This window comes from Thermobia domestica, chromosome 1 (genome assembly GCF_964235325.1).
Source record: "Thermobia domestica chromosome 1, izTheDome1.hap1.1, whole genome shotgun sequence".
Lineage (NCBI taxonomy): Eukaryota > Metazoa > Arthropoda > Insecta > Zygentoma > Lepismatidae > Thermobia > Thermobia domestica.
The window spans coordinates 224,057,499-224,129,587 of record NC_137454.1 but is presented as its reverse complement, the minus strand read 5'-3'; the positions used below and the strand labels follow the sequence as shown (position 1 = coordinate 224,129,587).

General features: G+C 34.6%; 1 protein-coding gene across 1 annotated transcript; it reads right to left on the bottom strand.

Moving 5' to 3' along the window:
• Positions 1–21,527: 21,527 nt before the first annotated feature.
• Positions 21,528–45,344, bottom strand: LOC145694300 (uncharacterized). Its single transcript, XM_081770390.1, has 3 exons — positions 45,082–45,344; positions 29,420–29,571; positions 21,528–24,749 (listed from the first exon to the last, which is right to left on the bottom strand). The coding sequence occupies exons 1-3, from the start codon at positions 45,179–45,181 to the stop codon at positions 24,441–24,443; spliced, it is 561 nt and encodes a 186-aa protein (XP_081626516.1). The 5' UTR covers positions 45,182–45,344; the 3' UTR covers positions 21,528–24,440.
• Between the last annotated feature and the right edge of the window lie 26,745 nt (positions 45,345–72,089).

Below are 72,089 nucleotides of genomic sequence, written 5' to 3'. Positions count from 1 at the left end.
TCACTTTCAACAAACTTCTCTCTTGGAACGCCCACCTTTCCAATTTACAAGCTGATATTCGCCGTCAGATCAACTTGTTACGCAGTTTGAAAGGTGCTAATTGGGGTCTTAACAGCAAACTCATTCTTTATACATGTAAAGCTTTTGTTTATCCTTCTCTTAGGCATGGACATGTCTCCTGGTTATCAACTACACAAAAGTATTATGACAAGCTACAAGTCCTGGAACATCATGTCTTACGCCTTACTTATTCATTGCCACCACACACTCCGACTCCCGAGATCTAAAGTCGCACAAGAATACTAACACTGTTATGTTATTTTGTACAGCCTCCGCTCTCGCTACATTCAACGACGTATATCAGACGCTCACCCGATTCTTCGTGAACTCTTAGACCAGACACAAACTTTACCACGTTATGCTTATTCACCAGTAGATCATTTTGTTGCTATCCACGAAAGTGATCAGACTGCCTTCTCTATAATCCCCGTCGTCGCATTTATTGTCGCCATCCCTTTAGTCTTTGCATGTAACTTCATCAATGCATCCCTCTGTCGTTAACTAACAGGGCTCCAAGTGTCTAAACTCGCTCTGAGTAGCCCTGTTATTTAACGAACTAACGTCCCAGGTCCTTGTATTCTGTTGCCTGCACTTCACTTTATCATTTACATTACATGACATGCTAAAACCTTCTTATGTATGCATAAATAAGAATGCAATAAATAAAGAAAATCCTGATACCTATCTCCAAATAGACCTACAAGTAAATTGATATTCATGGCCCTAGACAAGGCGTTACATTCTGCGGTTCGCCCATCTTCAGATGGGAATGAAACTGCACTTAAAAGTATATACAAGTTCAAGCCGCTCACTTGATCCTTCATGAGCTATTAGATCAAACTCCAGTTGAACCATATTAAGCATATTCACCAGTCGATCACCTTCTTGTACTCCATGAATTTGATCAAGCCACTCTTCTCTACAACCCACATCGTCGCATTTATAATCACAGTCCGTACATTTATTGCGCATAACTTTATTATCGCACTTCTTTATTCTCACTAACAGGGCTCCCATTGTCTCAACCTACCCTGAATAGCCCCAGAGCAGAAGATTAATACCCTCGTCTCAGCTAACATCATGATCTTATACCTAGGTATTATGTGAACACACTTCATTGCTACTATCACCTCATCTTTAACCGCATTCTTATGTATAAATGACAATAAATCAACCAATAAATAAAAACTCCTAATACCTTCTTACTGCACTTAAATTAATGTCACTGGCCCAAGAGAAGGCAGACCCGACCATCTATTGATGGTAATGAAACTGCATTCTAAAAAGTTATAAAAAGATATGACATAGTTTTTTAATTGCTGTGCCCACTGTGAAACTCATCTGTTTGTAAGAATTGTTAACTGAAGATTGAAAATCCCTTAGAATTGATGTCACTATTTTTGAAAAACATTCTTAAAGTAATATGTATTAAAAGCGTATAAGAAAGTTTTCGTTCATTTGTGACGTCACAGCATTAAGCATTAGTTTGTGTTGTAATTCTGTTCCTTTGCTCCTCCTTCTCTTTCTTGTTTCAGTTGAAAAGACCGTAGTCTTAAGTCATGTTAAAGGGAGAAATTATTTCTTCCACAATGCCACCACCATTGCTGCTGCAGAGAATGTCAGCTTCAAGCAAAAGGATGTGACATCACTTCCGTCACTCGGTGGAAATCATTGCCTCTCATTAAAACGAGGTCTAATCCGATTTGAGATGGAGAAATTCTTTCGGAGAAAGATGAGATTGAAGACGTTGCCATAGCAACAAGTCTTATTCTCAAAATGTAAGATCTTTCTATACAGATAGAGAACCCACGCACACACATTCTTTAACAACCAATATCAAAACATGCTTCTTTGAAAAAATGTTTATTTTTTGATAAGCATAACGTTATGCAGGTGAATTATACTTACATTATTCTGCTTTATACAATATAAAAAATCTCTCCCCATTTAGAAGCTTCGAACATGACCTATATACAAATAGCACGCTTAGACTACATTAGATATGACTTCTTATTACCAACGTAGGTACAATATTCTTCCTAAATCGTAAAATTTCGTTTAAATTCGCAACTGAAGTTTGAGTTTATCTTACTTTAGGAAAATTACTTTAACATTTCTTTGGACAAACAATTCAGATTCTTTGTTAACATCCTGTGTAGCGATATAGTCAGCACGTCTTTCTGTGGCGCGAATGGACTAAGGTTCAATTCTCGATGAAGGCATACTACTTTCAATATTAAAGTCATGAGGCACTTTGAATGTTATATGTACTGAAACTTAACGATTTGTAATCTAGAAACCTTAAGAATAATGGTGTCAGGATGCATTATACAAGCTGCGTTAAAATTCTAAGGTCTTCTATTTTTTATTTCACGAGCTACTTTTCTCAGGAAGTTGAAACTTGTGTCACTTCTCAATGTAATCTTCCTTTAGACGCTTACGTTTTGGTAACACTATGATTTCAGGCCGCGAAGAAAATTCCTTCAGGTATGTGTCTTAAGCAATCTAAAATTATTAATGCTATAGAGATCTGACTAGAAAATAAACGTCTACAGAGATTGATCTTTATTATTGGAAACAGCCAAAAATCGCTAGGAACGAGATCTGGTGAGGAGGGAGCACGAGACATTATTTCAAAGTTGTTTTTACGAAGAAAATCCTGAGTTTGGAGTGCCCGATGAACAGAAACAATGTCTTGATTGAAAAATATATGAACAACCTTCTCGAGTCGTTTTGCTTACAATAACGTTAGTCTTCAAAACATGCTCGTAAGATGCAACTGTCATTGTAATACCCTTTGAAATTTCCGTGAGTGAGGATTACATCTTCTCTCCCTCAAATTTTCGCCACCATCACTTCCTAAACACTGGGGGTAACCTGAAATTTCACCTTAAAGAAATATTTTTTCAGGTCTTCATGCAGAATGTCATTAACAGATCCCAAGAAATAGTAAAACTAGAGGCGATATCATGCACCTCTACTTGGCGATCTTCATAAAATTTTCTCCACTCGCGCAATTTTAATGTTTCATGGTCGAGGCTGCTTGGCTGTTCTTCCTTGACCTTCGTCCTTCTTCAAACTTCTGCACCCACGAACGGATATTTTTCATGTCCATTACATCTTCACCAGATGTCTCACTGAGTTGTTGATAAATATTGATAGCTGCCACAATATACAAGTGGAGAAAACTTGTAATCACATACATGGTGTTCTTGCGCATTGAACGTCACTATTTGTAGTATCAAAAACCCCGATTACTCTAGCGGCTGCTGTGAGAACTACGAGCGCTACACGGTGTAGCTTTCTTTATAGTAAATTCATAAACAGTGTCCACGTATCTTAAAATTAAGTGCACTCTTGCATGTGCCCACAGTTCTGTAATGCTGGTTTTGTTTTTGGCATTATGTACTGTACATTTATTTATAGTTGGAAAATTTATTGTAACATATATGCTGGTGGAAGGCAATATTGCTTTTATCTCTTCTTATAACTTATGTTCTGAAGGATTTCCTATTTTTAAATTACATAAGAAAATGATACTTATATTCTTTTGCATAAGGTCCTACCCTTGGGCCATTGCTACCTAGGGGAGATGTTGACAGTTTTGGAACGTTTAGCTCACAAAGCGTCACGAGTTCTGTGACAAGAGTTCTTCGAGTTTGATCTGCTACCACCTTGAGCAGGGAATCCCCCTTTATGTGCTTCGCCAAACCGTCGTGAGGTTGTCAATTCTATCCCCACTGTTAGCAAACCTTTTCATGAACTGGTAGACAAACATTAAGTATTCAGCATCTGTAGCAACTTGATAATCTGCGAAAGTAGTCTTCCTACTTTACTTAGCACAATTACCATTGTCAACAATGCAACTGTCGTAATCACCCAAATCCAGACAAACTGCTATAACTTTTTATCTTCGGTTGTGCACATCTAAATGACTCATTACACATCATTTACTAAGATAATGTTATTCCTGCAAGCCATCAGAAATTTGTGTCCATATTCTGTAGGTAGAGTCTAAATAATGTTTACGAAATTTCAACCCTTCACCTTTTTATTATAAAAAGAATGTCTTATAAATTATTTTTTACGAAGTACTTGTAAATATTTTTCTCTAAGTCTTTAAATGCTTTCAAGTTCGAAGTTCCTAGGCACACAATGAGACTTCGGAATAAATTATAATTGTCTTAGCCCACAGCGGTTTCAGACGGGGATTGGTCATACTCCGTAGCTCATAGTAACCCCGGAAGTAGGCATTAAGAAATATCTCCTTCGCTCATAGCAGCCCTGGGAGTAGGTATTAGATGAAGTCTCCGTCGCCCATGGCTGACCCGAGAGAAGGTTTTGATAGGTGAGCGATAAGCACTAAACTGATAATTTCCTCGTCCCGTCATCTTCTTTTCTTGGAAGGGGAATCCATGAAGGGGCAGTCGGCTTTCTTCGTGGTCGGCAGTCTTCTTTCTTTCCGAATCCTCTTCGTTTCTTCATGGAAGTGTAATCTTCCTTCGTCTGCCACTTTTTGTTTATAATTGTAAAAACACGTATTTGTAATGAAAACACGTGGCTTGCAGTACGTGTGGGTATATAGATCCTTACAATATTCATGGCGAAATCGTGTACAAATACATGCCATTTATGATGCATATCTCAATAGTTCATAGCGAGGTTAATACGGATCACTAGCTGCACTGCTTCTTACCTGATTCTCCAATAGATGTTGCTAACGTGTAGATTGGTCGAAGGCTTTGAAGAAATAACTACTATAGCTAAAAGAAAATTATTTTCAGCCCTGTTTTCGTACAGTCTAGTATGTATGTATTGGGCTTAGAATGATCGTTCAACATTTGATGACCAATTCCTATGTTTAGAAGAAGCGGTTCCTTTACCATGTTTCGATAGTCGCAGTAGAATGAATTTAGGATTAGGATTATGAATAGGTTTTTGGGCTTTCGGTAGCCATGATCAGGTCAGCCCGTCGCGTATGAAGGATGACTTCTCTCGGCCATCATACTACTGGGAAATTGGGGAGGAAGAAAAGAATGGGGAAGGAAGAAAGGAAGCGGCCTGAGACCAGTATGTTAGGTACCATCCCGGATTTTGCCTGGTATAAATAAGGAAAACCTCGTTCAGGAAGGCTGGCCTGAAAAGGATTTTACACTCTTTTGAGCAAGTGTACCCGGGACCTCCAATAAAATTAAGCATAAAGAATGATACATAGTTACATGTAACACAGTGCAAATTACAGCCGTGATCTCGTAACTGTATTTGTGAACAAAATTGAGAGGATGGAATACGAAGTGGTGCGGACGGTCTCGGGGTCGACTCGGTCGAAAAAGTGTAAAAGCTTTTTCAGGTTAGTTATCCCGAGGGAAGTTTCCCTGGGTTTTCCTCATACACACCAAGTGAATGCCAGGATGGTACCTAACATGCAGATTCCAGGCCGATTCCTTCCTTCCCCAATCCTACCTTCCTTCCTTTTTCTCGAATATTGTGAACGTCGAGGGACGTCATCCCTCGTATGTGACGGGCTAACATCATCTACATGCCGAAAGCCCAGAAATCTAATTCCTAGTCCTGATTTTGGAATACGAAGTGGTTATCAAGTTCCTGTATCTGAAAAGCAACATATTATAACATTTTTTGGAAGATAATAATGTTTTTTGAGTGAGATGTTCCATCATGTGCAATAATGAAACATTGACATAGATAATTAAAAGGTGGGCGACAGTCGAAGGAAATGTTTCTTATTCTCAGAATTTGATGGATACATCATTAAGAGGCCACCATAATACGGGAAGATGTTAAATAACAATTTGACTACTAGGGTGAAGATTAGTGTAGTTCTGTAAAATAAAAAATCAAGCAAGCAAATTATATTTGAGTTCTACATTCTGGTCTCCGGAGCTAAACAATACGATAGGAAAATTATATGAATAAGATTGTCAGTCAAGTAAACGGCTAAAGTCTGAATAGCCTCTCAGTTCATAAATGTGTCAGTTAGAAAAAAATAATTAAATTTATTTTAGAGATGGTCATGAGAGATGAAATCGAGAGAAGTCTAGTCTCGTCTTGCATCTTTGTGAGACGAGAAGGTGAGACAAGAAGTCATATATTTTTGCGAGACGAAAAGTCATAATTTTGTGAGACAAGAAGCGAGATGAGACTTAAGTCTAGTCTCGCGAGACTTACCACATTTTCGCGGAATTGAATAAACACCCCCCCCACACACACACCCTATTGCATTCGATAAGTCGCAATAGGGATTCGATTGATCCCTTTATCTCATAGACCACACTGGTAATCTCATTATCCCAGAAGGGGTATCTAAAAAGGAAAATGCATTTGTCTAGGGTAGGCATGTGCAATTTGGAACAGGAGGTTGGCCAATAACAGAGGAATTACTGGCATCGAGAGCCGCACTAGGCAATGTTCAACATTTTCACAAAAGTTGCAGAGCCATATTCAATTTAGAAAATCGTTTGTCGTACATTAATATCACAGGATCACTAAAACTGTTATAAAGGTAATCAAAATATTTACTTACTAAAGAAAAGCAGAAAAAATCAATTTATTTACTATCTTAGTGGAACACTTGACCAGTCTGTCAATGTTCGATGGCACACTCTACGCTGGATGTTCCAACGTGGATGATATCTTCAAGGCGGACATCAGTTATCCAAGAAATACTTTCAGCTCAGACGGGCAGGATGGCCAGATTAAAGGGCTTAGTGTGCCGGGGACCGGCTGTTACACATGGCTAGTGTTGGGTTACCCACAATCAATCACTTAGCCATGATTCGCGTCTTTTGCAATAAATCAAAACTTCCATCATTCCTCTTTATACTCATTTATTTCTGATTATCTGAAAAATCTTATCCTCAACCTATTATCTCCAACATTAAGTCAGAAATCTCGTTCTCCAATTCTCTAACCACAATTGCTATAATGAAATCTCTCGCCTTATGTATATGTCTCTAATGTGACGGATTGCTCTAATTCTCTAGTACACTTTAATTGCAAAGAATTCTATGGTTCCAGAGAAAAGAAGCGTTCATATACAGGCTCTTAATTTTTTCAAGGTACCTTTGGTATTTGTCAGGATACCTGGTCTACTGGCCTACTCGTGTGCTGCCTTTATTAAAAACAAGCTACACTATGAAATGATTTCTAGTATTGCGTGAATTTAAATAATAAGGTTGATAGGGATAGGAATAAAACCTTCAATATGAGTTTGACGATCTTCACTTAAATTTGGACTGAATGTTTAAAATTTAAAAAAGGTATTTCCTCTCCCATGAGAGAGTTAGACCAAAACGGAGTACTTTAAAAGAACACTTAAAAAGCCACTTGTCAGAGGAGACTAAATATTCCTGATAAGATCATTAAAATAATAATTTCACTGAAATAATAATAATAATAATAATAATAATAATAATAATAATAATAATAATAATAATAATAATAATAATAATAATAATAATCTTTATTTTAGTGCCGCGAACAGCTTTTGGCAAAAATACAGCACTTGGTATCAGAGTATGCAATGAAATGATGATACTACTAAAAATAAATAATAAGAAATAAAACAATAAAAAGAAGGGTACTAATATAAAACACAATGTAGATAAAAGTCAGCTAAGCAGAATAATTCCTTGTCAACGCAGTAAAAGTTATCAAGTTTTCCATCCATCTAAAACAACAAGAAGCTAAGAACAGCAGTCATAAAATTACATTTGGCTTAATGTTTCTAAACGTCATTGATTAAAAACTATTAGTCAGATCACATAAAACTTTCACATTGCTTAATACAATAAGTCTAAAATGAGCTTAAAGAATGTGTCAATCTTTTTAAAATTTCACATTTCCAATTCAGAGGAACTAAAATCATGGTATTTCTTATGCTATGATTTGGCACCTTAAAACCTATGTTTTGTAAACAATATTCACTGATATAAATGTTATCTAGTATTTTTTGCATGCATGCTCTGTCGAAATTTTTTCGTCTATTCATAAGCCTTTCTATACCCCAATAATCAATCCAATATTCATAACTATGTGAGTAATAGCTCATTTTCATTTTAAAACATAGCAGTCGAATAAAACATTTTTGCACAGATTCAATCTTGTTTGTCAAAGTTTTAGAAATGCTGTTCCAAATTACCGAACCAAATTCTAATTTTGGTCTTACAAGTAATTTATATAGAAATACATACGTTTTATCTCTTTCAAATACAGGCCACTGTTTAAAAATAAAACCTATTATCCTTCTGGCACCTTGTACAATACAATTTATATGATTAGAAAACTTTAACTGACTGTCAAATGTAATACCTAGGTCTTTAATAATGCTTATTTTCTCAATTTGTACACCGTTGACCTCATATTTACTGACATAATGTTGAGTTTTATTGGTGTATGTCATAAATTTTGTTTTCTTATCATTAATTTTTAGAAAATTATGTCTACACCACGTGTTTACTGCATTTAAGTCTTGTTGCAGTAAATAATTATCGAACTCATTGTTGACTAGTCTGAACAACTTCATATCGTCAGCATATAGGAGAATTTTAGAGTATTTTATTTATATAATAATAATAATAATAATAATAATAATAATAATAATAATAATAATAATAATAATAATAATAATAATAATAATAATAATAATAATAATAATAATATCCACTATCCTTAAAGGAATAGAATGAGGAACAAACTCCAAATATCAAAAATAAAATCCTATCCCTAACTATAGGAAACCTAACACAAAACTAATCGACTGATCCAGGACCCACCGTTCTCGGTGTAATCAGCCCTTCTAAGGGATTTTGTTTCTTTATATATGAAAAAAAAAATGCCCTGACATCATAGTAAAACGTACCAGCTCCAGTACAGCCTTCAAACACATGAACATGTAGGCGCTGGCAAAAAATAAAATTTCTTCAGGAACTTCTTCCCCCTTCTCTCCTCTTGTGGAGGTTCGGTCAGAAAGAGCAGTTACTACCAAACTAGAAATTTGTATAAAAAGAATATTATTTGATGTTATAGTATTGGCTGAATAATATACAAATATAACATTACAATAATAATAAACATAACTTACAATTACCTAAACCTAACATCAGATCTGGTTATACTAAACTAATATAATCTAAAGTTCTTAACAGTGAACTATTTTTGTTATGTCGTTTACGAGATCATTGCAGATCCCAGTGCTATATCGCATATCTTGTAAATTGGAAAATAATACACTTTTCATTTTACCTATTTAGTAGAAAAATAGAACTGATTTTAGTGCTTTCCCTTTTCTTTTAATTTTTTTGTTTAGTATCACAACGAAACTCCAAAACTTTTTTTTTTAAAAAAACGGTAGTTTCGTATTTAAAGGTTTTATTAAAGGAATAGGAAATAAGAATAAAAATCTGACCTTGAATTTGCGAGAAGTCTTGAGTGAGACGAAAGACGGGAACTAAAATAACTTTGTCAGAGACGGGACGAGAACTGAAGTCTGCGATATGCGGGACAAGAACTGAAGTTTGCGAAATGTGAGACTAGAACTGATCTGCGAAAACCGGGTCGAGAACTGAAGTCTTACGAGACGAGAACTACTTTTGATACCGCGAAACGAGACGAGAATTTGTTCATTTCTCGTGTCGTATGGTCTCACGTCCATTACTAATTTGTTTAATTTATCTATTATAGTTTTATATCTTACTTATGTGGTTTTTAGGTTACTGAAAGAGAGGACTCGCATCAGAAATTGAACCCTGAAATCAAGTGTTAATATTCAACAATAAAAGAGTTTTTATGTAAACCTCTGAATCTATTTATTTTTCTTTCTGTGTTAACTCTACGACTTCAGTTACTCTTTGTGGTAGAAGTGGTGATATTGAACATAAGTTACGTTTATTTGTAGAATATTTTATGCATCACAAGCGCTACAAGAAGTTAACAAATGTCGATGGGTAGATTATTCTTTGAATCTCTATTCTGAATGTGCAATTGTAGTACAAAGGCGTGTTTTTTTTTTTTTATTTTGGTTTTATGTAGCCATTTAGTGGGTTTTCATCTAAACCTATTTGAATCATTCCATGCAGAAAAACGCTTTAGTTGTAAAATGTTTTCCAACTGTTGAAGTGTATACTGACCTTTTGAACCTTTTTCGATCTCATGCAATGTATGAATGCAATTGTTTTCTTTGTTCTTACACAAAGAAAGCTTTTGTTTATCATTGACATTACCTATCTATTTTTAGATAACCTTAACCATGGAAGGAGTGCCATGTGATTTAGTAGTAGCTGGTTTTTGTGTAATCAATGGATCACAGGCGTTAGGCTGACGGCCATGAGGTGAAACCCATTACAGATTTGAATCTCTCTTTTTTAAAACTATCCTCGAAGTTTCTGGACTCGTGTCCAAAGGCGCCCATGTTGTGGTTTCCAAGGGGGCAAGTATAAGCAACATTTGAAATATAGTTTCAAATTTTGCTGTAACTGTTCTAAAAATTCAATTGAGTTTTCGATATTCCGAAGTGCAATTACTTCAAGGGGGGGCTCGTGTCCGTTTTGAGTCCGGTAGAAAATCGAAAGTGCAAGAAAGAATTGAATGAACTTTCATTTCTTTTTCTTTTCCTTTTTCTTTTCTTTTCTTTTTTTAAATAAAGGATAGTAGAGCTCAGGGGCGTGGACTCCGGGATGCTCTGGTGTTGGAACAGCTCGCAGCATTTTTCTCAGGCTGCTCAGCACAGGCACAAGAAAACGAAAAAAAAAAGAAAGACAGAAAGAAAAAATATGAGAGAAAAGAAAAACAAAAAATAAACAAAATTGGGCAAAATTCTAATCTTCAGTTGTATGTCTTAAATAGTAGTAGTGCCTGATTTTTACATAAAGCGTAGAGGGGTTTATAGTTTAAATTGTGAACTAAAGACAAGAATTTTATTCCATTTTTTTTTGTATCGTTTACATTAGTAATATAGAAAAATGTGTGCTTATATTTTGTACTATTTTACTAACTGAATTTTGTTTGTTTCCTTTAAAATATGATAAATCCAAAGCGTAGCGTTCAGAGTGGAGTAGCGAATTCTTAGATAGAGGGTTAGAACCTTAGATGCTCCATGGTTGTGCCGTCATATTCTCATTCAATAATATTCAATAATGGCATTAAAAAAACTCCATTTTCATGGAAACTTATCTAAAACTGCATTTTCGGGAGACTCAATTTTCAACAATTTCTGAGAGGAGGGTAGTACTGGTAACTGAATAAAATGAAATGAAATATTTCAGTTCAACTTCCCACGATGAAGCTTTTGAAGCTAAAGGAGAAAATGACCAAGTCAAGTGAATGATGATGGAAGAATTGGTGGAATGAGAATCTTGGGAAGAAACGGAAGTAACCCAAGAAAACTAACGGACATGATATTGTCCATCACAGACTTACTTGGCTTAGGATCGAACCAGGGACCCCAAGCACCAGAGATAAGTGCTATATCACTGAACCACCGTACCCCCGTGCTAACTTTAAAAAAAAATGTGGTGTCTTGGCCCGGGGTCAATGGCTTAGGGGTGCATAGGACAACGTTCCTCATGACTTTGGCAGGAGTACTTCGGCCCACACTCTAAATTTTGGGAAGGGTACATAGGACCACCACCCCTAGATTTTGGATATATCTAAAACTAAAAATTTGGTTTGGTAGTATAAGACCGGGTTATGTGCTTCGGTAAGTTTGAGTAGTCAGTCTTTTTCCCTTTCATGGGTTAAAAAGATTCATCAAATTCAAATTTAGGAGGTTTTTGACCTATTTAACCTCATTGATGAGGTTATATTACCTCATATGCTTATCTAGTTGAGAATAGTGCTCCATTTCTTTTCATCGGACATAGATAGATTGACGCATTCATTTCACAGTTTGGGTGGCTACATTTGGCGCCTGGCTTAAATTTGGGAATTGTCAAAAAAATAAAATTTGTAAATGTTTTTTTAGGACTCCAATATACAACTGTGTAAATTTGGGTGGTTATGCTTATCACCAGGGGGTAAAAGTGCAGGGGAACATGAGGGGACGCCGTCCCCACACTTCTCTAAAATATGCCATCTTTGCCAAGAGGCCGGAGACGCAGGGAAACGGCACCCCCTTCACTCCGATTTTATTTTCTTGAAGGGGAGAAAAGCGCACTGTGCACGCGACGTTCAGGAAATTTTGTCTCTGTTGTATTATCTACATCCATCCCAGAAAATAGACTTGTCTGTTCCAAGGCCACCTCCTATTTTACGGGAGTCCAAGTGCCAAAACCAGGCAATGACAAACAATAGGCTAGTTCTGCCAAAGTACGTGTAATTTGTGGTTAGTCTGACGTAGTTTTAACAAGTCAGTTTATAAAATCTTTAATATATGTCACACCTGAAATATAAGTAGAAATAAAACTTTTTCGTTAATGCTATATATACGAAACGTTAAAAAATGCGTGTTTCAGGGAACTTCAAACTTTTCGTTTCAGAGCCAGAAATCGAGCATATATTATCGCAAATTTTTGCGAAATTCGGCACTACTTGCGATAAATGCGAATAAAAACGAAAAAATGGAATTCTTCTTAATTATTGCTGATAATAACTAGAAAGCACATTTGCAATATTATTTAGCTTAAAATACTTTGCATTTACGAAAAAAATCGGAGAGTTATTTGATCTAGAAACTGTTTCACTTCATACAGATGCAGACATCAACGAAACTGAACTGTTGTGTAAATACTTGACTGTGTTTTGTAGTGAAAATGTTCATGATCTGTTGGTTGCTCACCGTGAATTTAAAAGTAAGGTTATTGAAGTTTGCAACAGTTAGGTAAGGAAGTTGACATTGTATCATTGTTAAACAGTTTAAAAGTTAACCACAGGTCTTTTGCTGTCACCTCGTTACGTTTAATATGGATGCCAGTCTCCAGTGTTGATGCCGACTCATTTTTGTATTAGGTAGGCTATACACCTTACTACCAAAAATAAACTGTTTACGAGTTCCATAATTTTTTTAAAAAATGTGCTACATTAAAAAATAAATGCGAAAATTGTGATAATTAATGCTACGAAATATCAAAATTGTTTCTAAAAAATTTCGTCTCTAAATATAAGGTAAGTTTCCTTCTTCGTTAGCAATGTGTTGAACACTTTTTGTTTAGGGCAAAGAGGCCAGTTCGAAGAATCAGGGATTAGCATTACAAATTAGATTTCTGGGCTTTCGGCATCGATGGCCATTTAGCTCGTCACGCTTGAGGAATGACGTACCTCGACGATCACACTATCCGAGGATAGGGAAGGAAGAAAGGATTGGGGAGGGAAGGAAGCGGCCTGGGACCTATAAGTTAGGTACCATCCCGGCTTTTGCCTGGTGTGAATGAGGAGAATCTCATTCAGGGTGGCTGACCTGAAAAAACGTTTCACACTTTCTCGACCAAGTGCCCCCACCGAAGGCGAGAGCGTTAGCAACTACGCTATGCGGGACCACGAAGAATCAGCGAGTCAGCATGATGGACAATATGATGATAAACACAGCAGTGAAGATTCCAAAACATCGTCAGAATCTGAAGAAAATGACAGCAGAGGGGAGTTCTAGGAATGTTGGACAGAAGACCAGTATATGGAGAAAAAGAAGGATTATCTACGGCTAACATCCAGAAATAAAAATTGCTAACATCCAGAATGGTAGATTATTGACCTTATTTATCTTCTTAAATGAGTCTATATTACAATTTGTGAGTATAAAGTTGAGTACAGGGATCTATTTACTTTCGCAACACACTTTTACAAGTACATTGATACGTACCTCTTAAATTTTGAGAGGGATGTTTGGTGCACGCTTAATTATTTAGGAATTGTCAAAAAATAAAACTTGATAAATGTTCTCTAGGACTCCAATATATACTTCTGTAAATTTGAGCGGTTCACCTTGTATCTTTCTGTAACTAAAAAGTGCAAAAAATTATAGATAAGTAACACTTCATATTTTGGCGACACCGAATCCAACAAACCTCGTTTTCTATTATCATTTTTTCTATATGATGATCAATGTTGAAACCGGAAGTTGTCAACATTGGATGAGTTTTATCGATCACACACAAACACACACACACACTCATATATATATATATATATATATATATATATATATATATATATATATATATATATATTGTATTATAAATAACATTATTATTTAGCATTCTGCCTTTTCACAGGTCCTGGGACAGTTTTTTTTCAATTTTATATTTGGGTCTGGAAATGTTTCTTCAACGTTTCTCGATCTTCAGCTTCCTCTTTTAACTCCCAATATTTTTTTCTATTTTTCAAATTATCGATCAGTTGTGTTCTTCTTCCTATTCTTCGCTTTCCTTCCATCTTTCCTTCTGCGGTATGAAGAAGACAATTTATTTCCAAGATGTGTCCAATCTAAATGGCCTTCCTACGAAGGACGCCAGCTGGAAGCGTTCTCTTCTCTCCTATCCGTTTTAAAACATCTTAATTTGTTACTGTGGCCGCGGTGGCTCAGTGGTAGAGCGTTCACCTCTGGTGTATGGGATTCCGGGTTCAAACCTTGCTCCCGCCAAGTGAACTTTGTGGTGGACAAACACTGTGTGCGTGTGTTTTCTCGGGGTTCTCCCGTTTCCTCCCACTTTCTTCATTCCACCATTTCATTCATTTCTCATAATCACCGTCTCCTTTAGCCTCACCGGCACAACCGTGGGACGTAAAACTCAAAAATTTCATTTCATTTTTAATTTGTTACTCTCTCTGTCCATTTTATCTTCTCCGTTATCCTCCAACATCACATTTTGAAGCTCTCAAAATATTTCTTCTCTAACTTCCTTAATGTAAAAGACTCTGAACCATATAGTCCAATGCTCCAGATATATACGAACTTCATCTATCACATTTGGTCTAGCCTTATTTATGCACTGGCCACATGGGCCCTGGCCCTGGGCAGCTTATTAAAAAAAATCGAGATTGAAATATGGTAAGCGAAAGAAAGAGGCTGACCATGAGAGGAAAATTTAAGAAGGTCTATGCTGAAAACAATATTGCGACCGAGTTTTCGCATTAGGACGCTGCTGGCGTTAGAAAGAACTGACGAGGGAAGCGCGCGATGTCACTCAGATACAATTGCACCAAATTTGGTGTAGGAGTAGGTAATGGGCACAGAAAAGAACGTGTAGAAGCATTCGTTTCACAGGCCTTCGGAATCAGAAATAATGAGCCGTAAAGTTCAGGAGAAGTATGGTTTGTCAATCAGATATTGATGGTACTAAATCATCAACTGCCATTGCGATTATATACCTTATCTCTGTAAAGAGGAATTGATTTTTTCTTTTTATTTTTTTTTAAAAAGCAGTCTCATTTCTTTCAGACTGAAGGTGTGTTGGTTTTTCTAGCATATTTATTTTCTGGATACAGTTCATGGTACTATATGTGCCTGTTATATTTTTTAATGCTTCTGTTAATAATTGTTTCATTATGTCAAAAAGCAGTATATAACTCACTGTATGATATATTAAGGTTAACTAGGGTATTTTCTAATCTTGTTGAGACCAATTTAGAAGCTAACTTTACAAACAAGCATGCGTGTAGACAGTAAAGACGTTCTGTCCCATGTGTACTAGGCAACAGAAGTAAAACGCTCATGTTCATTTTATGTTCACACTATTAAACTGCAGTGGTTGTGAAACGTGAGCGAGTAATATTTGGAGTCTTGAACACAGTAGTTACGAGGCTGTTTCTTTACAATACATTTTGCTGCTTTCTAGTTTTGAGTAGACCAAATTCAAATACTTCCTTTATAATTTGATTTAAAATAGTTATGTTAATGAACAGTCTTGTATGTATTCAAACGGTTATCTTTGTTTGGCCGTTGACAGTCGTCCTCTTCGAATCATAACTAATCCCGAAATATATATTTAAATTTGCCTCACAAATACACAATATTTTAATTTTGGTGGGAGTCACGTTGTAAATCTCAAACACTCGTACAAATGAAATCAGTTAATATTGGTAGGTTCAAACATTTCATACTTGCGTAGTAACAGCATCTTATAGTGTGAAGAAACACAGTAACTTCATTTCGGCCCTTCCCTGAAAAACTTCTGGCGACGTCCATGATTAATTTCTGTATGTATTTTCTTTATTTTTTAAAATATAATTGGTAACGGATTGCATACCGAATTGGTAACGTCAAGGGCAGGGCAATTGATAGATTTAGTATCCCAGCATTCGCCTGGAGGGACTGATGTTGGACATTGGCGCATTTTCTATTCAGTTCATCTTTTCTGTTTTCATTCTACTTTATTTAATTTCTTCTGCATTTGGTAGCAACAGCGAACAAAGGCTCATCCCATCAATATCTGATTCAGAGTCCATACTTCTTCAAAATTGAATAAGAGTGTTTGTGTCTGATGAAGAGGACGTTAGGTCCTTGAAACTGTAACATTGTAAGTATAGTTTTTAATATATTTCATTCTGCTCTGGTCAGAACTGTGTTTTATTTGTTACTCTACTTATCCAGAGCCATGGAGTTTGTTCTTCAAAATTATAGGGCTCATTATTTCTGACTCCGAACGCCTGTGAAACGAATGCTTCCACACATTCTTTTCTATTCCCATTACCTACTCCTACACCAAATTTGGTGCAATTATCTCTGAGTGACATCGCACGCTTCCCTCGTAAGTTATTGCTACTGGTTGTCTACGTAAAACTATATTTCATCTTTTGTGATTTTTTTTGCACGTAACTGAATACGATCAAATATGAGATAAGGAGCGCAGAAGTGGAAACGTTAAATATGGATGTGCGTACGATGTATACTACTATTGTGATAGATTTTATTGGATCAAATGAAGGACGGCAATTAATTAAAATATTTGAATAACTTTATTGATAGTACCAATAACCAATTTTTAAATAAAATAGTCTAAAGGTCATCGTAATAAAACTCACATAATTAATGGAATTATTAGTTTTTATTTTAAAACCATTTTCCAATAAATGTATTTATTATGCATTAACAAAAGTTTTGAAACTAATGTATAAACGTTGATTTTAGTGAGGAAATATTGATTAAGAGAAGAAAGAAATGTTAAGAACTAAATCCAGGATAGATATCAAATAACGCTACTCATATTTTTACCTATAATAAAAAAAGACATATATACTCGACATATATAGTCTTTTCAAGACTTTGTATTTACGTTGTAAATTTGCAAAGTAAGTTTGAAAGATAGTAAACTTTTATACAAGCCTCTCGTATTTATGGATAGGATGAATGCTCGTTCTTTGAGAAACGACTATACGAGCATCAACATTACTAAAAACTAAAATTTCTGTTTAAAAAGCAGTAAATAAGAAAGAGTACTTTTTTTTTTTTATCAAAAACAAGTCATAATTTCTATCAACTGACAGTGATTAAGTATGAATACATTTGTAACATACTTTGCAAAACCAAAATTTGGCGAATAATATCTGCTTCAATAAATAAGGACACATTTGTGAGTAATTTCAGTAAGTTTTTCTTCAAGCTCTTTAAAGATCATCAAATAGTTTTTCTTAAAAACTTTAATTCATAACTTAAAGACACTAAAGAACATAAAAAAATGCAAAACGCAAGGCAAGTAGTATCTTTAAAACGTTATCATATCAACTAATAACTGTTTCCAAACTGGGTGCGCAGTTTATCACGTCATAATTGTTGGGCACCTAAGTTTATATCTTATATAAAATATCTTGCAAACATTATTAGTTCCTGTAATAGTATATGGCAGATACTATTTGACTCACTTTCTAAATTAATGATGTTCTTCAACGTTTTTAAGCTATTCACTGAAATCAATAATAATAATAATAATAATAATAATAATAATAATAATAATAATAATAATAATAATAATAATAATAATAATAATAATAATAATAATAATAAAGGATTAACTTAGCAAAGAGCTTTTAAGGTATCATTTTGTTAGCTGTACCTATTTACATTCCCAAACTCTTTAAGTAAGCATATCAATTCATCGAAGTTTCTGTAGGTGGAACCATAAAACTCTGCAATATGAAATCAAGGAGGATACATTAAAAAGAATCTTGTAGTAAGGCTAAATAATCATAATTCCTAGATTACCGAATGCTGTTGAACAGCTTAAATTTCTTTCCTTCTATGAATGGCATTTTAAGGTATGTTAACCCAACAACTGTCTCTGTAGCAGTAGTTTTTACTTTAAAATGTGTTACTATTCTTAAAATATACATTTAATACAGATACTTAGTTCGACTTATAACACTTTCTATGGCATCACATACACTGCCATAGTAACTAATAGTAACTGACAGATTGAAAGCAACATAGTAATTTTATTTCATGCATACTGTTAAATATAATACTGATGCATTTAACATTTCTGTTGATGTTGTACTTTGTTTTACAAAGTTCTATGTCATTATTCAGTATGCTAGTTACCGAAATAGATTAAATTAATATAATAAAAATTATATATTCCATATTAACATTTTAAATTAATAGTCACAACTTTGAAATGAGAAGAGCAGTGGCGATTAGATAAGAATTTAGTAATTTTATACAGAGTATAACACTTGAAACTTACATATAAGAAGAGATGTCGATAACATATCTAATATTAATAAATTTATACTTTAGTAATATTGATATTATTATACGAAGTGAAGCACAATGGAAGAGAACATATTATTTGTAATGGTGGAATTATTTAGAAAGTACAAATATATACAGGATATAATCACTCACATGATCTGTTGATCCTCATTGAAAACAAAAGGTAGTATAAATTTTAACTTATCTTGCATTCAAAATAAATTTCTCAATATTACAGCAATATTTTTCGTTAAAATTATAATAAACAACTGGGAGTACATCGATGAAAAACATACCAATGTAATATTAAGAATACACTTTGTATTACAATGATAATGATAGACGTTAGGATAATAATCAATATTATTAGTAATTACCAATTATTGTTTACTCAAACACCACGCATACTTTTCGTTTTACACATCGCAATATTTTAATATCGATGGAATGACATGCTTCCTAGTCGTTTGATGTAGTTTTCAAAAAAAAAAGTTTACAATGAAGGAAAATAAATAATGTTGTATTAATTCTAATTTCCCTGTACAATTATTAACATTTTAGTAATTTTGCTAGTTGCCACGATCTGGATAACCGTTAATTTTAAACCTTGATGGAATCTTTTGCACATCAATGAGACCACACATCACATTATTATTTTCATGTAACACAGAGATTAATGACTTGCTGGTTTTGCATCCTTTGTTATAATTATATCGCTTCTCCTTCCAAAAAAACGTAATAACGAAAGCAACTAATAGATTATAGGAGTAAAGAAACTCAACGTGGTAGTAATTTCTTTCCGATAAGGAATATTCTATCAATTATTCGCCTAACGAATGAATTTCTACCGTAATATCTTACTACTAAATTTTACGTATTAGAAGAAATTGTGAATGTAGTGGAAACAAATAAAAAATCTAAGCGTTATATGGTATTATAAATCCCACATCCTAAATAACATTTATTATTTAAAAGTATAGTTTATTTATAATGTTACTAAATGCAATATTATCATTATTTCATAATAAATGAAATATAAGTAAGTAAATATAAGTAAATATAAGTAAGTTATAAGTTACGAGGTGGCTTTAAAAAGTTCAAAATAATTACATACTATTTGAAATATACATATATTTTTTAAATAATTCTTATAGTTAAATTTGTTTCCAAAATGAAGATAATTTTATTTTCTTCTTTTCTTCTAATCATAGCAACATGTCAGCGACATGATCGGAGTTAAAATTTGTTCATCTCTTGGAAACACGCTGTAAATGAGGTTTGTAAAACCGATATATTAAATAATAGTGAGAGCAAGAAATCAAATATAACGAGTTTAGCAGCATGTTTAATTTCATCTACACACACTCTCGTTTGAACATAACTAATGGAAAATAAACGTATAAATTTAAGCACAGTTTTCTGCAACTTTAAGAAAAATCTATTCCCTATGTGATTGCACTAAAACTATATAAATTCTATCAAATACTCTGAAATTATCGATAACAATTGATTAAAGGGGCAACTCTGTGAATCTGTTATTGCTAAAGCGAAAAAGTAGCTAGATGAGGTTTCCAGAAAAGATTAATTGAATATTTTCAACAAATTACTGATCGTTTGCAAGTTTTGTAGTTCCAACTTTGAATGAAATATAGATTAACTCTTGTACTGTATTTGTGAAAATATACTTGTATCACGAGCTCTCTAAAGCTACCTCGTATATATATATATATATATATATATATATATATATATATATATATATATATATATATATATATATATATGCAAGAAACACATTAAGTATTCGCAAAATCATGAAGATTTTAAGCGATACGTCACTCAATTTTTTATTTTTTACGACAATTATTACAAAAAGCATATATATTTGAATTTAGCTACCAAGATTAAAAAATGCTATTGGTGTTACTTAATTTTAATTATCAACAACATTTTATATTGTAAGTTGTTATTTATTATGTTTTATTTACATAGTTGTGGAAGACACACTTTACTTTTTCAAGGTTAGATAAAATGCCTAATATAACTAGAAATTTCATGAATACCTTACATAAAACTGTATCTCAAAAATGTCACGTTTTAATATAAATTAATAGTCATTTATACTACTTCACGATCATCATAACATACTATTTTTATTGAAGTCAAAGATTCCTGACGTCCAAAAATACTATTAATATTTTTAGATTGAAATTGAATATTTATGATAGCAGCAAAATTGTCATATATTTTTTTTTTACATAACTCATTGTATGTTAAATTGAAATTGAAAAGCACGATAATAATGATAATAATAAGTACATTTTAAAATTGAAATAGTATGCTAAATTTAAAAGCAATGAATTGACAATCAAAGATATGACAGTATTCCGAGTCTAGAATTCATAATCAGCTAAAATGTATTATAGAGTGATAAATATGTAACATTAAGCTGGTACTGAAGTTCCAAAATGTATCTCATGCTACACGTAGATGCATCCGTATGAAAAGGCAAGGGATAACGGGATAACGTAAACTTAGCGTTGAAAACGATTATCAAATACTTTCAATACCGTTATTTGAATATAGAAATCTGTTACAAGTAGAATCATACAAAATGGAATGAAACTGATTACATTGAAATGTTATCGAAGTTTATTTGTGTAAAGAAGGAAAGAATAAAGTTTGAAGTTTTGATAGTAAATCTCGTGAATCTCTACTTTTCACAAGTTTTATTTTATTAATATTGCGTAGAAAAAATGAAATCTTTGAGTTTTACGTCCCACGGTTATGCCGGTTAGGCTAAAGGAGACGGTGATGATGAGTAATGAATGAATAATATTGCGTAGAGAATGAAATATATAGAGGGTAATCCAAAACTTCCGTCATCCTATAATAATCGATAATTTAATATTTTATTGTAGATTCTGACAAGTGAACATGGGTGATGAGTCAACGTATATCCTACAACAGTGTTTCTTAAACTTTTTAAAAATGGAGACCAGTTTTATTAGTCAGAATATTCTCCGGACGATTCTGTTTTTGTTCCATTCGAAAGAAAGTTATCACTTGTTTTACGTTTTGGACATCTACTGCTATATCAGTTTACTTATATGTTTAAACTAGTATCAATTCCCGTAGCTTTATAATAATTGGTTTGCTGCTATAGAAATAGTTCTCCTAGTTGGTATTAAGAGAAATAATACGTGTTAGCTTTTATTTTAAAACACGTATTTATTAATAATTGACAGCTATCAAGAAATCATTACCTTACTAATTTGAATAATCTAGTATTATTGTATAATGTATGTGTATTTGAGATTCATATTTTATGCATGTGATGCACATTTTAATCGATTTTTATTTTCTGCCTTTGTAGGACTAAATTAAGATCAATCAAACACATATTATATTGTGTAACTGTTTGAAATCTTTATTTCAAACCAAAATCAAATATATATTTTGTTTGTCTTTTTTTTAGTTTAAAATTCCAAGGTTATGTACCGAGACTGAAGGAGACGGTGATGGTGATAATGAATAAAACAGTGGAATGAAGAAAGTGGGAGGAAATGGGAGAACTCTGTGGAAACCCCATACATACTGTATTTGTCTACCACAAATGAATGGGTCACGGTGGCTCAGTGGTAGAGCGCTTACTTCCGGTGCATAAGGTTCCTGGTTCAATCCCTGGCTAAGTAAGTTTGTGGTGGACAACATTGTGTTCGTGGGTTCTCTCGGAGTACTCCCGTTTCCTCACACTTTCTCAGTCCACCAATTATTCCATCATTATTCATTTGGTTTAACCATCGTCTCCCTTAACCTAAAGGGATAAACGTGGGATGTTAAACTGAAGGATTTCATTTTTATTTTCACCATAACCTAAACTTTGTACGAGCTGAGATCTTGTTTAGCAATTTGAGATTTTTATTTCAAACTAAAGTGCCAAATTGTTCTATGTACCATTATCAAGAGTTGGTTTTGTGATCAAAAGTGAATATCACTGGTGAACATTGAAAATGTTAGGAAAAATGGGTATAGTAATCTCTTTTGTATTTACAGATTTAAGTAAGAGTCTCCGAGCAAACTCAACAGTATCGAGGTTGCATTACTCTTATGCAGAGTCTTAATTAGTATATATGTATAATACTGTATATGAACAAAATTATGTGGAAAAAATTCTGAACTACGACACAGTATTTCTAACACAAGTGCCGTCGCAATACAACGAGACTCTAAAGTTTCTTCTTATGTATTGAAAACAAAGACTTCTTACTCTAAAATCTATCATTTTTACTTTGTTTTGATTTTATTTGAATTATCAAACTCTTTTTTTTTTTTTTAAAAAAAAAAAAGATTCTGCTACACATCCATTGCTTGTTTAGGACTTTCATCATGCAACCTTACTACTTCTGAATTCTAGTATCCTTCCTATAACATGGCAATGATGACTCAACATGTACATATATACCAGGCTGCATTGGACTTGAGATCTGACATATCAAAGGCAATTGTACTTTCTAACCAGAATGGTTTCGTAGGAACACAATGTTATCATACGAAAAGGAAAACAATTTACAATATGTATAAACGATATGTATATATAAAAGAAAAAGATCAAAAGCAAAAGCATAGATAGATGTATATGAAACATCGAAAAAGCATATTTAAGTGACATGACATTTGAATTTGTTCCTTTGGTTTATGAACCATACGTAACATCAATATTATAATAAAAATGAAAGAAAACATGCATATATTTATTTAAACTACAGAATATTCACATAAACAACAGCTATTCGGACAATAATATGCAGGCTTCAAATATTTTGTAGAATTGTCGCACAGTTAACACTGCTGCCAACTACAGAGTAACGAATTTTGGAGTTATAACTTGAAAAATTTATTTACCGTCGAAAATTTAATTATTTCAATGTTTTCGAAAACCATTATTATAATACCAAAATTTAAACTCTTTAGAGAATAGCATCAGTTAATACATATAAAATGGACTCAATTTCTTTTTTAAAACATTACGATAAATTTGGATTTGAGGAAATTTCGGTATACATTGCAACATAACCAACAAAATGGCCGAAGTGATATTAATACATAGTTATTTACAAGTACTGAGTACCTACATCTCTTTGGTTTTAGTACATTGATTTACACAAAGAATTACTTTTATGTTTTCTTTCAAATCAACTGAAATATTTATAACTTAAATTCTATGGATTTCTCCAAATATGGTTAAATTATTTAAATGTATACATTATTATTTAAGTTAAATTTGATTAATAAGGATTAAAATTATATAAATCACAAAATTAAATTTTGACAGAGGAAGAAATATTAAAGTAGATCTCAAAGTGAGAATAAGTAAGATTAAGCCATTAACATTCAGTTTTATTTCAACAAAATAATTGAATAATAAATGCTCATGTAAATCAATGGTTTTAAGAAAAGATGACGTAGTAGTATTCAATACCACTAACGCAATTCTACTAAATATGCACTTGAATTCTGCATATAAATGTTTAAATATATATTGTTTATCTGTACTTATAAACCCTTACAATCCAGTAATAATACATATGGGAAAAAATTGAAGCAGGCAACTTATTACTATTTCATTTACAGCCAGATGATGAGTTTCGACAAAATAAGGCGGGTTACAAGACGAACATGTTTGAGTTGTTCGTGTTGTTGTTGTTGTTGTTGTTGTTGTTTTGGTACATAGTCCATTTGTACGTCACGATATCAAAGAACTAGAATTTATGTGGAAACTAAAGTCTATAAGTAAATGACTTGGAATGATGACAGATAAAAATAGAAGCACAACCAATGGTAAGTTATGGATGGAGTGGAAGCTCGCAGCCGCCCCTCGCCCTCTGTTACAGAAGGAGGATTGACAACAAGTCGTACATGCATACAATTTAGTTCGTTCTCCTATAATTATACAACCAGCTTCACAATTATTAACACATCCTCTTTCCAGGTACCACATCTTCAAACTTGACGTTGTGTTTGAAGTACTAGTTGTGAAAGAAAACGTCTTTACCTGGAAGGAAATAAATTTAAAATATACAATATGTAAACTTACAATTTAATATATTAGGTGTACTATCCTGATCCCAATCCTTATTATTTAATTAAAAAACGAAACTGTATTCGAACATTATTTTTGGTTAAAAAAGGTACATAGTGCTATTCAGTATAGAACACAATACATGAAAAATCAAGTAATTCCTCTTGTAGAGCTATTTATTAACTATTTATGAAATATGAATTGTTATTTTCGATTAATTACCTAAACTTACCAGGAAACAATTGTTATGCATATAATATTTAATGAATTATATATATTATATCAAAATCATTTTGGCTGTTTTCCAAAATCATTCATCCAAAATCAATCACCTCTTTTCCTTTTTTACTATCTAGTTTTTATAGCGCAATGAACTATGGCTATTTCTAGAGTTGTAAATGAATATTTTTCTCATTTTACTCCATAGACCTCTTGTAATAAACAATCAAACTGGATGATTATTTTATGCTTTTAATATTTTATAACAGAAAACCTATAAATTCATATATTGTTCTGCTTCTATTTCTTCCAAAAAATCTGGTGTGATAACGAAAGTAAAGACATGATAGATCAGATGAAGGAAACTAGATTACGTTGGATTTAGAACCGTAATGGTTTAAACACTAAAAGTAAAAGGACTGAGTATACGCATTTTAGGTGAATTGTATGAAATAGTACATGAAGAGAAGAATTGCTGAAATCGAAGAAAAGCAACCAAATCAGAACATACTTTTAAGAGACTTACATAAGCAAGTAAAGAGATTCTGGAAGAGTTATCAAATGAGGTAAAACGTAATACAGATGAATGTAAGAACTCCCAGTATACCCAGGAAATGTTTTAGATAGATGGAAAAGATAGTTTAGTTATTTGGGAATGAACTTGAAATTTTAAATATACAGACAAAATGTAAATTAAGACAATGAGTACAAGTTGACAAATGTTATTTGAGAAACTCCCCTTTCCGAGATTGAAACAACTGCTGAAGAATAATGAATTGCTGGGAATATATTTAATTCGAGTCTAACTATATAAGACCGAGCGAAGTAGCTCAAGTGGTAGAGCGTGGGCTTTGCATTCGGGAGATCGTGGGTTCAATTCCCGCTGCCGACCATCCTGACTGGACTTTTCCAGGGTTTCCCTCAGCCCTACTAGGCAAATGCCAGGATGGTATGTACTAAAACAGGACCTGGCTGATACCTTCCCAAATCCTGTCCATTGTTGTTGTTGTTAGATACCCAGTATAAAATGGCCTTTGAGCTGTATCTGGTAATTGTTAAATAAATAAATAAAACTTGAGGAACCTATCAAATGAAATACACAGACTAATCTGGTAAATCAAACAGAAAGAACACATTTCTAAGGAATGCAAAGGGTCTATCATACTGTTGATATTTATGATAGAAGGTAAGATATGATCTGTAGTATTTTCCAAGAAATTTCATTACTCCAGTCTACTACAATACCTTAGAAAATATTAATGTAGTACTCATAATTGCTTATCTTGATGAAGTAATTGTAAGTAATCAATGTTGGTTTACACGCAATAGGTCAACATTGGATTACGTATTCTGAATCGGGCAAATATAAAAGAAATGGGATTTTGCCAATTATTCATAATTTTGGAGAGTGTATGATTCCATTAATAGAGAAAGGCCTTATAACATGTTGGAGGAATTTAGAATTTCCAAGAGGATTATAGGAAAGATATAGCATATATTTTTATGATAGTATAGAAATCAGTGCAGGTTGAAATATATTCATTTAAGTACGCTTTCTATGCAAAGAACCGATTTATAAGAGAAGAAGGTTTGGTTACTTCATCTTTAAAGGGTCAATTTATTACAGAATAGAGATAAGGGTAGATTAAATTAGGTTAATTCAAGTACGTACCTGTTCAGGCGTTAATTTAGAAGAGGAAGAGTTTGAGCAGGCATGAGAGAGGATTACTTAGATTAATTCAAGTACCACTGTTCGGAAAGAACCTACTTATAAGAGAACGGGTTCAGTTAGGTAAAGACGCAGGAATACAGATGTAGGTATGATAATACGAGTTTCATATCGTATCTATAACGTTATAATATTAGTGAAACCAGAAGATACAGATAGGAACTCTTTGGGACACAATAGTCTGAAATAACACGAATTCTTATTGTTCTGTTCGTTACTGTTACTGTTATGTTTAGTATAGGCTATGCCATGAAAAAAAAGCAATCGCTTCACGCTGCATTGTTGCCAATCCAAAAGAAAACCGCACGAACTTATGCATCGACCTTATATATACGAGTATATTACTCAAATGTTATACTAGTTAGGCCTACATGTGATGCCATCTAAGCTCAAGATTTTTCATTTTCTTTTTTAGTGGACCACTCACATATGCTCTGTTGCACGCACGAGAACGTTCAGAAGACCCTTAATTTCTCGTTGTGTTAGACGAGAAGTCTTTAGTCATATTTGCTAAACAATTTATCATTGTTTTCCAACTTTTACATATCGGAACTAGTGGAATAGATACCTTGTTACTCATGTGTTTTCCATTCTTGGAAAAAAATAAAACAAGAGACGTAATAATAAGGGGACACTTGGAGGTCATAATGTTATATCGTCTCCCAAATCTTAGACTTGAAAAATTTCTTATTCGAGACTCAACTAATCACTAAACTTTAACGTAACGATATTCATAGTAGAAATTCTTGTAGTGTAGGTGCAGGGTAAATTTGTAGCAGGAAGGATCAAACATTTACTAGAATGAAACTCAACAACAAAGGGATGTCCAGTAACCGACTATTTGATTCTGTGAGACCACAAAGTACTGTATACTGACTTTTTTCTTCATTGTTTCTATATTGAAACAGGTTAAAACAGGACAGCGTTATCTCTAGGGAAAAGAGCTGGATGAGTTACCAAATACAGTCACAATCGGTGTTCATATTTCTAATTGTTAAAAGGGCAGAGTTTATTTTTATATTCACTATATATATATATATATATATATATATATATATATATATATATATATATATATATATATAATTGTTTTTCTGGGAGTTATTTGAATATTTCAAAAACTAAATGAAATAATTCTTTCAGACATCTTTTTTAATTTGACATTTTCAACAGTCCCAAATTTTAGTCGTATACCTTTATTTATCGTAATTTTAAGTAATTTAATAATTTATTAAATATGTGTTTGAATATTTTCAGTGATCATTGGTAAAGATGTATGGTTAAAAAGTGGCATGCTACAAACAATTAGTGAAAAAAAAATATTTTTTGGTTATCAATGTGTTTTTATTGAATATTTTAAAGCATATTGCCCTGCTGTATAGATGCATCTTTACCACCTAACAATCGTGATCTTCCTGTTGGCGGAACATTTGATTCTACTATTCATCTTACCAATATCTATTCATCACCTGTATTATAAACCAACATAACCTAAAGATTTAAAATAGCACTACTAGAAAATCTAATTTCATAAGAAACAATAATTAAAAAAATATATGTTACTGAGTAGAGGTTATGACCCTCATTGGTAGATTTCATGAGCTATTGTTATGATATTCAATATATTTGATACTTAAGTTTGTTTAAAGGACAAATCCCCCTTAAAGGCGCAAATTAATTTGTCATTTTTATGTTATGTTGGTAAATGTAAAGAATACACAGTAATGTGATTTTTTTATTTGTGTTGTATCAAGTTACAGAATTGATGCCATTTGGCATTATAGTGCTACCAGTGGCGCATTTAGAATTTTGTTTCGGGGGTGCGGCTATGCACAACGCGTGAATAAGCATTTATATTTTTCCTTTTAGGTGCCGACAAATTTCAATGAAGTTGTTCATATAACGAATTTATTTCGAGGAGGGCTTGAGCCTGATAACCTTCCCCTAAATATGCAACTGAGTAATATACTACTGAAGACAAGGTTTGTTGCTAATCCACCATCTCAGCGCCCATTAGGGGGGCAAAATGGGCGCTCGCCCCTCTAAGAGAAAATTGTACTTGGGAATATTGAAAACCCAATAGAATTTTTACATTAGTTACAGCAAAATTTGAAACTATATTTGAAACGTTCCTTATACTTGCCCCCCCCCCCCCCCTGGAAAACACAAAATGGGCGCCTTTGATCTCAGCAGAAATCATGTAGAATGGAAGCTGGGGAAGCAATTACTTTTTGATATTAGGCAGGAGGAAACAAAGGACTTGAGACGGGGGAGACCTATTGTACAGGTAACAAAAACGCAAGTTTCTATTTTTCCTATATTCATTCACATCCTCTAGTTTAAATTTCTGCCGCTATATGAAAACGATTTAGCAGCAAACGTTCTAATATTGCATCATTCGCTAAAAGTACACCTTTTTTAAATATTATTATTATTATTAATAATTCACTATGATGGCAATTTGTATCAAAATCCAGTTTAGGGATATGATATATATATCTTACAAGATAAAACTGTAGTAGATTAATACCATTATAGTAAGTATTTATTATATGAGAGCATCATCCAATTTATTATAAACTTCCACAAATTTCCAATTAAACAGCAATCTTTACTAACAAGTTACAAGATCAATAGATGGCAGTTTGCATTTCTCAGGCAATAAATGGGAGAATATTAAAGAAAGTTAACTTACTCTACATATGGTCCCATTCTGACACGTTTCGTTGAAGAAACTTGTAGTATTGGCACTAATATTGGCACAAGGGGTGCCTTCTTCCATGGTTTGGCACTCGAAACAAGATAATTGGTTAGATTTTTCCACGGCTGCTTGGGTTTTGTGCTGACCTGCAAAAATGTTTTTGTTACATTTTTTTTTTTTTTGTAAATCAGTATATGATAAAATATTTTCACCAATATGAGAGTCATTGTTAAGATTATATGATCCACTGTCAAGATTATATGGTTCACTGTCGGGATTATATGGTCCATTGTCAGGATTATATGGTCACTGTCAGGATTATATAGTCCCCTGTTAGGATTCTATAAGCCACTATCAGAATTATATGGGCCACTGTTAAGATTATATGGTTCACCATCAAGATTATATGTTCCACTGTCGGGATTATATGGTCTACTGCCTGAATTATATGGCCCACTGTCAGGATTATATGGGCCACTGTCAGGATTATATGGTTCACTATTAAGATTATATGGTCCACTGTCAGGATTATATGATCTACTACTGTATTATCTACTGTATGATCTACAACAGTTATACATCTGTTGTACGTTAAGTCCAAAAACTACAGGAATTGCGCATGTAACCTACCTTTTTAAGTACGCCACCTACAATTTATTTTCTCAGTGTAGGGGTGGTGTAACTAGTAGTGCGGACTTTACAACGAAAATAGATCTGTGGAGATGTGCAAGAGATTATGCGTTGTCCTTCGGACAAAAATCTATATATCTACCGATCTACCGAGGTCTAGCATTATTTGACTGCAGACAGTTGAAGGTAATAGATGTGCAAAACATACTTGAATTCTTGTAATCAAACGTAAGGTATTGCTCAGTGAAGGAGAGTGAACTTTCCGCGAAACAGAATGATCAAAACTATTGCCGGTGCACATAAACCCGTGGGGATGATTGGATGTAAATGAAGAAAACTCAAGCTTTCATTTGGTGTACGGTATATAACTTGTATTCCACTTGAAAACTAATAGTTTTATGTGGGCTAGAAGGAAATTATACCATTGTTTACACAAAACAAGGAGTAACTTATTTCTAATTCTCAAAGATATTTGAATGCTTTTCCAAACCTTCCAGTTATTGTTTATAGCATAGTATATTGTTCTGTGAACTTAATCCAAAATGTATCACATACGAAAAGAACTATAAGCTGTTAAAACTTTGGCCGAAAACGTAAAAAGGTGAGATTTGTTCTATTTTCTTTTATTTAACAATAGCTCTCATACAATATGCTACTTGACCCCAGGTTCCATTTGCAAATTTTAAGTTGGACCCCACCTGGGACCCTGCGAGTGCCCCGGGGACACAAATTTTTCATTCAATAGGTGCTGGGCTCCCCACACTAATTTGATATGTATTCACTGAGTTCCATTACCCGACCGTTTCCGAAAAATCTGACCCGGAATCTGACTTTGTAATGTATAGTATGGAGCTCAATTTCTAACTTTTCACGCTTATATCTTCGCAACGGTTACGATCGAGGATGTATCCCTTTTCGTGTTATGTTCTTTTGGGACAAGGTATCCAACGGCCATAGTCTCGACTCGAAGTCAGAGTCACTTGGATAGGTTCCCTCGTTAGAGTCTAATGTTTCTGGGGGGGGTGCGGTGGCTCAGTGGTAGAGCGTTTACCTTGGGGTCCAAGGTTCGATCCCAGCCCTCGCCAAGTGAACCTTGTGGTGGACAAACACCGTGCTCGTGGGTTTTCTCGGGGTTCTCCCGTTTCCTCCCACTTTCTTCATTCCACCATTTCACTCATCTCTCATCATCACCGACTCCTTTAGCCTAACCGGCATAACCGTCGGACGTAAAACTCGTAAAAGATTTCATTTCATTTCTAATGTTTCTGGTGTAATTCGATACTAATCTAATCTTGCTTGTATGTACCTAAAATATTTGTAATGATAGAACATTACAAATAACTTTTAATGTATTTTAATCTGGGAGAATACGTCTTATTAACACGTTCTTTTATGTAAAGTAAGTATTTTACTTATTTTGTCATTTTCCTTTGGCTATTCCACTAAATTTATTTGTAGTTTACAGTAAGAAACTACAATACAAACGATTCCCTGAAGCTTTTAATATGACTCAGAGAAGGATAACGAGATATGATGTCACGCCTTAACGCTTGTTTCTGTTGCCGTGACGTAAGCAGCTTATTTTTGCATTGTTTGAAGCGTTGAATCTCCGTAACGAAGAGATATTTTTCTGAAATCTTTGGTATTGAAGACTAGTTCTACACGACGATGTCTTTAAATTACAACTTTTGGTTAAAAAGGAGATGTTCATTATCTATCAACGACTTCCTAACATCCTTAAAACAAGGAAAATAGTACTAGATGTTTACCGCCCTTTCAAGGACAACACCAATCAAAAACTGCAGAACGTAAACTAATCACAGTCTCTCCTTAACTAAAAATAAGCCAATTAACGAACAGCTTGAAGAACTAATGAATCAAGAGGTAACGAGGGCCACCATGCAGATTATAAAGTGTGTTGTTTCCTTTCAACCATGTCTTTTAATAATCATAAGCAACTAGTGCAGAAAATAATCCAAAAATGTATAAAAGAATTTCTTCAAACAACTTTCAATTTACTCAACAAATAAAGATATCTACATCTATGATTCTTCTCTCAACTATGTGATGTTCAACCTGACCAGCCGCCACTCATATAGAGTAAAGTTAGTTTTAGGACAACAACGCCATCTCCGGATTTTTAAAATAATAAATAGCAGTGTACACTACGTGAAGGAGTTTGGTTTGTATAGAGTGACATTTTTCAATTATAATTGAAACGCAAGTGGTAGAATATTTACCTAATCACTCTGGTTTTTAGTAGAAAATGAAGTGAAATTTTTCAGTTTGACGTAATATTAGAGTGCAGAGAGAATATTCTCTTAGGACACTTAATTGATTGAAGGAAACCACTTTTCACTGTCTATTACCATTTTTACTCTATATCAATTATTCTTAAAGCCGGAAGTGGTTGATTTCCTTCAGTTCCGGTTTGAATACGGGTTTAAAAACATGATGATACCTATTTTCAGAACGCTAAAACGATCCAATAAAATCGCTTCTTATCTCTTAGTATATTTGCTCTACGTAAATCAACACTGAAACCAGGAGATGTAGTGGGTATCCATCATTTTCGTTTTTAGTAAAGACTTGAAGATGGACACGAAATGTATTGTTGAGATGCTTAATCGATTAGACGAAACCACTTCTTTCTATCTATTATCATTCCTACTCTATAGCGATCAACATTTAAGCCGAAAGTGGTTGATTTTCTGGCAATTCTGGTTAAAACCCTTTCTGACCTGAATTTTGTTTTGGAAATGAAGAATTTTTTTTTTTATTTCAATGGATTATAAGTGCGCACGAACTAGGGGTGTTCGATAAGGCTGAAGACCTACCGAACTTCGGGAGTGAAAATTTATCGAGTTAACATCGGTTACTCGAAACCGTTCGAGTTTTTGAAATTATCGAAGTTTCGGGTGTTATCGAAATTTCGAGTATTGTCAAAGTTTCGGGTATTATCGAAATTTCGAGTATTATCGAAGTTTCGGGTATTATCGAAATTTCGAGTATTATCGAAGTTTCGGGTATTATCGAAATTTCGAGTATTATCGAAGTTTTGGGTATTATCAACATTTCGAATTATCGAAATTTCGGGTATTATCAAAAGTAGTGATGAACAGTTCGGTTCATTCACCTCTCCAACGATTTCTTCTTGCAGCCAAACTAGTCAAACAACTTTTTTCATCTGATAAGTTATTGCAAAGTTATATTTGTCGAAATCATATGTAAAATTATTTCTCTGCCTGCCCCGTTATTGGCGCAATCGGCAAAGTGACTATTAGTAGACTAATGTTGTCTTGGATTCCAATTCCATTCGGGTGATGCATGTTTTCTCTTCCTCTTTCTCTCTTCTGACAGACTGCTTAAACCTTGTACAGATCTGTGGGGGGAAAACTTTTCTTTCACTACATTGCTAAGGAGAGAAGTTTTAAAATGAACACTCTGCATATATGTAATACATATTATATACAATTATGATAACCTCGAATACATCGTTTCTTTCGAATACTCCGATAATCCCGAACTTTTCTAAATATTCAAGCGACTCGACAAATGCGATCATATTGATATATCTCTGTATTTGCTGCTTTCAAACAATTCGAGAACAGTTCGAATGTCTCGAAGTTGTCTAATGTTTCTTACATTTCGAGTTCCTCGAACACTTCGAGAGTCCCGAACATTTCGAGTCTCGAAAACTTCGGGAGTCTCGAACATTTCGGGAGTCTCGATCATTTCGAGAGTCTCGAACATTTCGAGAGTCTCAAACATTTCGGGAGTCTCGAAAGTTCGATAATTCGATAACATTAAAATTCTTTATCGATGAAACGGTTTTGAAATTTTATCGAATTGTTATCGATTACTCGATTATCGGAACAGCCCTAGCTCGAACTAGAGATCGTGGCGAAACCGTACACAGCTCCCATCCGTTGGCAAAAGCTAGAACTACAACATACGAGACAACTTGGAATCATTCGGCACGATATATGCACTATGTACTAAACCAAGAAAGTTTGTGATTCCAATTGGACTCATATGATCAGAAAGGGTTAAAAGAGGGATTAGAGTGGAGATAGAATATATATTTGGGACGTTCGATCTACTGCAGAAAACTGCTTCTTGCTATCCATTACTATTTTTAATCTACAACGATCAATGTTGAAACCAGAAGCGATTGATTTGTGTCACTTCCGTTTTCAGCAGTGATTAGAGTGCACTTAAAAATGAGGTGTTGAAACAACACAAATGACTACTACTTTAGCGTGTTACGTGTGTGTTAATTCAGCACCAAGCACATCGCCTTCCGAGTATATCAGAAATGACTCCTTACTACCTGAGAAAATTTCCATTGGTATTTATCGTTTAATATGAGCAAAGCTTTGTGAAATATATTTGGCAGTTATGCCAAGTAACGAATAATGTTCTATGTTTTCTGTAATCGTTCATAATAATATTGTTGTAAACCTTTGAATCGTCTGACAACAGTTACATAGGCAACAGTTCTGCCATCTTCTCTTCATACATGCTAAGACATAAGAATAACAGGTAAAGAAAATATATGAAAGCACTGCTATTTGTGTAACTGTTGTTAGATGATTCACAGGTTTACAACAATATTATTGTGAGAGATTACAGAAAACATAGAATGTTATTAATTATTTGCCATAAATGCGAAATATATTTCAGAAAGCTTTGCTCGTTTCAAATAAATAGAAAAAAAAAAGCAATGCAAATACTCACAGTCAATAAGGAGGTATTTCTGATATGCTCTGAAGGCGATGTGGTTGGTGTTGGCACACAAGTAACACGCTAATGTGATAGTCATTTTGTGTTTGTTCAACACCTCATTTTTTGTTGTGTAGAAATGGAATATATATTTCTGGGCCGCTTAGTTGATTAAGAAAATCGTTTTTTGCTATCTATTACAGATTTTAATCTACGACAATCAGTTACAACCGAAAGTGGCTGAATTCTGCCATTTATGATTCAAATACAGAGTTAACGTTAAATCGATTCCAAAAAAGAGCTTTTCGCTATCTCTTATCAGTTTTGCTCTATGTAAGTCATTCTTGCGTCTCTAGTAGATAGCTAAGGACGAACATCTAATGTATTGCTGAGATGTCTAATCGATTGTAGAAAACCGCATCTATTATCATTTTTTGCTCTATAGTGATCAACGTTGGAAACCAAAAAATGTTAATTTGAATCAAATTATTTGATCACATTCGGTTTGAATATTTTGTCCAAAAACGAGCCTAACTTTTCCTAACTTTTGATCCTCTAAATTTTCACCAAATTTGGCGATGGCTGATCAAATACAAGCGCTCGTAGTTCTTTTGATGTTTTTTGTCTCCAGGAGAAATGGACAGGGTAAATATTTAAAGGGGTTTCGGTAAACCAAATTTCTTAAAAAAGAGAAGGAAACAATTTAAAGTTTGAGTTTACTCTTTCAAAATTATGCCGTAAAGAATAAAATAAATGAGTTATAGGTTCAATGGAATTCAAAGGCTGTTCATTTAATTTCCAGATTTTTTCCTCAGAAAAGTGTTAATCATAGTTCGGAATCCTTGCTGCAGACAATGTGCCAACATCTCATGATGACATCACAACGTTGTCGCTCACCTGAGCCCAGGAAGTGAGACATAATTGCATGTAGTGTGATGTGTGATTTGTGTCGGATTGTGAAATGGATGATAGAAAAGAACAGCAAATTTTGATTAAATTTTGTCTTAAACTTGGAAAAATGGCTACCGAGATGTACCAAATATTGCAAGAAGTATTTTGTGATACATTGCTGAGTCTCACAGCGGCCTTTCAATGGTTAACATGTTTTCAAGCTGGAAAAATGTCCAGCCGGAAAATGATCCAAGTTCTGGTCTCGTTCGTGAGTCAGAAAGAGGAGAAAATTGTCCAGATCAGATCCGATCTTTGACTAACTGCGAAATGAAGGAGACGTTCTCATGTCACCAAATATTTCATAAAGACCTGTGGATGAGCCGTCTATCGGCGAAATTCGTGTAGAGGACTTTCACACAAGCAAAACAAATAAACACATAAACGTGTCACTATCAGCAGGAAACTGGGCTAAACAGCCAATGATCTGAAATTCCAAGCCAACATCATCACAGAAGATTAATGCAGGTGTTTTACTGGCACGATCCCGAAATCAAGATAATGTCGTTCCAATGGAAGTCACCTGGATTTCTGAGACTCAAAAAGGCTACATAAGTTCGATCAAACACCAGCATTTCTTATTTTGCTGAACGGGGGCATGATTATCCAGTTCGTATAAGAATTTCAAGTTTTTTTATTAGAATATTAATGTACAATGGTTTAAAACATAGTGACTGTTTTTCAAACACAGGTGAGGGCTCCTTCTGTCGTTTCCAAATGACGACTTTGGTTCAGTTCCGGGTGAAAGTGTTACTTCTTGTGTCGTTTCGACATGTTCGTGATCATGAATCGAGAAATTTGTTCCAAGTGGTCAAACTTGCAATAAGGAGGTATACACAACTGTGTTACAACGGTTACCTGCTGCATCAAGACAAATGCTTCATATCATACTTCAGGAATACTGTCGAACTTCTTGGTCAAGAAACATCCTCATCGTACACCATTTATGCTACTTGTATATTATTCATTATAGCTTTCGAAATATTTGACGGTACTCTTAAAACAGAACGGAGCAAACTAGTAAATATATGAGCGTTTCAGGTAACACAATGGCCCATCTCATTTTCTTATCGTCGAGTAAACTGGAAAAGAATGTTCAACATTCTCATGTACTGCAATGTAAATGACACATAAACAAGATTTCCTTTGCATAGTGTCTGATGAATCCAAAGTGTTAGTTGGCGAAACTGTAACACGTATGTAGTTTATTGTGTGAATATATTGTTTTGCTCAGCAAATAGTTTGTTTGTGTTTAAGATTTCCTTGCCATCTGCGGGTACATTTCAGAAATTAAAATCCCTACATACTATTCTGCTGTACGATCTCTGCACATTCCATCTAATAACTGAATTTCACTGGAAGTGACTCTTACCATTATGTTCTCCCGAGGAGGCCATATATTAATAACACTTGTTCAACAGTTTCGGCAACGTAACATCACCTTCATCAGACACGTTATGAAAGAGCAATCTAAAAATAACAACTTCAGTGTAAACAGAAAAACAAAGAAGTAAAAGCGAAAAAAGTGGACATGCCCTCCTTTAATTTTTTTAAATATTTAAGTTCTTATTCTTGTACTGATATTTCCTTAATATATAAAATGCTTTGGTCAGTTTTGTTGTATTAATATTAATACATTTATCGTACTCAACGGATCTGGTGACTCCGAGCGACTCTCTGCTGTTCCCTACACTGAAATCCAATTTAAAAGGAGAAAGATTTGACATTATTCAGATAATCCAGAATAACACGACAAGGATATTCGGGGACATTTCACATGACTTCCAGAACTGCTTCTAGTGACAGGGATAACGTTGGAATTGGTGTGTAGATGCAGTAGGAAAATACTTTAAAGGAAAATAAGCACGAGGTAACATGTCATTTCTGAGATTTTTTTACATCACCAGTCCGGGAATCAAATGAACAGCCCTTGTAATGTGAAAAAAATTGTTGGAATGAGACAATGAGCATAAATAGAAAAATTCGACTGGAAACGAGTATAGTTAATCGCAATCTCATCTTAGGATCGAACCTGAGGTCTTTTCATCACTGAACAATGGCACCTCCATGACGAAGTTTATTTGATTCTTACAGTATTTTGAAGATGTGAAGCAGAGTATTTTCTCTGCCTCAGATATATTGTTTTATGGACATTTAATCTAATCCTTTTAGTTTAAAGTAATGATGGTCAAATGGCGGCTCCCAGGTATGTTTCATCCGACCCATGAACAAAATTGAAAAGTATAAATTGTACTATTTGTTACTTTTGTGAACCCAAAACGTAACGGAAAGAGTGTAGTTGGCCATCATAATATATCTGACTCGAGACTTGACTTTTGAGTTATGAAAGTATTTTATTTTTTTTTTTAACTCCTTAGTAACCAAAGTCAATTCTGCAAAGTAAGGCCGTTGGTACCGATTCGAATTTTTCAAAGTGAAGATTTAATAGTACGGTACTTTCAAATCATAGATCTCAGGCTCTAATTAGCGTAGACACATAAAGGAAGATGCGGAAAATGCAGAATAAAATAGCAATTCAGAAAATGGCTTGAGCACATTTAGTGAACTGTGACCTCAAGGGGAGCGACGAGCATGTAAAATGGCCCTCAAGTATGATTCTTGTTTTATCGTGATCCACAGTGCATTATGAATCGGTCATTACTACTTTTAAATGAAAATTGAAGCGAAGCTCCATTAAGGGAAAACAAAAACAAGTTACTGAGACCTCTATATTTACTAACATTTTTTTTGCTGAATTCATATCTGCTTTGTTCTGTACCTTCCTGAAAGATTTCCTAATTCATAGCTATCCAAGTTTAGAAATCATTCACCTATAGATCTGGCAAAAATTCAATAAAGCAGGTTTTGCAGTATCATACTTGAAGGTGCACTTTGTGCGAACGAATTTGAAATCCATTAACAGAATAGCGAGAGAAAAATGCAAATATGGATGGTGGAGGGAAAAGTTAAAAAGTACGGAATCAAAACGAAGGAAAACATATGTATGGAAATGGTACAGAATTAAAAAAAAAAAAAAAAAAACTTTTATTCTCATTCAATAACTTGGTCCGCAGATTTGCGGAAAGTACGTATGTAAACGAAACTACTAGACTATTACTTCATGATTTTAGGGGAAAGAATTAGAGCAAAAGGTTACAAATTAAATTCCCTGTGTTTAAGCCTATGAAATACTCAGAATGTTTTTGCATGTACGTGATGTGTGGAGACCACAATGGCTCTCCTTTGCCGTCACTGTTGGTTCTCAAGACCGGAGTTTGTTACACATCTTATTTCAAATTGTCCTTCCTGATTATCAAATGATGCTGGATCTATTAATAATAGTATGACCCTACATCATGTCTGAGAGAAAGGGAAAGTTACATGTTTATTAGTATTAGTATTAGCAGTTTATCAGTATTAGTATTAGGGGTCTTTATACTTGTATAACATTGTAATGCTAGTATGTGCAACTGCCCGTTATTGCACACATGATAACTCTTGGACGAAAGTGAATTTTTGAATTTCGTTTTTGCAATACATCTCTAGAACGATTATCTCAAACGAGTTCGTTAATGAACTCAATTCTTTAACATATTCACGGGTAATGATAACTTTAACGGTATCAATCCATATCCCATTCATTCATAAATATATGTGCCGCGTAAATCTAATATGCAACTCTGAAAACATTTAAAGAGTTACAGATTGCATAAATACCTTGGCGAAAATTTAATAATTATGTATTCTTAATGCTTATTATAAACTCAAGCTCATTCATTCATAAATTACGTTTTGAGTGTCTCTCATTACTGTTTTCCGAAGAGTTTATTTTAAAATACCTATTATACGAATATCTTTTCTATGTACTCCAAATTTTTTACTCCACACTTAAATATATTTTTCAATATTAATTACTTACATTAGGTCAAAAAATTAAAATTTTCTACTTTCAGTACGAAATTTTTTATGAGTATCATCTGGGTAGATGTTAAACCTGATAATCTTCCGATACTGTGCGCTGAGAATCATATTTTTTTTTGTTAAATTCCGTCTAAAATTTGTGATAGAAGTTATATTCTGTTTTAGAGGAACGAGACGGATGACCAAAACGGCAACAAATTGGTTTTGTATTTAGGATGTCTAACGATCAATTCTGCAGTTTTTTTAAAAAAGAAAAAAAAAACAAAAATTCAACTTATAAATCACTAAAACAAATTCAAATTCAACTTATAAATCACTAAAAGTTCCACGTATGTGCTCTTCAGATTAACAAAGACAAATGACTGATTGAAAACAATAGGCGGAATGATAATGTAGGAGGGAAGGGAAAACTCCAACAAAACTCACGAACACGATGTTGCCACCACAGACTCGCATCAGCTGATGTTGATTTCAAGGTGTGAACACATTTTGAAATCATGTTCAATTATTGCTAAATTTTTAGATTAATGGATCCTTTTATATAGCTTTGTATTATTTTTTGTTGATGAAAACAGGAGAAGAAAGTTTCGTGGAGGATATTACTAATAACTACTTCTCACAACAACTCGTTCATCGTCTTACATCAACTGCATTCATTGCATTAATTTTGACCTACAGATCATAGGCTTTATAAAATACCTATATTGTTTCGATCTCTCGTGTTTTGTAGTAACTAAGGAAGCAATTCACCCCTTTTGCAACATCGTATCGCGTTGATGATGATCATAATTTAAGGAGCGTATATCTAAATCAGCATTTAAATATGTGGTTTCCGTGTTGCGTGAGGGGGAAAAAGGCTTTCATGTGAATTATGAAATGAAATTAAGTGAAATTTGTAGTATTGCGTCTCACAAAAATGAAATTAGACTAAAGCAGATAGATGATTCATGAAAATGAATGATTGTAAAAAAAAAAAAAAAAAAAATGACAGAATTAGAATGTTGTAGAAGACGAGAGAACCTCGAGAAAACCTACAGACATTATATTGTCCACCACATGTTAACTTGGCCTGAAATTAAACCAGGGACCTCTAACACTAGAGGCTAGAGCTCTACCACTGAGTTACCATATTCCCTACGTGAATAATCGAGTTAAAAGAAAGATTCTTTGATATATAAGTCACTATGCGAAAACAAAATGTTTGCAGTTCACAAGTCATAAAAGATAGCCACTTGGTTGAGCAAGGGTTGCGTAGCGTATCTAGTGCTTTTATCAGGAAAAGGGATTTTTTAAGGAGAAAATTCCCCACAGTATTACTTTGTTGGAAATTCAGTCGGTACTAAGTACATGGAAATATGTTTAATTACAATGGACATGAGGTATAACAAATGTAAGTCAAGAGATAATTAGCTGATGCATTATATTCGCTCATTGACAATAAATACTGAAACAGAAATGGTCTCTTTTATGACACGTCGTACTGTCATAAATCTGGCAGGTATTGTCATATACATAGATTATATTTGTAAAATAGTGACAATTTCTGTGAAAAAGTTAAGCTTGTGTAGCTTTCTGAAGAAGTTGGTAAAAGGGAAAAATGAAATATTTCAGTTTAGCGTCCCAAGATTATGCCTTTTAATCTAAGGAATATGGTGATTAAAGCATGTGAATGATGATGGAAGAATTGGTGGAATGAGAATGTGAGACGAAACGGGAGAACCCCAAGAAAACCCACGGACATGATGTTACCTACCACAAATTTACTTGGACAAGGATATAACCAGGGACCCCACGCACCAAAGGTAAGCGCTCTACCACTGAGCCAGTGTTTCCACCAGTTGGTAAAAGGAAATTTCAAGGAAAATTTACTGAATGTCCCTTCATCATTTCTGACTAGAACATCATATCGACAAATAAATGTTGACATTGGAAAGTCTGTTTTATTACAAAGGAAGTTACAGACGCCTCAATAAAAATTAACGAAAAAATAAAATTTAGCATCTAAAAAGAGCTACAACGCATCTGGTGAACTACTGCATTTATTTTGTAAAAACGCTGCTGTTACGTTTACGTGGAGTTGTTAGGTGAAACGGATATTGAAAAGAAAGACAGCAATGACTCTCTGCCTTGCTTCATAGGGTTGTCAGGATGTAAGACTAAAAAGTCAATAGACACAGTCCATTTCTGGTGTAGTTTTGTTATTATATGCTTTTTTTGAAGTATTGATATGGTTTCAATCGAAAATATAAACATCAGAGGAAATAATAAAAATACTTATAAATTATTAGATCGCAGTTGAGAATAGGGTTCAGGATAGCTTAGTATTAGCGCGTTCATCTTTGCTGCATGTTGTTCCTGGTTCGATCCCAGGAATGTGAGTTTAAGGTAGATCGTGTCCATGGGTTTTCTCGAGGCTCTTCCATCTCCTTCCACGTTCTCATTTCGCGAATTATTTCAAAGCCATTAACTTATTAGTAAAAAATTGGCACAATACAAACAAACAGAACAGTTGGTGAACTGAATTTAGAAGCCCCCGCCGTGCAAAGTTGTAGAGCAAAGTCTCTGTCGCTCTTTACGCCCTAAAACATTAATTTCAATAGAAAGTGCAAATAAAGAATGACATACACGCCGAGCCAAGCCTTTTCATAGTCGAGCTAAACTACTAAATATAGTGATATTTATTCTTTATACAATGCTCACCAACTTTCTTTCAGACCTGGACAGTAGTTACTGACAAATAGAATACCATATACAAAGCGATTCGATTCTGTTTCTAGCCTAGCTCGGCCATCAAAATTAGCTATCTTCATTCCTTAGACGATGAACTACTTACTCACCAAATTCGGTTTACACTTGGTCAGTAGTTACCGAGATGTAAAGTAACACATACAAACATAAACCTAGAGTAAAACTACAAGAAGCCTATACAAACTTTTGTTTACGGTTTGTGTGGTTTTTCTTTTATATAAATCTACTATACTGGTTGCTCTGCATAATTCTAGTTTTGTATATGTTTAGGTAATTTTGGTGAAGGGGCCGTAGGCATTTAGACGTTTAGAATTTTTAAAATTCGTATCCTAAAGAAAAGAGGGTTTAACACTATCATATTCCAGGTTCCATACTTTTCAACACGTGAGAATAGCGGACATTTCTGCTAGTTACCAATACCTGAATTGAGTTTTAACCTCTGATTTGGGAACTGGGATTATACCCTTGGTGTTCGACATGCAGACTCCAACCACGGTGAGAGTAATTTAGTTTCAACGTTAAGTCATTGGTTAACTTTTCACACAATCTTTGAGCTTAAAATAAAAAAAAAAAAAAAAAGAAGAAAGTTGTTCAACTAAAAGTAAAATGCCTCAAAATGTATGAACTTAATAATGGAATATGCCTTAAATAAAATAAGAACTTATTAACTTTTTTCTACAGCTAACTTTAAAAGAAATTTTCCACTGTGGTTGTAGAATATGACACCAAAATGCATGAAGAAGGGACTTGCCAAAACTTCAACTTTAAGAGTGTAAATCAATAAATAAATAAATAAATAATAGTGTCTACAACCTCACTAACTTTTTCGCTTCCATTTTTCTTTAAAAAAAAAAGAATTCATGAATTATAATACCATCTTTTAGTTGTTAGTTAGGAATATTCATTTATGAAATAAAAATACATTCACTACGGCGGAATTTGAGAAGTTAGTTTTAAATAAGCCATTCCCGTCAGCAAATTATCCTTCCTAAACTTTTCGGGAACAATAGTTTGTATCATATTGCTTACTTTTGTTTTAGGAAAAAAAAAAAACTGACTCATATGAAAAATATAGGCCTACCCTTTATGCGTTTTCTTAAGATAAATATTTTCATATTACAGAGTATAGACCTTTGATGGGATATTAATGTTATATATATATATATATATAGAATATCGTTAAAGCTCTCTTCGAAAAAATGTCGAAATACAAATACAAATTTTGGGTTTTACTCTCTAATCAATTATCATTGTTTTGGGATTTGGAGGGAGTAAAATGAGACATTTTATACGTGTATTAAGTTTAAAATTTGGTTTCGATGTTGAGTAGTATGACGTCAAAGCCCCTCGACATACAAAACGCAGATAATTAAAAAAAAAAAACTTTCTGGCTCAAAACATGTAAATTCCTTGAAATATTGATTTATTTTCTGAGGGCACAGTGAATCAGTGGTATTGGGTTCACCTTTAGTGTGAAGGGGCCATGGTATATGGTTCGATCCTCATGTACGAGTTTGTAATGTAGAATATTGTGTCTGGAGACTTTCTTAGGATTCTCGTCTTTCCTCCCACATCCTTATTCTATTGGCCATTTCCTAATCACTCACTTTTGATAATTATTTTTCTCTCTTAGCCTGAAAATCGTATGCGAAATAGATAAAACAAGAACTTTCATTTTATTTGATTTGCACTAAAGTTTCATAATCACAATACTTTGTCTGCTGACTAATTGAATTGAATTTAAATTTAGCGTCCCGTTCAACAGTAAGGCTATATGAAACTGCCTATAGCTTAACGTGGGATCCATCCATGAGCTCCCGTTGAGACTCGAACCCGAGACTCCCACGCTGAGAGCGCGTATACATTCGACATAGTCACGTGACAGTTCTTCACTTTAATTGTCATTCGAACCTATAAATGGTGTATCAAACCTGAACTTGAGTAATCGGGGTACCGCGGTGTCTCAGTGGTAGTGTGTTTACATCTGGTATGTGGGGTCCATGGTTCGATGCCATCTCATCCCATGTGACTTTATTATGGACAAACATCGTGTGCGTGGGATTTCTTGAGATTCTCCCATTTCCTTCCATTTTCTTCTTCTTCATCATCATTGTCATCATTATCTCTTTTAGCCTTGGTCCATAATCGTGGTACGTCAAATTAGAAATTTCATTTCACTCATTTCGAGCAGCCGGCTTCTCAAAATGGATCTAAAACTTTACATGAGAATAGACGAGATACAATTTTCATGACAAGATTCGAGACGAGATAAAGCTTTTCCAATAGAAACATATATTTTTCGAGACGAGACATTTTTCACGACACATTTTCGAGACGGGTCAGCTTAAACTTTTTTTCGTGACAAGATTCGAGACGAGATAGAGCTTTTCCAATAGAAACATATATTTTACGAGACGAGACATTTTTCAAGATACATTTTCGAGACGGAACATCCTCAATTTTTATCTCGTGTGTATCCTTAACCTGATTAATCTTTAAATCTTAAAAGTCCATTAGGAATCGAATCCAGAGCCACAATCATTACAGTCAAGCGTATTAGCCACTCAAATATATACAATGTTTACAAGTAATAATTCTAGACACGCAATTATTAGGTAAAGGACTAGCAATATCAATAAGCTCTATTAGTAAGAAACGCTTTAAATGTTATATCATGAACTTACCTTGTGTTCCTAGTAGAAGTGACATCATAACTAGTGGCACCATCTTATTCCCGCTGGTTAAATGATGCCACCGTCCGAGTTCCATGTTATTGATCGCCATTGAAGTATCAGCGACTAGGGGTAAGTCCCCTGTCCTTGATACCGCTACTAACGACAGGATCAGGTAGCAACAGTTTAATTAAAGCTTTTCGCTGAAAAAATAACATAAGCAGGGAACCACCATCACCGCCATATTGATATGAACGTAAAATTTTCTCCTTTGCGCATGCGCTGCAGGATGAAGTTGGTTCTCACTTCAGCTGTTTCTGCCGGGATACAAGCACGTAAGGATCAATTTTGTATCTCGACTCGCTGGATGGTAGCCTCTCTGCTGGAGCTTGCCAATTTCAATCGATTTACTGTTATCTCAGAAATACAGTGAATAACTGTTGCGTTAAGAATCAGCATTAGAGTGGAAGAAGAAGAAAAAAATAAATACAATTTTGGGTTCATTTAACGAAATGCGTCTTCTAAACAGCAAAAAGCAAAAGATCTTATTGTGAGAAGTTTATGAATGAACACTTAAAGCTTGACGAAACAAGTCAAGGAAAAATATTACGAAGTTATTTAGAGACTTATGAACTCATTTATCACGCAATATTGCCAGGTTCAACTTTAATTCATGTTGGATTTATTTTCTTTTATTTATTACCTGCGCACACATGCCAGCAATATTGGACATGCATGTTGTTGAAATGTTATTTCTTTCCACTATACGTGTTTTTATGTAGGAATTATGTTCTTATCTAGAAGGCACAGTCACGAATAGATGCTTTCATAAACATCAACTAAATAATTCAGTGGCGTACGCGAAGGAGATGTTCGGTTTCCATGACCCCCTCTTCAACAACATAATATGAAAAAAAGTAACTTTTACTTTTTAAGATATGTATACAAAAATCGCGCATGTCCTAAAACGATATATAATAAGCTTAGGTGCTTGAACCTCCCTCCGTCCTTGTCACATACGTACGCTATGTAAATTCTATGTACGGTACTGGTAAGTTACCAATGAAATTTTGGGGAATAAAACACTATACTTCTCTAGAGTTACCTTATTTAAATAATTTTCACTAGCATTTCTTACATAAACTTTAATAGTAGTGGTATAGAATCTCCAACTATACCATGAAAGGATCTTCCAACACAATTATACAATTGCGTAGTGGTCTCATTTAAGTTCTAGCCGGATAAAATTTGTTTTTGCTGTTTCCTACGGTCCCAGGTTCGATTCTTAGTGAACAAAGTCGGTCGAAAAGGTGTAACAGCTTCTTCAGTCTTGCCATCTTGAGTGAGGTTTCTCCTGGATTTTTGTGATTCATACCAGGCAAATGCTGGGATGGTATATAACATAATAATCCCAAGCCAGTTCCTTCCTTCCCCATTCCTTTCTTTCTCCTCAATTCCGGGGCAGTGTGATCATCGAGAGACGTCATCCCTCATATGTGACGGGCTAACATGGCCATAGATGCCGAAAGTTCAGAAACCTAATTCCTAATCCTAATCCTAATCCCGCAGTTTCCTAGCACAAAAGTATTTATCCATTAAAATGAATGAATATAACTCATAGAGTTAATCTTCTCTCACTAGAGAGAATACACTTTTTGATATGGCAGCACAGGCTCATGGGTTTCTGCCATTTACCTTAGAGATGCGTTTTGTGGGAGCACACACACACACACACACTATTCTAGAGCCGGTAATAATTTATTTAGACATATTATGTTTGTTTAAACTTTGCTGTAAATTTGAATATTTTATCTGGGGCGTCAAGTGTGAACTGGACATAATGTACAATTTTTTCAGTAAAAAAAGCGTATACAACACTTAAAGTGTAACTCAAAGCTTGACTAGCAAATTTGATTCCTTTTCAAATTTCGAATAGATTTTTAGTCATGAAGGGCAGCAGATAGCACGGTGACCCTTACCTTGCTGTATACGTAATTTCAAGTATTTTTGTTTGCTGCTACTAAACTTTTAGCTGCTAATGTAGGTTCTAATCACGTTTTTCATGAAGAAAGTAAGTGAAAGATGTCAGTCACATGTTGAGTACTATTGGACTATATTCTTGCACTAAAGGACAACAGTATGAAAAGATGAGTAACTATGCTTAAACTATATGAAGTAAAAAAATACAAGGTTGCATTAATATATTGCAAACATAAAAACATGCGCAATATAGACATCAATTTGAGAAATTTTAAATGTTTTTTTCAAAATTATATGAAACTAAATTAAATCTTTCAATTTAACGTCCCACGGTTATGCCTATTAGGCTGAGAGAGACGGAGTAATTAGTAGAATGAGAATATGGGAGGAAATGGAAGAAACCTCAGAAAACACCACCATCACGATGTTGTCCACCACAAACTTACTTGGCCGAGGATCGAACAATTGACCTCTCATACCAGAGGTAAACCCTCAACCACTGAGCCACCGTGCCCTCCGTGTTTTCGAGAAAAACCTCGCAATAAAAGTACTTCCTGCTGAAATACAATTTATGTTGATTAGATGCTGAGATTAGGTTACCTGGAAGGAAAGCTATGTGAAAATAGTGATAGTGACACGAAAGACTGCAATACTACGAAAATAAAGAAAATTGTAGATGACTGCAGCAAGAGAAGTAAACTTAAGGATGAACACAGCTTTTTTTTTCTAGTGAAATCCCAAGTGAAGTAGTATATGCTGTAAACATTCATTGAATATTTTGTGAAAACGAGCTCAAATGTTAAAAAATGATAACTGAAGTTACACTAAGAAAGTAAAAGTTTCCTGCAAGTCATTGATATAGTAACGCATATCTTATTCAGCTAAAGAGTATTAGTCTCCCTTATTAAAAATAACCTTTAGCAATAGACAGCACAACAAATTGAGAAAAGATACGGAAACAAGATCTAAATATACCACCTTACAAATTGTTGTTGAACAAGAAGAGAGAATGTTATCATACAAAAGATACCTTCGAATCGGGCAGGCATATGCAGAAGTCAGTTTGCAGGAATTATTAGTGTATACAGTTCGAGGTCAGTTGTAGGGGGCTCGGTGGCTCAGTAGTAGAGTGTTCACCTCCGAAGCTTGGGGTACCTGGTACGATCCCAGCTCTCTCCGTATGGACTTTGTGGCGGACAAACACCGTGTAAGTGGGTTTTTGTCGAGGTTCTTCCGTTTCCTCCCACTTTGTTCATTTCACTAATCTCTCATCATCACCATCTCCTTTAGCCTAACCTGCATAACCGTGGGATGTAAAACTTCATTTCATTTCATTCATTTCAAGATTTCATTTCATTTTTTTTTCGACGTCAGTTGTCTGATCATTAAGTTCTTTCGTCAGTGTATCTCGGACGAAGAGAAACTAAATATGGGGTGTGACGGCAGAGGTGGATAAAACATACTAAAGAAAGCTTGAAAGAAGATTGTACTACAAATTCAGTGATACTGGTATTTATAATATTAATAGCGTGTTTTTTTACAAATACAATCTCTTTACAAAAGAACAAGACACAAAATTTTCTGGTGGAATGCATAACTTCTACATGATTCTACAGATCAATATAATTATTATTTAAGAAAAAGACGCAAGAATGCACTTAAGAAAACTTGAATTATTGAGAATCAGAAATAGTAATTGATAACAAATAGCTTTCTACTTTTCCTGTAGAAATTATAACTAGTACTGCAAGGCGATGCAGGTGTGTTTAATGACGGAAACACATTTTGTCGATTTTTAGCATAACCTACATCAGCAACCAGTGTCCCTTTAAGAAACGATGTTCCGAGGGGAGCGGGCACTGCTGGTACTATTCTATTTATTATTATGTTCTAGACGTATTATTTTGAACTCCTCCGGGGGGCACTGTCAGAGCTCCGTGGGGGGGGGGCGGTACCCTCAAAAAAACATGTCTGCAAGAAACACTGTCACCAACCCTGCCAGAAATAAAGGTAGACGTTATGAAACGATTTGGTACCGTATTACATGTTATTTTGGGGGAATTACTTTGGGGGATTGTTCCTGCGTTTGATGCATGTGTTCGTGAAATGCCAAACTCACAGAATGTCTTGTTCCTATGGGACTAAATGCCTGTTACGTTTCATAAGTTTCGTATTGAATGTGAGAAAGCTATACAAAACGTGATATTAACATTGAACAGATATAAAAGGAAAAGAAGAGAAACATATATTTCAGAAAATTCAGAGAACATTATGCACGCAGCCCAAATTGGAAAATGCATTCCATATAACAGACCCTGTTACTTCTCAAATAACAAGAGAGAAGAACGAGTTTGTGTTCCCTGATGCCCATGTATTAGAACTTCAGGTTAATGCTAACACTATCCGCCAAGTTGATATTTCAAGCACAACTTCTGATTTTTCAGAGAAGAATGTCGCTGCGGGTTTTGAGAAAGACACTGTTAGGCCTATAGTGCGATAATTTGTTATAGTAACGAACATAAATAACTTATTAAATTATTCAAACAGCAGTTTAACGATTTTAAATGTCTATCTACATTTGGAACGGTTCTTGTTTGTTCTTTTTGTTTTTTTCTTCTCTTTCTCTGTACTCTAACAGCTAAGGGACAATAACCGAAACGATCTAGTATTCCTTCTTCTCGGTATTGCATGTCACAACTTCGGTAAATATGAAGGTGGGAGACAATCATTCCACTATAAAATACATGGTTGTTACATTATAATATGTTTCTGACAGATTATATCATTACTTTAATGAATCAAAGAAGTACATAACTTTTGTTCGGCTAGATTTGTAAGTGGGACCATTGTGCATTTATACAAACAACTATTAACAGGACATCAAACTTTTGTTCAAGCATTTTGTAATGTGTAAAGTCATTTCTAAAATAAAAAATAGCATAACATCACTAGGGTACAATCACTCAACTGAAAAACAAAATATTCCTATCGTTTAAAGATCATGTGAACTTTTATATCCACGCAACATATTAAACAAAATAGCACTGAAATCAAGATAACTCTTTGAGTACATAATATCCTAATTTAACAATGGTATGAGTTTCTTCATTTTATAGTAAATATTAATCAAATTCCACAAACATTAAAACGACTAAAGTAGTCTAGTCAACTGTGCTCTATTACTGTATATGCCCAAAAGTATGAAGTCTGATTATCATTACTTAACTTCGAAAGATCAATTTTAAGTTGGTGAAATGTTATCTTTGACATCTGGCGAGAAACTCGTCTCAGCAACACGACGCAACAACAGCTTTTCCAATCCTCATTTACAGTTCATGAAAGTATCGTGGAAGAAGAGGCACATGAACACAGGTTTTAATGTAAATCCACAAGAAAGAAAGAAAAAAAAAACACTCCTTCACTCAGGTTTTTCCAATTCCATCACGCAGAACGCTATTTTAGCATCACTAAACTCCATTAATTGTTGTGTGATGAGAAACACGTAATAGGTCAACTGTGGAACTACAGAAACCTATAATGAAATAGAAAAAGACTGACAGACTTGTGGCTCATATGCAACTAACAACATAAACTAAAGCACAATTGATTTCTAATAATGGTTTTTAAAGTGTGAGTTACTTTACAGACCTTCTGCTCACAAAACCATTTTAGCAAAGGATTACAGAAAATAAAATATGTTGTTTGTTCTTGGTATAAATACCAAGCATACCGCATAAAGGTTTACTTATAGCTAAAATTAAAACTTAATACACATTTTTAAATATCAGTTACTTAAATAATTATTATATGTACAAGGTGGAATGGATGCTAAAATATCTGTCTGATACCGGTACACAGGAGTTAGAATGAGTAGTGAATTTTCACTAAACTATTGTTATAGTAAACAAAAGGTTTGACAGGTCAGTCACGAATAATACAATTTCAATATTAGGATCTCAAAGAGTTGTGTCCAGCGTGATAACTGGAGAGTTACTAACAACACAGGATTTGAATTCAAATAACATCAGAGTAGTGTTCGTATTTAATTTATCCACCTAATTATTTAACGCCGCCGCGGTATTGTTTTCATACTGCAAGATTAATACCGCTTAACACCAGCTGTTTGTCAAACCGGTCACACCAGGCCTGTGTTAACCGTAACACCGGATACCCGGTGTTAACGCGCAAAACTGGTATTTATGCTGAGACCATTAGCCTCGTAAAATTTAGTTTATTAACACCATCATTTTTTGCTTTGTAGTATTAAAAGGATAGTATGTAGAGTCCAGGTAGTATGATTATTAGTATAATAAACAAAGTTGTGAGCCATTTGAGATTGTAATCATTGATAACCAGCAACAATATTAATGGAAAGAAACCGATCAGAAACAACATTTATAGATTTCAATGCGTCTTACGTATATTAGACCTAAGAACAAGTCCTGAAGAAACCACAGTTAGTATGAACTAATTATACACTGTAAAAAATGAGGTGTTGAAACAACACAAAATGATTACCACTTTAGCGTGTTACTTGTGTGTAATTCATCTCCAAACACATTGCCTTCCGAGCATATCAGAAATAACTTGTATCAGAATCAGAGAATTTGCATTGGTATATATCGTTTAATATGAGCAAAGCTGTGCGAGATATATTTGGCGCTCATGTCAAGTAACGAATAATGTTCTATATTTTTTCTAACCGGTCACAATAATATTGCTGTAAACCTTTGAATCATGTGACAACAGTTACACAGGCAACAGTTCTGTCATCTTCTTTTCATACGTGCTAAGACACAAGAATAACAGATAAAGAAAACAGGTGGAAGCACTGCTATATTTGTAACTGTTGTCAGGTTTCACCAGGTTTACAATATTATTGTGACAGATTACAGAAAACACAAAATGTTATTAGTTACTTGTCATAAATACGAAAATATTTCGCAGAGCTTCGCTCACACCAAACAATAAAAAATAATGAAAATACTCACAACCAGTCACAAGGTATTTTTGACATGCTCTGCAGGCGATGTGCTTGGTGTTGAATTAACACACAAGTAACACGCTAAAGTGGTAGTCATTTTGTGTTGTTTCAACACCTCATTTTATGCTGTGTAGCGGGATTTGAACTCCGAATCCCGGGAAACGAAGCAATAACTCTAAAAAGTAGCGTATATTCATTTGCTCAAATATGTTTGAGAATAAACTGTTGATTCTATTTCGATCAAATTGCCACGAAATAGTTTGTCCGATTATGGCGACTGAAACACCAAGAAAGAAAAAAAAAACTGTTTCCAGCTATTACTCGAGACGAGAGAGAGAGAGAGAGAGAGAAGGAGAACAGATATACTCAGGGCCGGATTAACAGATCTGAAGGCCCGGGGCTAGTACAGTAGGAAAGTTAAATGTATATATGTAGTTCTACATCAACCATGCTATGCATTAGATGATATTATACCTTCTCTATTCTATCCGACTCTACGCATTCAGAGTTTATAAATAGACGGAACTTGTTGACATAAAAGGAACATAACATATTATGAATCTTCGCAGTGACTTAATTTCTCTGCCGAATTCGAACTGGATATTCTATAATTACATGAGACTGCAAAACACTTCTATTCAACGAGGAAGTATGAATCACGATTCCCATGTATTATATTAGATCTTCTTTTTTAAAACTGAATTATGCTAATTGATTAAGACGGTTGATGTGAGAAACGAAGAAACTTGTTTCATTTTGTTGTTGTTGTTGTTGTTTTCTTATGATGATAATTGTATCCTGTATGATTCTTTTTAAACAGTCAGTTGAGATTTTGATCAGAGTGAAGGTCCCTGTCCACCCCTAAGTTCCACGGAGGCTCGGGTCTACAGCCCACCCCTAAGTTCCCCCTTAATACGGCCCTGGATATAACGCTATAGTAGTTTATCCATGTTATTATAGATATTTTCACTTACCATTTTTTTTAAAAGGAGTAATTTAGTAAAAAAGGATGGTAAAGATTAAGTAGAGAGGCAGGCTTAGGAGCTTTCTGTCATACGTTTCTAACGACCGTCCTCTGATCCAGTACTATTAGAGCTTTAGAGACATCTATGTATATGAAATTCTTGTTAAAACTAATTCCTAATAATCCTGCCAGATACATGAAGAAGAAAGTTTCTGACGTTTTCTTTTCCCTCGCATGTCATGGAAGCAGAATTAGTTCAAACCTTTTTTTTCCTCACTCCACATATTCTACAAGACGTTCAGTGTCTACAGGGGAGGTTAACCATTGTCTGGGGGTTGAAATTATCGATCTTCTATTGATTTTCAGACTCTCTCGTTCGTTAGTGTACTTCCTTTCTTGATGTTTCCAGTTCAATGGTAGTGAAAGAGCCTCCGCATCACCATCCGCTATTTGAAAACCCCTGCCTTGTATTAGTCAAAGACAGAAGGAAAACATGTAACGAGGAAATAAGGCACATTCAACCCTGGCTACACGTGGATGCGAAAGGGAAAGGTGACCATTTTCATTCACGAGGTCAATCCCGATGTTGGGAACAGAAGAAGAATAAACAAACAAAAGCAAACTACCTTTATATATGTTGTCTGTTATAGCCTGGAAGGGAAGGATGAGCACTGCATGCACAAAGGACGATCAAAATCAGGTCGAAAAGTCTATGTATCAACACGTAGGTAGAGATGTACTTTACTTTATTGAATGTATTTACCTAATGTACGCAAACTGAAAGCAATCAATCAAGAGAAAAACAAGCGAGGAAAAAATATAAGAGGGAATGGGATATGATGCCAATTAGTTTTCGTTCACTATATGGAGGTCATTCTGTACGAGTCTTCGTAAAATTCTGCGTAAAGCAACGCAAGAAATACAGGAAAAAGTCATGCAGATTATCGTAAACTACGTCGCAAAGTGTGTGTTGCATTGACGCAAACTGTTACGGAATATACTAGTAGTTGTTCCACTCGAGCCTTTGGCCCACTGTACACTAGGTATATCTGTGGCTGAGGTAAGCTATGCCAAGTCAATTTTTGGCCGAAGTTGAGTTTTCATATGTTTTTCTTACATTAGAACGAGGGACACTAGGGAAGGTTTGAGATGTGGACAACTGGAACGCAGGAAGTGAAAATTTTTTCCGTCAATAAGCAATCGACGCAATTCAACAAAATATTGTCTTGCAAACACTTTTTCACTTGGCCTGTGGAATTAATATTTTATGGCTTATACTACTTTACTTCTCAGCCCCAGATATATCGAACTTCATGAAAATTTCTAATTGGTCAAGTTGAATAAATGAATTTTATATATTTATTTCATTCTCTTGTTTATTTATTTATTTGTGAGTATTGAGTTTGTCCATCAACAACCCGAAACTCCATACCATATTAATGCTCAGGTCAGATTATGGTTGGGATTCTTGTCCAATTATGAAATAACTAAATTGACAGAATATAGATTTTAAATTAGAACAAAAGTCGTCATAATTTAAAATCGCACAGTTTAACACCAAATAGCGTATATATTAGTGTAACTGTTCACTGTAAAGACGAGAGTTTGCCATTTTATTATTATTAGGATCATTCGCATAATTTCTTCATAGATTCCTACTAAATTGTCTTAATCTGTTCAAGTAGAAAATTTTGGGGATGCTGTTCTTTCTTTCTTCCTCAAATTTGGGCGACCTTCATTCTTAATCATTACATTTATTGTTCAAAGTTACGGTATTTTACTAATACTATTAGCTTTTCAAACAAAAACATTTTAAACAATTCATTACAACTCTCGCAATCACTGATTTGACTTTTTTTCGAGCGACGATAAGACAGAAGAAAATACACCAACAATAATAATAGGTCTAATACTAATAAATAATAAAAATATAAAAATTGAGATTCCCATGAATTTACGCACTTCATAGTGCCAAAAGAGGAAATTTTCAATGTCTTTCTGTACACCCGTTCGTCTGTTTGTAAGTACACTTCTCCGTCCTGATGTATATACTAGTGGTGGACACAAAAACAGGTTTTTTCGGTTTCCGGTTTTTAGAAAACCGAAACAGGATTTTAAAAATTTAAAATAACTATTTTTCGCCGAAACCGGTTTCGGTTTTCTTCAAAACCGGTTCAGTTTTTCATCGAAACCGGTTTAAGTTTCTCCAAAATTGTTTCTATTTGTCACCAGAATAATGTTTTGTTGTTCTCCGGAATCCAATTTCGTTTCCACAGAAACAGTTTTATGCGTTCGGTGAAAACCGAACCGATTTTGAAGAAAACCGAAATGTCGGTGTTTCAGATTTCGGTTTTTCTAGAAACTGGTTTCCGCTTTTTACAAAAAACGGTTTTGTCTATTCCTAGTATATACATAGCCTAGAAGCCACCCTGTTCAACGTACTCAAACTAAATTATAGATCTAAGTTTTTTTATAAGAATCTACAGAGGATTTTAGGAATTTTCTTCGTATTTGCTAAAAACATAGTGTAATTTGCCGGAGAGCCAAAGTAAAAGAAAGAAAGAAAAAAATGAAAAAAAATTGCCTAAAACGCACTCTATGCATTTGGTCTGTATTTAATAAACCAATGTTTCATCAACTACTCTATAACATGGTCGAATAACTTTTCTTTTTAAAAAAATCCGAAAGGATTGGAAGTAAGCTCTTTTGAGACGATTTCCTAAAATATTACTTAGTCGATTTTGTTTATATTTCATGTATGTAATTTCTGTATGTAATTTCCACAATATGTAATTTGTAGATGATATGTAATGTATAATACGAGAAAAAGTCCACACGGGATAGTTTTCTTTGAATTGAGTTTCCTTTTCGGAATATTTTCTGAAATAATGAATTGCGGATTTTGTTATTATTACATACATGAATAGTTTAGTCATAACTAAGGAGTGAGAAACTTCAGTCTGGTGACTCAAAATTCCCGGCGGAAGCTCATGTGGTTCAGATTCCACATTAATCAGTAGGTTCCGTCTCACTGCTGAAAGGGTGTTAAATTCAAAATCAACTAAACTTTTTTAGTAGTTAAATTTCTAAACTAGACTAGACCGAAACAGCACATTCACAAACATTTGGGATCAAGCTATTGTCTAAATGTTAATAACTTGTTTACGTATGCTCTTGATAATATTATATAATTGCTTTCCTCAATACTTCATCCTTGTATAGTGCTATTCTGTTTATACTTATGGAGACTAGAAGTTTCAATTTCTTCGGAAAAAATGTTTCAATTGCAACAAAGTAAGGAAAAAAGATTAAATTACATTTTCCCAAGAGATTAAATAAAGAAATGTATATTGAGTGTAAGTGAAGTAAGAGGTGTAATGTGTTTATTGGTTATCGTGACAATGATATAATGATTTTCTATGACATACTTTTTCAACTAGAATAAGTAGGTTTTAAATTAGTCAGCGAAACGTCAAAACTGCGATGTAAAAAATATTGTAAACTGTTTTACAGGATATTATCCTTATAAATCAATATTAAGAATCATGGTTAACATATACTTTTTTTTTTAACTTTTCAAAATTTGTCAACAAACGTTTACATTGTGCTATAGCAATTACAAATAGTGCTGCAATACACATACACACTGTAAAAATCCTACACTTTTTATACGCATAAACTGCATCGTCTTTTGATCACTTCTTTTACATGTACATATATATGCGTGCAACAGGAGTGCAAATTGTGTACAAAATGTGTGAGAAATGTGCAGAAACTTCCAGGGATGCAAGTCATGCACATTTCTTACATGTTTTCTATACACTTCGCACTCCTCCTGTTGCACACATATATATATGTAAAAGAAGTGACCAAAAGTTGTTGCAGTTTACGCGTACAAAAAATGAAGAACTGTTTACAGTGCAGTATAAGATTTCAATAATAACGCATTATATATATATATATATATATATATATATATATATATATATATATATATATATATATATATATATATATATACTAGCTGAACCTGCGCTCTCTACACAGCTCATCATTCGCATATGAGCATAAATATCCTTCTCATTCCTCACATCTGTACATGTCCCTTTACAGACACAAGTCTTGATTTTAAAAAAAAAGTCTTGACTTTAAAAAAAAATCGGGAAGGCGTATCATAAAGGGGACCTCAATATTTCGCACTGAGCCTACTTCCGGTTGGAGTTTCTAATTCATGCATGACCAGTGTTTTCTTTCTTCCATGTAGTGTGTAATAAGCAAATACATTACATACGCAATTAATTATAATCGCAGTTATATATGGTGTTCATTGGGCAAATCACTCCAAAAATAACTGGAGAAATGGTTATCGTTCCTTTTTTTTATCATTGTAGGGGCCGCGGTGGCTCAGTGGTAGAGCGTTCACCTCTGGTGCTTGGGGTCCCGGGTTCGATCCCAGCCCCCGCCAAGTGAACTTTGTGGTGGACAAACACCGTGTGCGTGGGTTTTCTCGGGGTTCTCCCGTTTCCTCCCACTTTCTTCATTCCACCATTTCATTCATTACTCATCATCACCGTCTCCTTTAGCCTAACCGGCATAACCGTGGGACGTAAAACTTAAAGATTTCATTTCATTTTTTATCATTGTTTGGCCATGAAATAAACGCCTGAGACATATGCAACCCCTATATACAACAGCGTGGTGTTGGAATGTATAACGCGTAGGGTATGGTGCTTTAGTTTTTTTTTAAAATTTCAACGCTTCCATGCGTACCCTAAAAAATGTAATAAAGAAATAACGGCCATGATTTTAAAATATTCAATTAGAACTGGCCAATCGATCAGTGAAAACGTCATCTTTCTAGCGCCTGTAGTTTCCGAGATCTCATTGTCGAAAGGATTGACCACAAATATATAAATTTCCACAACATATAGTTTAAAAGAACTCGGAAGATAGAAGCACAATTCATGTGCATTGATTTTAGAGAATGCTTATTAAAATACAAAGGCTTTGAACAACAATTTTATATCATAAACTTTATGAAAAAGATATTGTTAATTGATTTATTTAAAGTACTCATACTTTAAATGTTTGTCTCTGTTAAACGTGAAATCACACATAACCGTAAATCAAAGATTTGAAAGCCATAGTTATACGTTGGAGCTCGGGCACTTTTAATTGCTATTGTAGCATTTTAATATATATACGTACCGTATAAAAAAAGATACGGGAAAATTTCACATGACCATTTGTTAGGAAATGCATCGTTACAGAGTTGTGGCCATTGAGCCGCTTAGCAGTGTAAAATAGTCACATTCTGGTTGCTCCTTAGTGTGACTGAATTTAAATATGAATGTAAGTATCCTTAGTGTGACTCAGTCCCAAATTCAGGTAGGAAGGTACTTTTGGTATTTGTGTATTCCTGAAGGACAGCGCTTTCCACCGATATGTATCTTATGAATGTGGGGGATACCGTGAGGGAAAGGGGAGGGTAATTACGTGTCTTTTATTTTTTGTTTCAGAATCTCGGGGATGTCATTTTTCTTCCCCCTTGAGGATACACTCATAAAACGCATTTTAGCAAAAAGCTTTGTCTTTCAGGAACACCTTGCTACTAAAATTATCTTCCTAGCTTAATTAGGGACTGAGTTATTGAGATTTAAATTGAATGACATTGATGAGAGACCAGAATGTGACTATTTCACACCGTCAGGCGGCTCAATGGCCGTAACTCTGTAACGATGCATTTTCCGACATATGGTTACATAAACTTTTTTGCTTGTCTGCCCATAAGGAATTCATCCCTGAAATTTTGTCGTACCTTTTCATTACAGCTTATACACACATACTCTCTCTCTCACACACACACCTATATATATATATATATATATATATATATATATACACAGTATATATTACTGTTGTGTGGATATGTTTGATGGGTACCATAATTAACGATATACAGTAAGAAAATAGTTTTATTTATTACTAGAAAATTAGAGTTACTGGTAAATTTTGATTCACCTCCAGTTTGTGTTTTCATGTTATTATTTTTAATTCTGCATAACAATATTATTATTATTACTTAATTAGTTTAGCAGATAACTAGCATATATTGCCCGCTTCGCTCGGTTGAAATAAAAATTAAATGCACAACTCCCTATCTCATGTAATTAGTACCCCTAAAATATACTGTTTTCGTTTAATTGCATCGATTTAAACGACATCGGAAAGATCATTGATCATCTCGGCGACCCCGAAAATCATGGATTCCACACTAATATTGGTCATTTCCGATCATTTTATGATGTCCCGCTCTCTCAAATTGCGGGGCTGAATTTAGTTTTAAACGGGATCAGAAATGTCACCGGTCATCTCAGCAACCCCACAAACTATGGATTCGACACTAATATGGGTTATTTTTGATCAGTTTTATGTATTTCTCTCTCCCCTCCCCCAAGATGCGGGGCTAACTTCGGATTTAAACAGCATCAGAAGTGTCACTGTTCATCTTGGCGACTCCAAGAATTATAGATTTAACACTAGTATCGGTCATTTTCGACCATATATATATATATATATATATATATATATATATATATATATATATATATATATATATATATATATATATATGTAGTATTTCCTCCTCCTTCATGTTGCGGGCCATGGTATCGGTAGTGTCACGGTCCATTTCAGCGACCCCAAAAATGTGAATTTAGCACTAATATCGGTCATTTTCGATCATTTTAAATATCTCTTCCTCCCCTTCCCAACTTGTGAGGTTCATCTTGTTCTTTTAGATGGTTCATCTTGTTCTTTTTTATGATACAAAATTGCAAAAATTTCAAAATGTGGGAAATTTTTATTTAATTTATTCCCTTTAATGAGGTTTTGTTACATTATATAGTTACATCGTTGAATACATGGTCAATTCCCTTTTTATAGATTTTTAGTACATTGATGCACTCCTCTTAAATTTAGGGAAGGATACACATATGCAGAAACATGGTCTCTGATCCAAAGACTTAGGAGCACAAAAGTTAGATCAACTGTCGCCCTTATTACAATGCAGTTTGAGCTTTCAGGTATGTCCTAGGTCCTATTACGTACTGACCGGATTTTTATATAATAATTGTGATCGGAAAATTGCACATATCAAAGTAAGCTTGTAAATTTTGCTGTTCAAAGCACAAACTACAAGATACACAGTATATCTTAATATCTTAATAACGGGTCAGAGACGTGGACATTGAGAAAAGTTGAAATATCCAGGCTGGAAGCATTTGAAATGTGATGTTGGAGCAGAATGCTGCGCATATCATGGACCGAAAGGAAAAAGAATGAAGACGTACTAAAGGAAGCAAATAAAATATGACAGATTATGAAGATGATAGGAAAAAGAAGAAATAACATGCTTGGTCATCTTATTGGGCACTCCGATTGGATCACCGTGTTGATAGAGAGAAAGGCAGAAGGAAATCCAGGAAGAGGAAGACCAAAGATAGAATATATAGGTGCAGTTACGAAGAAGAGGCATTATCAAAGTATAAAATGACTCTCCCAAGCGAGAAGAAAGTTTTAAAATTTTTATGTTGCCCATCAACCTATGGTTGAGGTGAACAAGAAGAAGAATATCTTAATATCTCAGAATGAAACACGAGGTTGACGAAGGAATACGTATTGTTCAGAGGGCAACAAAAAATAAGGGATGATATTCAACAGTCAATCTATGATTATGACACTATGACGATACAAAATCCCTAAATATAATTTTTGGTTAATTAAATTCTACGACGCTGCTCCGTTCTTTGATCTAGACATTATTTAAAACAGCTCAGCAAGCTGCGAAAACAAAATTGTGTTCCTTATAGAAAGTTTCTGTAATTTTTCACAAGCACAAAGTACGGATAGCCTCTTTGTTTGAAGCTTCTAAACTCGTGGGGGTTCTCCCAAAAATTTCCTATGAAAAAACAGTATTTTGTTATTTCACTTTCAATGCATTTTGAGATAGTTTCTGCAATTTCTCCACTATCAGTTACGTACAGTATAGCAGGCATATGAAAGTTCAGATTTGTTGCCAATATTTGAAGATTCATCAGCTATTAAAACGAAAGGTTTCCCGAAATGACGTTCGCCGTTCTTTGACACCAGTGGGAGTCAGCTGGCACTCATTTTGGGGTGAAGTAGATCATATAGATCATACCCCTACTGTGTTGCTATCGTGCCATCGGCCTTGTCATACTGTACGGCCATCATCAGTCTATCTATTACACTTCTTTCCCTCACATACACATACATAGACAAATACACACAAACAAAATAAATCTGGCTAAACCAGTTCCAATACAGGAAAGCAGGGAAAACGAGGCATTTCCAGAGTTTTCAGTAGAAAACGGACCACTCTCGAGAGGTATATAGTTCAAGACACGGCCAATGGAATGATCTTCAGAGCTACTTCAACTGGCCCTCGTCAAGGATGGCGGGCACATTCCTTACAAGTGGAGTAAACCATAGGTCGTCTCCGATGTTCCAATTGATGTAACTTTTACATTTATTAAGTTAGAGCAATAGTTGTTTACGCCTTACATTAAGAATATTTTAAAGAAGCAGCAGACCGAATTTCATAATCCTATCGTTATTATCTTCTTAGTTATAACTAATTACAATTTGTATTATCCAGGGGTAATTGTCTTGTGGGTATGGCAATGGCATAGCAGCTCTGGTGGAGTATAGCCTTTCATGTTCTATTGGCTATACTCCTTCGGTGTCCTAACCAGATAAATTGTATGTTTCTCTTTCACGGCATATGAATTGGACTTACATTAGGAAAAACAGCATGTAGATACAAGGTGGATATGGTTCCCTTCTCTCACGTAAATTATATACGAGAAGGCTATTAAATGTTATACTAAAAGATCCGAGACAATATGAAAATTTATAATATATTTCTAGATATGCACTTGGTTTTTGGTTAAATAACAGAATTAATTAAATAATGATCAGTACTCCCAAAATTGAGTGCCAGAGAGTAACAGGAAAGTTATTTCATCGAAGCCTACACACATGAAAAACATACTGCAATAAACTATAATGACTAGATATACTGTTTTTAATGAGATTAATCCTTCATTCTTTCAGAAAGTCGTCTGGTGTTCCGAGAAAAATAAGAAGAGAACACAAAATGTCCCTTTAGGAAAAAAAGTATCCTATTTTTGGTTAATACTTATATATATAGTATACCAGTAATTTCTTGTATGGGCTTGGGAGGAAATGCCAGTCTTCTACAAGAAATTCAGTCATAAAAGAATATGATATTTAAGAGACAAACATTGCCTCTGATCCTGGTTTCTGTTAAATGTTTAAAGATAATTAAAAAATTAAAATTGATATAAGGTTAAATAAATAAAAATGGGTTATTTTGAAAAGTAAGGGACTTCCTCACCGGGGTGAATGACGACGACATAATACTATGCCTGGGTGGTTTATCAGATTATGCCAGTTTGCGAAGTTTTTTTCGTTTGTTTTAGAGTTTAACGTCCCATTCAGCAGCGAGGCTATATACGTGGACCTACTGATTAACCACATGAGCTCCCGCCGGGAATTGAACCCGGGTCTCCCACGCCATAGGCGAGTACGTTAACCGCTTAACCACGAAGGTGCTCGTCCAGTTTGCGAAGTGTCCCTTATATTATTTATTTCCTAAATCTAGTCACTCTACAGAAAACGAGCTCCTACCGCTACCCATGAGTTCTCTCGTGGCCATTAGTTTCGAGAAGAAAGAAAATACTTTGATAACATATTTCGTCTGCAAATTTGTCTTCTCGGAATATCAATCGGGTTAAATGTTCGTTGTCCAACGTTTTCAGAATATTCTTCTCATCTTCAGGGTCAGTACGAAGAGACTAGTCAGAAGAGACTAATATAGCCCTATATATTTTATCTGGGGCGGACAAGGTGGGCTCTGATTGACTGATGGATCGTCTAATCAGTTTGGCCCAGTGACTAGCTGTGACTAATCGCTGGTTGACGCTTTCTAATTAGGAGAACAAACACTTCACTTGGTTGATATCCCTATAACATATATTTGCACCACGTCATCGAAGACGCGTACGCTAATCACACAAAACGAATGCAAAGAATAACTATATCTAATCCAAATACAAACGTGTAGTATATAGTGTTTGCAGATTTCAGAATTTACATGCAAATTTTTCACTCTTACTTTGGAAATCAGGATATATATATATACTTTAACCCTAGACTTTAAGAATTTTGTGGGGAGGGGGTAAATCTCAAAATCTGATCGGTATTACCTCCCGGTTCCTTTCCCATGAGAGAAACATTGTATAAGAACGACTGGTGAAATAATGCTCAACAATGAAAATTCGTTGCTCTTGGGAAAGTGACGTGCTCATAGCAATATAACCATTGGTCTCAAATATTTTAACCTTTATCAGAGACACGCCTCAGGATTTTTTCAAAGGGGGGAGGCTAACTGTTTACTATTTAACACTTAATAATAAACCTAAAATTAGTTGTTAAACGTTGTAAAAATTAGAGTGTTGCAATAGAAACCAAGTATAGAAGCTTACCCTTCGGTGGAATAAGTATTGAAGGTCCCTGTATAAGATACAGAATTTTCTTTATTCATATTTTTCCTAGTCAAACATCTAGAAAAAGTAATGGAAAGTAAACACAAATATTTTTCCTATTCAGAATCCGTTCCTTATTGAATGTTAGGAATGGTCTTCCTCTTGAAACACTTGTAGTTCGCTTCTTCGTCGGTTACTTGAGTCCTCCAGTGTGTTTATTTCGTTTATTTGTTCTATATAGAGCGAGCGGTAAGATGCAGGCGGGCTCTTTCTTTCTTTCTCTCTCTGTCTCTTACAACGTCCCATCCGTTAAATCTTCTGTACTTTTTCTTTCTATTTTTTTTTCATTCTCTCTCTCTGGAGAATTCCGTATGGAATTTAATAAGGAGCTTTCGTTTCGTCTGGTGTTCCTGGATGGAAGCAAAAATAAATAAGAAAATGAAGGAAGAGAAAATAGCAATTGCAAGATTTATACCATAATGAAAAAAGTTACGTTTATTATTTTTAAGTTTTTCTTTCCTTTTTTTTAAAAAAACATTTTCTATTGTGAGCATATCTTCTACATCTATACTAATATAGATTACAACAAGGTAATGTATACAGATGGTCCATTTGCGCCATGGTGCGAGCGGTCCTGAGTTCGATTCCCGGTGGGGACACTCGGTCGAAAAAGTGTAACTGCTTTTTTCAAGCTAGTCATCTTGAGTGAAGTTTTTCCTGGGTTTCCCTCATTCACACCAGGCAAATGCCGGGATGGTACCTAACATAATGGTTCTAGGCCACTTTCTTCTTCCCCCAATCTATTCTTCCTTCCTTTTCATGGGATTGTGTGCTCCATGAAGGACGTGATCCCTCATATGCGTGACGGGCTAAATGGCCTTAAATGCCGATAGCCGAAAAATCTAATTCCTGTTTCCTCTTGCGCCAGACAATACGTAAGTAGATGACCATCCATACTTATGTGGAAAAACAGTTGCCTATCTCAAAGGTGCACTCAGGTTGCGGATAATAACGAAAATAATTAAAACTGTGTATGCTTGTTAGATGGAAGTTCTTTATTCCTTTTGACTATTTCTGTATCATGGTCATAGACTGCATCAGTAGTAAGTGACTTGATTTGTGGCGAGATAACTGGTGTTGCTGGTGCTTTTACCGGCGAGGAGTACACGAACATGATTGCTATCTAGTAGAACGCGGCGAATTGCATCCAAAACTCTGAGGTTATATCAGGATCGATTCCCAATCTGACGATTACCGTCAGTACATGTATTTAGATGTATAGAAGTACGATTTAGAACACACAGCTCATACAAGGTGCAAGCAAGAAGACACAGACCGGTACGTGACCATGAGGATAATGTAGAAAGAGTAATTGATTATTTTCAAGAAATCCGACACATAGGATGTAATGGTATTTATTTCGTTGAGTTTGTTAAATTTCTTAGTATTTAAGGCGTCAAATTTAAACTATCAACATGCACGGCAGTGCATGGCAGCCAAGTTCCACGAAGAAAATGAAAACTGGCCTGCACTGCCGTAAGCATATTATACACGAACAAGAGTTTTGGGTAAAATCGCCGACTTCGAGGCTTTGTAAAAACGATTCTATTAAAGATAGAAACATAAAATTTAGAATGAAAGGAGATATCCCACAGATGTACCCATATGCCAAATCTCGCATTTCTACCTTCAACCATATTTGAGTACTGGACCCCCAAAATATGCAGTTTTCAGGCTCACTGACTCACTGACTCACTCATCAAATTGATTAGGTACTTCCCAATGAGATGGAAACCTGAAACTTTGCATAAAGGTGCCCTACAATAACTTGAGTATGGAAAAAGTCCGAAATCTGAGGAATGTGTTATGGGAAATCTTTTATGGGCAAAAAACTGTCCTTAGCCAGGAAAAAAATCGTTTCACTCACTCACTCATCAAATTGATTAGGCACTTCCCAATGAGATAGAAACTTGAAACTTTGCATAAGGGTACCCTATAACGACCTGATTATGGAAAAAGTCCAAAATTTGAAGAACGTCCTAAAAAAATCTTTTATAGGCAAAAAACTGTCCTTAGCTAGGAAAAAATTCGTTTCACTCACTCACTCATCAAATTGATTAGGTACTTCCCAATGAGAGAGAAACTTGAAACTTTGCATAAAGGTACCCTATAATAACTTGAGTATGGAAAAAGTCCGAAATCTGAGAAATGTGTTATGGGAAATTTTTTATGGGCAAAAAACTGTCCTTAGCCAGAAAAAAAATCGTTTCACTCACTCACTCATCAAATTGATTAGGAACTTCCCTATGAGATAGAAACTTGAAACTTCGCATAAAGGTACCCTACAGTAACTTGAGTATGGAAAAAGTCCAAAATCTGAGGAATGTGCTATGGGAAATCTTTTAAGGGCAAAAAACTGTCGTTAGCCAGGAAAAAAATCGTTTCACTCACTCATTCATCAAATTGATTAGGTACTTCCCAATGAGATGGAAACCTGAAACTTTGCATAAAGATACCCTATAACCACCTGAGTATAGAAAAAGTCCGAAATCTGAGGAATGTGCTATGGGAAATCTTTTATGGGCAAAAATCTGTCCTTAGCCAGGAAAAAAATCGTTTCACTCATTCACTCATCAAATTGATTAGGTACTTCCCAATGAGATAGAAACTTGAAACTTTGCATAAAGGTACCCTACAATAACTTGAGTATGGAAAAAGTCCGAAATCTGAGGAATGTGCTATGGGAAATTTTTTATGGGAAAAAACTGTCATTAGCCAGGAAAAAAATCGTTTCACTCACCCACTCATCAAATTGATTAGGTACTTCCCTATAAGATAGAAACCTGAAACTCTGCACAAAGGTACCTTATAATGACTTGAGTATGGAAAAAGTCCGAAATTTGAAGAACGTCCTAAAGGAAATCTTTTATAGGCAAAAACTGTCCTTAGCCAAGCAAGAAATCGATTCACTCATCTTCTCAACAAATTGATTAGGTACTTCCCAATGAGATAGAAACTTGAAACTTTGCATAAAGGTACCCTACAATAACTTGAGTATGGAAAAAGTCGGAAATCTGAGGAATGTGCTATGAGAAATTTTTTATGAAAAAAAAACTGTCCTTGCCAGGAAAGAAATCGTTTCACTCACTCATTCATAAAATTGATTAGGTATTTCCCAATGAGATGGAAACCTGAAACTTTGCATAAAAGTACTCTATAACGACTTGAGTATGGAAAAAGACCGAAATCTAAGGTATGTGCTATGGGAAATCTTTTATGGGCAAAAAACTGTCCTTAGCTAGAAAAAAATCGTTTCACTCACTCACTCATCAAATTGATTAGATACTTGCCAATGAGATGGAAACCTGAAACTTTGCATAAAGATAACCTATAACCACCTGAGTATGGAAAATGTCCGAAATCTGAGGAATGTGCTATGGGAATTCTTTTATGGTCGAAAAACTGTCCTTAGCTAGAAAAAAAATCGTTTCACTCACTCACTCATCAAATTGATTAGGTACTTCCCAATGAGATAGAAACTTGAAACTTTGCATAAAGGTACCCTATAATAACTTGAGTATGGAAAATGTCCGCAATTTGAGGAATGTACTATGGGAAATTTTTTATGGGCAAAAAACTGTCCTTAGCCAGAAAAAAATCGTTTCACTCACTCACTCATCAAATTGATTAGGTACTTCCCTATGAGATAGAAACCTGAAACTCTGCACAAGGGTACCTTATAATGACTTGAGTATGGAAAAAGTCCGAAATTTGAGGAATGTTCTAGGGGAAAGTTTTTATGGGCAAAAAAACTATCCTTAGCCAAGCAAGAAATCGATTCACTCACTCACTCAACAAATTGATTAGGTACTTCCCAACGAAATAAAAACTTGAAACTGCATAAAGGTACCCTACAGTAACTTGAGTATGGAAAAGTCCGAAATTTAAGGAATGTACAATGGGAAAGTTTTTATAGGCAAAAAACTGTCCTTTGCCAAGCACGAAATCGTTTAAATCACTCACATATCAAGTTAATTAGGTACTTCCCAATGAGATATAAACGTGAAATTCTTCATAAAGGTATCTTATAATGGCTTAAGTGTGAAAAAATTCCGAAATGTGAGGAATGTGCTATTGGAAATTTTTCATGGGCGAAAAATTGTCCTAAGCAAAGCACGGTTCATTCAGTCATTCATCACATTGATTTGTTAGTTTCCAATGAGATAATGACGTGAAGCTGTGCATAAAGGTACCTTATAATGACTTGAGTGTGAAAAAAGTCTGAAATGTGAGGAATGTGCAATGGGAATTTTTTTATGGGTGAAAAACTATTTTTAGCGAAGCAGATATCGATTCATTCATTCACTCGTCACATTGATTAAGTACTTGTTTATGAAATATTGACGTAAAAGTCTGTATATTGGTACCTTATAATGACTTGAGTATGCAAAAGGTTTGAAATTTAAGTAATGTACTAAAGGAATTTTTTTATGGGTGAAAACTGTCCTTAGCCAAGCAGAAATCTGTTCACTCAATGATTGACTCATTCATAGCATTAATTAGGTACTTCCCAATGAGATAGAAGGATGAATCTCTGCATAAAGGTACCTTATAATGATTTGAGTATGGAAAATGTCCGAAATTTAAGGAAGTGCTATGCAAAAATTTTATGGGTGAAAACTGTCCTTAGTCAAGCAGAAATCGGTTCACTCACTCGCTCATCACATTGATTTTGTATTTCCAATGAGATAAGTCGTGAAACTCTGCATAAAGATATCTTATAATGACCTGAGTATGGAAAAAGTCCGAAATGTGACGAATGTGCTATGGGAAATTTTTTATAGACGAAAAATTGTCCATAGCCATTAGGTACTTTCCAATGAGATGAAGATGTGAATGTCTACACGAAGGTAGCTTATAATGGCTTGAATATGAAAAATATCCGAAATTTAAGGAATGTGCTATGGAAGTTTCTATGGGCGAACAATTGTCCTTACTCAAACAGAGATCGGTTCATTTACTCACTCATCATTGATTAGGTGCTTCCAAATGAGATAGAGAATTGAAACTCTGCATAATGGTACCTACCTTATGTAATGACCTGTGTAAATAAAGGTTCCAAATTTAAGGAATGTACTATGGGAATTTTTATGGGCGAAAAACTGTCCATAGCCATTAGGTACTTCTTAATGAGATACAGATGCGAAACTCTCCATAAAGGTACACTATAACGGCTTGAAAATGAAATTTGAGGAATTTGCTACGGAAACTTTTTCATTAGAAAAAAAAAACTGTCCTTACAATCAGAAATCGGGAACGATTCCATTATTGAACACATCATGTGCATAGTGATAATGTTGTCAATCGTCTGAGTGGTCGAGTTGGTGCCCTCCTCGCTGGTCTATTGGCTACCACGTGCGCCTTTGGTGTATGGGGTCCTGGGTTCGATTCCCGGTGGAAGAGCCTTTGGAATCTTAACTCTCCTCGATGTTTCTGTGTTCGTGTCCCTGTCGTTCTAGGTTAATAGAAAAACGAGCTAAGGTCACTGAGAAAAATCCGTTATCCGGACAGCGGTATAGTGTACAAATATACGGGATCCTTATGTTTACTACAGAAATCAATACTTAACATACGTTATCCATATGCTACATACGTACTGCCCTCTTTCCCGCTTAAATGATACACAATGTCGTTGCAGGATGTCTGACATCTAACAGTCTTCTGTATATTACGTACGTCAGCTATAAGTTACATACGGCCATCTGTATGTGAGATCCTGACCGTCTACATACAATCTTTTCGTTCGTGTAGAAAGTACGTTTATTCGGAACACTTATACGGAAAGTACGTTCAAATATACTTTTTCAGTTATATGCTTAGTGTACGTTAAGTCCAACAACTACAAGATTTACACATGTAACAAACGTTTCTACGTACGCCACATACAGATTTTCTCAGTGTGCGAGTAAAATAAGTGAAAGCTTGTAATAAGCAGTTAAGCAGGTTAATGAGGCACGTTCTGTGAATCAGTTAACTTTTAAAACCGTGGGCTAAGACACGTACATACTGCCGGAAATTTCGTGGTTGGAAACCCAGACAAGGAAAGTCAATATTTTGTTTTTTTTTTCGGTGAATATTTTTCCTTTATTGCAGTCATTGGTATTAAATAGATATTGAAATTAATTTGATAAGTAAGATAATGTAGAGGCGAGAATGTTTAAAATTAATGGTTTTCGAAGAAATGAGAAATCCAATTGTTCGAATTTATGTAAGACTAGTAACAAAATGTAACCGATTTCGTAAATATATTGGTACCACGAGTTATATTGTAGTTACCACAGTCGTTATGTAAAAATGTTCTTGATGCTTCGTGTCTTTATCTGTGAAAAGTGTGAGAATCTCTTACGTATCAGCCTTTTCATCAACAGTGAATTTCGTGCCTTTGCTCTTCATAATTCCTAAATTTGCCCTCCTGGGAGTTCGCCCCCACACCCTCGCCTTTGCTTGGTCTACTTCCTCACACCTCTTAAGTTTACAATTCCCGAATTTCAAGTTTCTTTTCCTATTTCAACTATCTAAAAGATAAGATTTTGTATTCCAGGAAAACGCCTATTTAAATAACATGGTGATTTCTTCATTCCCTTTAGACTTCTTAAAAATTAAAAATATTCAATTTTAGCAATTTTCCTGTTGGTTAGTCCCGGGAGGCTACAATCGTGCCAAATTTCATTATTCTGACCCTGTCGGAAGTGCCTAAACATTTTGGGGTGTAGAAGACGTCCAATATAAATAACATGGAAAAGGTTTTTCTGTTCCCCATAAAACCACTCTAAATTTGGATATTTTCATTTTTACTGACTTACTTAGGTAATACTAACGAAAACGTTGAAGCATACCGAATTTCACGTTTGTATTCTAATTTCAAGTACCTAAAATATGAGATTATAAGTCCAAAAAAATGCCTATTTAAATAGCATGGGGAATTTCTTCATCTCCCCTTTAGACTCCCTAAAAATTAAAAATATTCACTTTTCGCAATTTTTCTGTCGGTTAGTTCCGAAAAACTACAATCACGTCAAATTTAGTCATTGTAGCCCTACAGGAAGGCCGTATAAGTTTGGTGTGTAAAAGGTGTCCCATATAAATACGTACCATGGGAAAGATTATTCAGTTCCCCATAAAACCACTCTAAAGTTGGAATTGTTTATTTTTACTGATTTACTGAGGTAATACTAATGAAAACGTACAAGCATACCGATTTTCAATTTTTTATTCCAATTCCAAGTTTCTAAAACATGAGATTATATGTAAAAAAAAAAAAAAAAAAAACATTTAAATAACAGGGGAAAATTCTTCATCCCCCTTCATCATTTCAACTTTCTACGTCAACCGGAAGCACTCCTTTAATTTATGTCAGTTCATGTAGTTTTATATACAGTTAGGATATGTTGGTGACAAATATTATTAAGTTTACAAGCTATTTGAAAGGTGTGTATCATTGGAAGGAAAACCCGAGGCAGTGTGAAACTGCGCAACATGCACGTCATGTAATGAACTCGCAATGTGAAAAGGTAGAGAACAACTAGGTATATTGAAACAACAGCTATGTCTAGTGATGTAGCAGCGAGGATTCAGCATAGGTAATGAAAAATGAGATGTTAGCGATTGTGATTTTGTAGTTCGGGTAAATGAATTGGAATCTCGTTTGGACATAACGCTTTGACAGATATTTAATAGAATAAATCCTCCCCGCTGTTCTAGTGGCTAGAATGTGCGCCTTTCTTGTACAGGTCTTGGGTTCGATTCCCTGTGGGAGAGCCCTTGGGAACTAATGTTGTATTTGACACATTATGACTCCTTTAAAAATGTACAATTTTAAATTTAAATCCAGCAATATGCCACAATTGAGAATTCCAATATACGATATTAACATGGTGAACTACAAAAAGAAGTGAAATATGAACAAAAACACCAGAGGTGCAAAAAGTGCAGCCAAGTTCGTCAGCCTCAAAAAGTGTTGAAATGAGGATGGATGAGCCAAGTTCCTTGGCCACTGCATCTGAAAGGAACACTGGAACTTGGCGCGAGGTGTCAAGGAAAATGATGTTAAGGAACCTTAGGAATAGTGGTGGTAGGCGTGGTGGGTTTGGGACCACCATCAAACTTAGGAATATCAACTTTGCTAATGCTCTAAGGCACATATACAGTATACTGCAGTAAGATTGATGGTTCGAAACCCAGTCAAGGAAAACTTATATTCCTCCACGAAGTGTCAAAGTAAATTATGTTAACGAGCCTTAGGGGTGGTGTTTGTGAGCGTGGTGGATTTGGGGGTCACCACTAGCCTTAGGGCTGAAATGTCCCGGCCGTGAAACTAGGAACAGACATCTTAATGTATTCGAATATGTTAGACACTTCGCGCCAAGTTCCAGTGTTCCTTTCAGATGCAGTGGCCAAGGAACTTGGCTCATCCATCCTCATCTCAACACTTTTTGAGGCT

Coding starts and splice junctions, on each gene's coding strand:
- LOC145694300 (XM_081770390.1), bottom strand. CDS start 45,181: ATGGCGATCAATAACATGGAACTCGGACGGTGGCATCATTTAACCAGC. Junction 29,572..45,081: donor ACTTCTACTAGGAACACAAG/GTAAGTTCATGA, acceptor ACATTTTTGCAG/GTCAGCACAAAACCCAAGCA. Junction 24,750..29,419: donor AGAATGGGACCATATGTAGA/GTAAGTTAACTT, acceptor ATTTCCTTCCAG/GTAAAGACGTTTTCTTTCAC.